A 72,089-nucleotide genomic window follows, 5' to 3' on the forward strand; every position below is an offset into this window, starting at 1 on the left:
GAGCATATTTTTCTTAACAAAGTATCTCAAGAATGGAAGAAAAGTATCCAATGTACTCAGCCCTACTATGAAGCTAATTTATAGCTTTCATATGAAGGCTATAACCCAACTATAGAACAAGAATATGGGGAAAGGGCCAAGTGAGGGGAAGGGAGAGGGTAAGTTAGGGTGGAGAGAGGGTATTGGGTGGGGCCACATCTATGGTGCATCTTAGAATGGGTACAGACGAAACCTACTAAATGCAGAATACAATGTCTACATACATTAACTAAGAAAATGTCATGAAGGCTACGTTGAACATTTTGATGAGAATATTTCAGATTGTATATGAAATGAGCACATTGTACCCCTTGTTTGCACTAATGTTCACAGCTATGATTTAACAATAAAAAAAAATCCTTAAGTCAGGTGAGTATTTAGGTGGTACAAAATCCAACTAATTTTTTTAATTTATAGAAAAATTTTAAACTTGGCCTATTGTGTCTGAATGTTTATAATTGAAACATTTGTTCTAAAAGTACATTTCCTTTGGAGACAAACGTCCTGGGGAACACTTTGTCATCTCTCATTCTCCTTAGGAAGTAGGTAAAAAGCGTGGGAATTCATTCACATTGTAAATTTGACAACCCAATAAATCAATTCTCTAATTTTGTTACTAAACAGTGCACTAGCTTTATTTACTCAGCTGTGTTGTAATCTAATAAGATAACAAACTCAGCCTATCAACAGGTAATTTATTACATATATTAATATTTTTCATTCAGACAACAAAGTTTTTGTTTTATAACATAGCTGCTATAAGTTAAATTGATCAATTTAATTAACAAGCATTTATTTAATGCCCACCTGTGCACAGCACTCTACTAGGCATACAAAAGAGTCAGAGGGCGGCGCCTGTGGCTCAAGGAGTAGGGCACCGGTACCATATGCTGAGTGGTGGGTTCAAACCCAGCCCCAGCCAAAAACCACAAAAGAGTCAGAATATATGATTCCTGCTTATAGGAAGCTTGCAGTCTGGATAGTGAAGATCATCCATGCATTCAAGGAACAATAAAGGACCATTACAAATCATATGAAAATCAGCATAAGTAAAAGACTCTGTATATTGAAGACGTACGAAGCCTATCAAAGGAATAATATGGTTGGGAATGGAAGCTAATCTGGAAAGGGTGACCACAGGAATTAAGCTTCGACTTTGCCAGTAGGAGATTGAAAAGGAGAAACTCAAAGGTGGAATAAGAAAAGCCAGCAAGTCAATTGCAGGGAATGGCAGGTAAAGTGTCTTAGCTCTGGAAAGGGTCACTGTGAGTTAGGAGATGCCACCGCAGTCACACAGCAAGGCTAGTGGGGGCACTGAGTGTTCCCATTGAAAGCTGATTCAAACTTTAATAAGTAATAATGCTTAACCACATCTATAAGCGAAAGTCCCCAATAATAGTGTGTTTTCCTAGCCTTAACAAAAGAAAGAAAAAGTAAAGAAAAATTCTAGACTATTAAAATCTAAACACAGAAAAAATAATGATTGGAATTTAAATGAGCATACTGTGATGGAACAGCTGTCCCTTACAGTGTCATTTTTTCATTTTTAAAGAACTCATAAAAAGTTGGATTATCCCAGACCCTGTGTCTCCTCAAGCTGAGAAACCTTCAATCCAGTCCTGATCAGGCCCTAATTCACCTGGGATTTTTCTTCTAAAAAGCCTATTCATTTTCATATTGAATCCAGCCGAAACTATAAAGATATTGAATTTATATATTGGAGGGCTGTGGATGGGGAAACAGGTAGAAAAAAGGAGAAAATAAGGTGTTGATTTCAAAAAGTGAGTTAACAGATGATCACAATGAGTAGATTTCAAAAAGTGAGTTAACAGATGATCACAATGAGTACTTTATAATGATGTTTCTGACTTTACAGGAAAAAAGAAGGTAAGTCGTACACCTAGTTTTAAAAAAGCAGGGTAAGAGAAATCATAAAATGACCTGTCCACATGAGTAAATGTTTTTTAAATTAACCCACCAACTACAACATTACCCTGTATGCTGCAGTGTACTCACTTTTAACTCAATTTGTTAGGAAAAACATCAAAGAAATAGGGCAGGGGGGAAAATGCTGGTGCAGAAATAAATCCTTGATTTGGAATAAAATGGAGACTCTTCTTGCCCAAGTCGGGTTACTGATGTCTCACATCACTGCATGATCTTGATGGTCTGTCAGTTGTTTACAAACCTTGCTCTCTGGGACGTAATTTAACACTATTTTTTAACAGCAAGGCCACAAGAACTTCTGGGTCCCAGAATGCCTATGAAAATGACTGGCCACCAGCGGCTGCAAGTTTTCCAAAAATAAACAAATAAGTAAAAGGTGGAGGGTAGGAGGAAGCAAAGAGGAAGCAAAAGAAACCTGAGCTTCCAGGGTGCTTAACAATCCTGGATGAGATGACCTGAAATCAGTGTCATCCTAATGTGCTCCACTTTGCCCAATACTTAGCATTTTTATATTGAAAATATTTCCTGTATTTCTTATTGTACAAAGTCCTCACAAATTCTAAAAAAAGAATGAAAGAAAGTTCAGCTTCCTCTTTCTGGGTTTCATTTATTCTTTGGCAAATTTTCAACTGAAAGAAGTCCTCATTGTCCAGTAGATATTCAATAGATATTTAAACTAAGTGGCTATATACATCATGGGAAAACAGCAGATAAATAGTACGCTATACCATTTCATCATTATTTAAAGCAATAAAGAGAAAAACCTTAACCAGAATTCAGATCTTAGAAGTCACAACTTTTCACTCACTACTTTATGCACTAATTTATGGTATTAAATTATCTGAACCTGCGTATGATGGTTATGCTTCTATTACTCCATCTTCTGCGTAGACTGGACAATACTGACCAACCACCCCTAAGGTCAACTCCTTCTCAGGCTCCATCTAATCACAGGACCCCGGGTAAGCTCTATGCAATGAACAGAGTTAAGATGGAGATAGAACCATTGCTTCTCTTAGTATAGGAGATACAAAGATTTGCTTAGGCTGTGGAGACAAGTATATTGGATCGAAATTTTGCCCCCTCCCAAACACGAAAGTGAAGACAATTTGGGGGTGTGGGGAGAAAATGTCATAAACCTACAAGCAAGGACAGAATAGAAGAGACAACCATGATTTTAAATTCTAGGAGCTGGAAAGCAGATTAATAATAAGTGACTTATCAATTCTATTACACTGAGATCCTAAACCAGCAGAGGAAAAAGATGAGAAGCAACATAATTTCAGAGAAAAGGACAGGTGCCGTGGCTCACGCCTGTAATCTCAGCACTTTGGGAAGCCACAGTGGAAGGATTGTTGGAGGCCAAGAGTTCGAGACCAGACTGAGCAAGAGTGAGAACCTGTGTCTCTGTGAAAAATACAAAAATTAGCTGGGTGTGGTAATGCATGACTGCAATCTTAGCTACTGCACAGGCTCATGCAGGAGGACCACTTGAGCCCAGGAGTTTGAGGTTCCTATGAACTGCTATGATCATGCCTCTGTAGTCTCTAGCCCAAGAAACAGAGGGAGACTCTGTCTCAAAAACTACACAAATAAATAAAAAGCTTTTAAAACATAGTAAGAAATCTACAGAAAAATCTCCAAAAGGCTTTGAAATTAGCAGCAACAGGTCCCTCTGCAGGAGAGGAACCAATTCAAAGGGGATGCTGTAGTTAACCATTTAAAAAGCAGTTAAAGCCCCAAATCTGCTCCTATACTTGTCACAAATGGGCAACTGCCCACTTCCTTAGTCTGGCAGAGAACTGGAAAAATTTTTTCCCAAAAAGAGTAAAACAGAAATGTTTGTGAGTTAGAAGACTACAAGGAAAGCCATAGTAAAAATGGGAGCTCAAGTGGGCGTTTGCAAGCTGAAAGCTGGCATCTCCGCCTTCTCTCCCGCTGAGGTGCTACCATTTTGCTGGGCATATCGGTGGAAGTTTGGAAGTGACTTTTCTGAGGAATCTGATAAGCTTTCAAGGAAAAGCCTAAAGATACTGACAAGTTCATCAAACAGCCCTGGCAGAGCCTTCCCCTGAAGGCCCGTCAGCAAGCCCCACCCACGGGCTCCGTGATTCCAAACCCAGCTTTGTCTCCTACCCTGAGACAGAAGCTGAGTGCCAAGGACCACAAAGCACCAGGGAAAAGGTTCTAACAGAGAACTACAGGGGAAAGAACCAGGACTGACAAAACTGCTCAGGGGGAACAGAGCCTGTAAAAGGCACAGTAACGTCAAAAAAGAGTTAATCTTGTGAGGCCACACAAGCCACAGCAGCCATTAGGAACAGAACAGGACACTGTTGTGAAAACAATAATTAGAGACCAAAATAGACTATGGAAATCAAAATTATGAGAGAATTGAAAGGGAAAATAAGAATATTAGACATTAAAGTTAAGAAAATATTTATGGTTAAAGCAAATAAATAAAGAGAGTATAAGAAAGAAAAGTAAGAAAATTAAAGAACTAGTCCCAAAGAACCAATATCCAAATAATAGGATTTTGACAATGAGAAAACAGAGAAAGTGGATGGGATGAAATTATTAACTAACAATTCAAAAAAATTCCCTGCAACCAAAGAGCATGAGTTTCCAGGGCCTATTGTTGTGCACACAAGGAATAAAAATAGATCCACGCTAGATACATCATCATGAAATTCATAACACTGGAGAAAGGAAGTAGGTCCTAGACTTCCCAGATAGGTAAATTAAGCAGACAGTCAGAAATAAAAGTAACTCCAGAAAGATTGGGTTTAAACTTCCCACTAGCAATTCTGGAATCTAGGAAGTTTATGAAGCAATGTTATTCTGAAGGAATATTATTTTTAATTATTTAATCTAATTGAATGGGTGTTTCGTGCACCCAAACTACTCATCAAAGCAGGGTAAAGGACACTTTTAGATAAGCAAGGTCTCAGAAAATTTACGTCCCAGGCATCTTTCTGTCTCCAAACCATGTGAACAAACCCAGAATGTAGAAGTTGGAGGAAACAGAAAACAGGACAGAGTAACAGAGACAGTAATGGAGGAGGTGAAGGGAAATCAGAGGAGGAGGCTGCACACCAGACATAAAAGGGGAACCACATGAGATTCTGGGAGAGATTTCCCCAAGGCAATGAAATGGATAGAAAATGCAATATGTTTGGATATGTTCAGAGTGTTATTCAATTAACAGCAGAGACTTGAAGACTGACTCACTGAAAAATACATAGAAAAACAATAAAATGTTTAAAAAGAGACAATGATGAATCCTGAAAAAGTTAAAAATGTGCACAAGTAGTCAGCTTACAACATATGTGTAATTAAGCTATGAAAACATTATGTTTCTGTAATAACGTGTCTCATCCTAGCCAAAATCATAATGTAACTATATAGGTAGAATATGTGGAGAGATTGGGAAAAAAGAGGATTAAAAAAAAGCTAATTGTTTATCTTCACCATAGTTAATAATCTGAATAAATAAGAAACTAAAAAGTCAAGAAATTACAACAAAAATTTGGAGATAAATCCCAAAAGAATAAACTTTGTTGAAAATACAGTAGAATTTCTGTATGTTGACCACTCATGGGAGTTTAACTGATTGGTCAACATGTAGAGGTGGTCAACATGAGGAACTAGGCCTATTATACTGATACATAAATGTGGTGCATGTCTGGTCTATGAAAACTAGGTCAACCTAAGGAGGTGGTCAGTATAGGGAGGTGGTCAACTATGGAGGTGCTACTGTATTTGTCTTTGCATAGTTGTGTGTGGGAGAGGGGAATAGAGTGAAATGGTATAGAAGGGAAAAGGAGAAGTCGTTTTTCATAATAAGCTTTGTAGAATTATATAACTCTAAAATATCTTCATGTGTTGTATTGATTTTAGAAAAAGTTTTATACAAAGACGAGTCTGATAACTGTGAATCATTGTAGTATTGAATTAAGCAACCAGCAGTTGCCCTTACACTTTTGTATGCCAGATAGAAAAGAGAAAAAAAAGCCAGGCATGGTGACTTATGCCTGTAATCTTAGCACACTGGGAGGGCGAGGCAGGTGGATTGCCTAAACTCATGGGTTCAAGACCAGCCTGAGCAAGAGCGAGACCCTGTCTCTAAAAATAGCCAGGCATTGTGGTGGGCACCTGTAGTTTCAGCTGCTCAGGAGGCTGAGGCAAGAGAATCGCTTGAGCCCACAAGTTTGAGGTTGCTGTGAGCTATGGTGCTATGGCACTCTACTGAGAGTGACAAAGTGAGACTCTGTCTCAAAAAAAAAAGAGAGAGAGAGAGAAAAGAAAAAAGAGAGGGGAGAAAAAAAGAAAAAAAGGCTAAGCATGAATGAAGAAGGCAACAAAAACAATGTCTTGAACATTTGTTGTTTGGCAGCACCCAGCATCCCCTTTTCCTTCTCGTAAGTAGATATGCCCTTTGCAAAGCATTTCCCATCCCTCAGGAAAACTGACAATCCCAGCTCCAAGGGTGGGTCTTGACTGGCTTCAGCAACTCATCACCTTCTATTGCCCAGATAAGGACTGGTCCAGGGATGGATACATGACCCATTCGGGATGAACATAAAAGAAAGAGACACTGGGGAATTTCTAAAAAAAGCAGTTCCTATGCTCTTCCAAGGGAGCTTCTCAAAGTCACATTCTATTTTCCTCTGGGCGTTACAGTGTAAGGATACAGCGCTGGAAGCTGTGGCATCCATTCCTGCTGCCGTGAAGGTCAGCCAACACGAAAGGAGGTTAGTCTTGAGGGTGTCACAGAGAAATCGGCTCAGTCCTGACCACATTCTAAACTTAGGATAGAAAATGGCCTAAAGCCACCTACACACACCACTCCCCTGCATTAGTATGGACTAATAAATTTCTTTCTTTTTCAAATTAAATTAATTTGAGTTTAGGTTTTTATTACTTGCAGGGTAGAAAATGTCTCACCAACATAACATGTTTTTAAGGTAGGAATGAGGGAAAAGTTGGCAAAGACTTTTATTAAAGTCTTTATGCATCACTTTTCCATGGTGAACTCAAAGCATATTTTTAATTTTGGCAAATAAGAGTCTACTTTATTCTAATATTTTAAAAATTGAAGAGACTATAAAAGAAAAAAGAAAAAGTTACCAGACTAGAAAAGGCTTCTGGCAATAAATGATAGTAAGTTCAGAGGACCCTCTTGGGATCTTCACAGTGTATACTTCTGAGTATAAAAATAGTCAAACTGGGCAAGAGAGATGCTGCATTTGTATTTGACTACATGGGTGTTTTCCTCACCTTCTGCCAACTTCCAAGGTCACATTTTTGTGATTCGAAGATTTATTAAGTCATATATTAAAAAATACTGATAATTGCATTATCAAAAAAATGTAAAAACAATGTAAAATTTTGCAACTGTGAATTAAAAAAATTTTTAATCGCTACTTCTAAGTTTATATTTCTGAAATTTTTTTCCCTTTTTATTCTCCCCCTGGAAAACAACCAAACTCCCTGGATAGGATTGGTGCCTGACAAAGGCTAAAAATGGGGATTGTAGGGATTGTAGGGCAGCAATGCCACTTGCCGTCCAACACCCCATTAGGAGGAAAAAAAAAAAAAAAGGAAGAGCATAGTACTTGTACAAACATAAAAATTGTAAACAAAAACATCTCCAACCTGCTTGAGCAGCTACCATTTTCTTGTTTCACATTTTGCTCTCCAAAGCTAGCTACAAGGTATAAAAAGGAGAAGAAAATAATTAAATGAATTAGATGTCCTGGTATTTTATATTACATGACATTAATAAAACACAATTTCTATGAAACAGGTTATATCCTACCTGTTTCATCTTCTTTTTTTAGGTCCAGAGTTGCTGGTTTCTGGCCTTTGGCAGTAGTGTGGAGATAAAAAATGATTGGTCAAATTGAATTTAAAAAATAATAAGTTTGTGGTATGTTTTAGTTCTTCAAGTGTCTTCTTAAATTGACATTAACTAAATCATGGAGTGTTCATCTGGGAATGGATACTAAGGTATTTTGTTCTCTAAATATCTTATTTTCTAGTTAAAAACTAGGTTCAGAGAAGAAATGAAGCACACTCAGGATAACACAGGGAAGAAACTGCAAAGCCGGGTCCCAGGGCTCCTAATCCACAGCCTGGTGCTCTGTCCACATTCACACTCCCTAATGTTAGCTGCTGCTTCTTGGAAATTTACGAGCATCAATTTAAATTATAACTGAAACTAATATTTCTTATTGATGGCATGCCATCCAAGAGAATGGAAAAACCTACTGAAGTTTATGGAATATGTCAAATGAAAAGAAAAATGACTTTCTGCCTTAAATTCCATCCTTTGGCCTTTACCAATAAGAATATAATCCTCACAGGCATAATTAATGACCAGGGATCTTTTTCCATTGGGTGTATTGTTTGAATTTCACCTTCCTCAGAAAGAAAACATTTTATAAAGGAATAGTCTTAGCTTTTAAATGACATTTACATTCTAGAAAAAGCAAATTATAGTTAGTTAATTCTGCAAAAAATAAATATGCTTGTCGTCACTTGAGGCAAAATAGATAAATAGAAAATTGCCATAAAAATAAAAAGATAACTAATATCACACTTTGTTCAAAGAACTGGATATTGAACACATTTCCTCTACTCCACAACATGGCAGAGAATATCTGATAATATTCTTTATGAGCCATCTGGTACTGGCAACACAATTATTGATGTGGTTTTGCTGGGTTTGTTTATTTCTTAGGAGCGACGAGAATTTGACTGAAATTCTACACATGAAAACATCCAGGGCACTGTCCAGCATACAGTAAGTGCTCAATAAGTGTGTATGTAAGAATGTGTGTATTTTAAAGATTTTTTTACAGAAATTCCTGGATTTGGAAGATGAATTTAAAAATCTCATAAGTCACTCTTAGTTCTAGAATTCTCTATCTGTCACATTTTTCTATTAATACACCTTAAATGAGAATTTCTCACAAATCACATTCTAGTCTCCAAACAATGAAACTACCTGCAGAGAGTGAACCTGAACTCTACTCAGACACGCAAAAAACATTTGAGCTGATTTGATATGAGCCATTGGGGAAATAAAAAATGTTTGTAATATTCTCTAATTAAAGGTAATAAAACGCAAGCCAATTGCATGGGCCCATAAAGTAAAAGACGAGATCTCAGGATTATAAAGAATCACATAAATAATAAATTGAAATTTTCAGCCAGAACATGAGAGCGAACATCCATTTTTCAGGACACCTATGTGACTCATACATGCTGCCAGCTTTGTGCCCACTTGTCCAGATCAAGGGCCAGCAATGAGGGCATCCAAGCCAAATCTGGCTCCAAACCTGTTTTGTAAAGCCCCTGAACTAAGAATGGTTTTACATCTCTAAATGACGATGTCAGTACTTAGATTAGGTTTTTAATTCTTCCTCTTGGCATAAAATGTCTGCTCTCTGGCCCTGTAAGCAAAGGATGTGGACCCTTGGTCTGTACCATTCTTGACACAAGCCTTCTAGCCCGTCTGACGTTCCAGCTGACCCCAGACTGATCCTGTCTTGTGTGACAAATGAATGAAGGAAATAGGAATCGGGATAGAAGACATGAGTTTGAATTCCACTTATTAGTCTCTTTTTATTCCAGGCAGATCTTCAATGTGCTACTGGAAATAGGACTAATGGAGCCCTGTGCCTAAGGACATAGGAATTAAAGCACTCAATGGATGGATGATATCTGGAAAAAAGGCAGTGCTAGTTCCTTTTCTATACTCTTGAGACAGTTGATTAAATCTTTACCTGGTGGCATTGGGACAATGTTGCTCCTTCGCTTACAAACTGATTTGTTTCTCAATAAACTATGAATATAGTAAATAAAGCTGACATTACATATTTTTGCGAGTGTTTTTAAGACAAAATCCTATTTATGCTACTGAAGGACCCTGACTCTCATAGGGCACAGGATGCTTATTAACCTTTCCTCAGAAGCCCCAGTCCCATTAAAACACAAATAAAGAGAATCACTTCAAAGGCCAGCTGGTGAAAACACTACATCCAGCAGGTCATTTTTTACCGCATCTGTGCCAGAGATTTACTATCAGATTCTTAACATCACCCAAGATCAAGGTTCTGTAATATATAATAGCAATACAATTTACTGTCTAAGTATCCCTACAGGTTACTGGCTCACGCTGAGAGAAGACATCATGGTGTGAAAGAGTGAACGTTGGATTTACTGCCACAGGATCTACGTTAAGTCTGACTGTGACCATTCTACTATCTTTCTCACCTAGAAAAATCACTTCCCTTCTGTAAGTCAGTTTCTCAACCTATAAAATGAGGACGATGACCCTGGCTCTCACTACCTTACGTGGCTTGTGACTGTCACAGTGACTGGGGTGGCAGCAGTAAGTGGGTCAGAACCGCAGCTCCTTTACTTGAAAACATGGGGATTTTCCTTTCTGACATTTCCTCCTTTGACTTTTATTTAGATAAACCCAATCCTTTGCATCAACTCTGTCCCTGAAGCCTCCCTGAGGGTGGTTTGACAGCTGCCCTCCTGACTGAGAGCAGGGCCAGCTCCACGCTTTCCGTCAGGAGGGGCTGAAAGCAAGGGCAGGGCTCTGTTCTGGGCTCTTCCACAGCAGGGATATATTTTTACTTAGAATGTAAGTTTGTCCCTGGCAGCCAAGAGTCACAAGCCAATGCAAATTATGTGGGAACAAAAGTCTCTCTCCAAGTTCCCCTTTGGAAATCACTTCTGACCTTGAGGGAGAAACTCAGGGACTTCCCAAGACCCTCTCATCCTCTGACTCTATTACCATGGACACGTGGCCCTCTAGGAACCAGGAGACAGGATGGTTTTTAGACCCCTTAAGCCGCTGGCCCTAAAATACAGCCTCTAGGGCCCCCAAGGGGAATATTAACTTAGAGGCTCATTATTTCTGTATATTCACAGCCATCTGTTTTGTGGAGCAAGAGGTGGGGCCGGGTTTGGGGGAAGCTCCCTGCGCTGATGAGATTCAGTATTTAGCATTTATGTGCCCCTCGCTTTAGTTGTTTACAGATAATCATTTTGGTGACTTGGGAACAAATCTTATAATCCCGACGAGCAGAGGCAGATAAGGATGGCCGTGAACTACATCCAACAGGATCAGAACGCGGTTCATGAATTTCGGCCTCTCACCACCATGGAATGAATCCGTGCTGAATTGGTGAGGTTGCTGCACAGCCCTCCCGTGAGAGAGCTGGCAAAGCAAAACTGAAAAGAAGCCAGAAGAACATCACAAAGGCTCTTTCCAGAGTAGAGAAAGCACGTACGCCATGACCAAGATGACGGCAATGACCAGCCCGGGGTTAGAAAGCTGCCTCAGGACCTTCGCCATCCAGCTCGGGAAATCGTGCTCCAGCGTCTCTCCTATGACTTCAAACATTCTATTTTTGCCACTGGAAAAAAAAGGGGGTGGGGAGACTTTATTACGAACATATGTAAAAGCCATGAGTACAGCAAGAAAACTGGAAATCTTCCCCGAGTACTGCCCAGGCCCTCCTCCAGGTTAGGAATCTGACCTTTAGCTCCAACTCCTAGTATTTTGACTCCTACTATCACCATAATGGATTATGTGTGAGAAATGTGACCACATAAATATATAGTCAAAGCAGACAGAATATTAAGCACAGCTTCAGGAGATTTTTTAAAATTGTATTTCTAAGATTTTGATTGGAATACATTTGTACGTAGCTCCAACGTCTGCCTCTGCTCTTCAGGAGAGAGCTCTCTTTGGGCTGAGTGAACAGGGCACTCAGTTTATAGTTAGCCTTGGAAATGAATCCAAGGAATGAATGGCTTATCAGAACAGAATCTACAAATAATCTAATATCTCTCTCTACACAATGGCTTCCATCATTTTCCACCAGCCCTCCTCATCAGAGATCTTAATAGACCACCACATGCATGATGAGCTCACGTCTCTCCGTGTTGTTCCCTGCACAGGCCTTAATGAGCACCAGCTCAGCTCTGCTGCTAAGACCCGTTAATGTAAGAAGCAGTTCCTATAAACTAGAGACATGAGAACGTGATGTCTCAACTAGGTACAGAATACCCAGAACAGTCCTGCAAAACCCAGTTTGCCAAGTTATTTTTTCTGTATACACATGTTGATTTTGTGATAAAAAGATGTAATTTTCAGAGAAAATTTTGGATTGGGTTTCACACAATTGTATGCATCATCAGAACAAAGGTGGTTGTAACATTTAACATAATGATTGGTTTTGCTTTTGTTTTTCAATCCTTAAACATTTTCAATTGCTAAACAAAGATTACCTACAAGTATCAAATCAGATGTCTTTTTTCTCCTGATCTAATACTATTTTTCAATAAGCAAAGAGTGACCACAGTTTTGCAAGATAGGTACAAATTTTGCTTCACAAATTAAAGATCTATACACTAATTTGCAAAATCTGTGATATGTAAGGAGGGATGAAGCTTAGAGACAATATAGAATTATGTCAACTACTTTAATAAGGTTCTTTCTTCACCACTCCACTGTCATTGTCTGTACCCCCCAAGGGGTATGGCAAGGGAAGGAGGCAGGTAGAAGGGACCAGAAAAGATAATCCTCCTTTTTCCCCCAGCATCTCAGGATATGGCTGACGAATATGCTCAGAGTGGGGAGACTAGAATTTCACGAAATTATCCCTCCTGCCCCACAGAGGTGTTCTCAGCATCCAGTGTGAAGTGATACAGAGCCACTGGAGACTCTGGGGACCCTTGGGGACATTTTCCAGGTTAGGCTCTTACTGAAGAAAGGAGTCCAGCCCTCCAAATTAGACACACGTTATAGAAGCAACTACCAGTTCCTGGCAATCCCTTCTCCTGCTATGTTAGCCAAAGTGTGCATTTCACGATATTCTCAGAAGTCCTTTCCAGCTGTCTGCGACTGTACATTCCAGGGATGTGCCACCACCATCGATTGATGGGTCTGCTATAGACATAGCCCTGTCCTCTCCGGATGAGAAGAGTTTGCTGAGGAGACCTGCTTAACTTCCCACTGGCCTGTAAGCTCCACAGGATCAGAGTCGATGCTCAGAACGTGGGTTTCCCTGCACGTCCTCTAGTGCTGGTGCACAGTAAGAGACATCACTCACCATTCATCAGAATTATAGACCAGCAGGCTACTGTGTCCTGGACTCAGAGAGGTGAAAATGCTCTGTCACCAAGCTCTATAAGCCAGCTAAACTACTAAGAAAAACACCTGATACCAAATAGGTACAATGAATGCTATTTGGGTGATGGATGCACTACTAGCCCTAACTCAAGCATTGTAAGAGCTATCTATGTAACAAAAACATTTGTACCCACTTAATATTTTGAAATAAATTAAAAATGTAAAAACAGACAATAAAGTATCATTGTAAATGAGTAGTGTCATAGTGCTGTCTGCATTGTAGAGCAATTGGCCATCACTGTGAGGTCTCCACTAACCTACTTCAAATATATTTGCCTATTTTCTGCTAGCTTGGAGCCAGATAGGGTCAGGCACCCTTGACTCTTCAGCAGGCAGGTTAGGCAAACCACCTCAGACTTGGCGTTCCTAAGGAGGGCAAGTCAGGATGCTCCCACTCATGCGTCTTTTCTCACTTTGTTCGTAGAGCAGAACAACCCTTTCAAATTTTTAATTCCAGACAGATAAACAAAGTAAACATTCTTTTGCTCCAAAACAAGGAAACTGGCAGGAAAATAGACTATGTGAAAATCATAAGAGATACCACTTTCTCAGTACTCCTTGATTTCTAAATAATGGTATACATGCAGTAATTTTGCCTAAGTTTGTCAATCAGGAAACCGACAACTTACTGACAACTTAACTGACAACTTACTTTGTCAAAGTAAGTCAAATGCTATGCCTTTTAGCTACAAGCTAAGTTCTTCTCAGTAAAAAATCAGAGTAACTCAGCATGTAACGTAAGGAAAGCCAGGGGAGTTAGGGCTTAAAAAGCTGTAATTGGGGAGCCGTTGTGTCTGATACAATAGTATTTTAAATCTAAATGTGTCTGCAGTAAGTACTCCCAGCTCTGTGTTTGTGCCGTACTGTTTCTGTCATGGGCAGCTAAAGAACTTTTCCACATTGTACTGCGAAGGATCAAGTTCCAGTTAAATTAAATGCACACCTAAAATTTATCCTGGATACTAAGTTGTACAGGTAATTTGCAATTAACTAAAATCTCTTGAACTTTGTATTCTAAGATTTATTAGGGATTTGTTAAGACAAATGTTTCCTTCAAAACTGTAATTTTATATTTAGTCTCCACATGCCATTATCTATAATCTATATTATTTACTTCAGCCTACTTGGAAACACATGTGCACGTGGACACACACGCATAAGGAAATGAACAGAGGCTTATTAAAATCATTTCCTGAGCATGACAGAACTCCAGCTCATTTGCTTTATCAGCTGGCTAAACTTTTTCTTTCTTTTCTCATAAAGCAATAACAGTCTATTGAAGTGAAAATGCCTCTTGTATACTTAGTCCATGGGCAATGAACCTTTTGACTTGCATTAAATAAGTTGGGCATGACAGTGCGATGGGGAAATTATATTTGGTCCTTACAGCATCACGCTTGTCACTCACGTGGCTTATCACATTCTCATTCCCTCCACTGAATAGTTGCAATAGCTCAAGTGTATGCTGGTTGGTGACTTATCCTGCAGAGATTCTTGGAGGGACTTGTGGTAGACTCATTTCTAAAACCCTTGAGGGAATGAAATCTCATCCCCCAGATCCTAGTGCTTTCTGATACATGCCATAGAGACAATTCTGTCATAGAGAACTGTAGAAATACACATCTCCAACTTGGGTCAAAGAGCCTTCTGGACTCTTGATTGCTCACTTCAATGATACTTGGGGAGAACATATGAGGAACACCAAACATCAAAACATCAAAACTTGAATCAATACTTGTGTGATCCATTTTATAGTAACTCATTATTATATTTAATTTTCTAGGTAATGAATGAGGAATTCTCCTTGTTTTTATCTTTTTATTGTGGTGGTTGACATGAGAAGTAGCAATAGCTGACTATGTCTGTAGGTGATGGCCTAGCATTAGGAAAACTCTCACACCCAGAGTAGTGCCATCAAATCTTGCTTTTAGCTATCCATAAACACACACACAGCTTGGGTTCATTGTTTTTATTTCACCCAGGCAGAGCCTGGAGCTGCATAAATTTTTGTGATTCCCAAATGAGAAAATAGATGAAATTTGCTTAAGAATCTTCTTGTCATATTATGAGCCTGAATTCCCTCCCAAAGGATCTTATTTCTATTGATCAAAAATGTCACTGTTTGGGAAAAAAACAAACAAACACTAACTTCTATAATACAGCAAGCAGCCATTCCCACCTCCATCCTTGATAAAACACCATGCCTAAGTCAAATTTAAAGACAAGAGACCTGAAGGGGCCACAGTCAAAGGACAGCGGGAGGGACACGATCATGTATTAGACTGGCAGAGTGGACAGGAAGAGAATGAGCAGGAGCATGCCCAGGTAGAAGTTGTTTGATCTGGAAGCTTTGAGGACTCAGGCCTCAGAACATTTTAGCACATCACAGTCCAACACTGGAAATACAAGGATGCATGGAGTCGGAGGATATTGATGCCAGGGAGGCTGGGAGCACAGAGCTCGGCTCAATGTTGAGTCTCTACTCCATGACAAAGTCACATTGCAACTGTTTATTTTACATCATGCTTCATTTTCAAAGCCAGAAATATAGTAGGTCTGAAAACTAAGTTCAAGAACTCATCCTAGAAAAAGTGCCACATACCTTATTGCTGAATATCACTATGGTAGCATTTGAAGTGCTCCCCTTGAGAAGCTATGTACTGATACCAGGGACCCTTCAAAACAATTTTGGAACTCTTTTTCTGCAACGTTCATTAAAGCTGTCATCATATGAGATCTGACAATTGTGTTTGATAACTTGCCATAATGCACTTACATTGACAACACTGTACAAACAACCCAGTAAAGTTTCATACCCTGGTATATCAGTATCTAGCAGCTGTGTTCATGTCAATGTATGGCAGTGTCTTGCTGACTGGCATTCATTATTGTTGCCTGTTTTTGTGTGCTGTATGATATCAGCTTTGATGATTCCAGCAGAAGAGTCCCAAAATTGCTTTGAAGGTGGACTAGGCACAGGCATCAGCACATAGCTTCTCAAGGGGGGAATATTCAAAGGTGACCATGATGATTTTCAGGTGTGAAGTATGTAGCACTTTTTCTAGGATGAATTTGTGAATTTTATTGTCAGCCTTCCATATTGCCAATTTGATTCACACAAACCCTTTTTTATAAATAAACCTGCCTAATTTATTTCCATCTTCTACATACATTTTACCATTTCCTGCATTGTTGTAGATACTGCCAACAAAATTTCTTCCTAGAAAGAATGCTGTTAGCTATAATCTACTGTCATTGGTACATTTAAACTAATAACTGAGTAAATAATAAGTTCCAATTGTTTAGTTTTTTTCTTCTGATTCTATAATTAACTTAAATTACCCTAGCATTCAGATCATTAGTAACATATATAGTAGTATAATTCTTTAAAAATATGGGAGAACTAGAAAAAAACTTTAGATGTTTAGTAATTTCAATATGAAACATACCGGAGTAAAATAGTTACGAAATCACTAGTCAAACTAATCGGGACAGTAATTATGACATGTTTTCTGATAATAAAAATGAATTTCTAGGCCAATCTGTTGTCTCAGCTCAGAAAGAACACAGCAGACATGCAGCATGTGTCTGGATGAATGGCATCCTCCAGGCTTGACATTTTGTATAACAGAGACTGATAAAAGGCAGTGGTTTCTTATTATTCCAGTGGTTATGCCAACCATTTTCTGCCAGGACAGCAGAGTCACCTACAGGAAATGATAGACCAGGACCCACAGAAGCTGTTTCTTTCCTCTCTCTGCAAGAGTCACTCGTTGGGCTACCTCCACTTTCCTCCTAGCTTGGAGAACAAGTGGTGCATTTTACTCCTTAATGACTGTGAACACGTGAGTCACACTTGTAAAACTTATAAAAGAAGGGAATGGGAATTATATTTTAGACATGATTGAGAATAGAAAAAATAATCTCGTTTATAGTGGTTTCTTCATATTGGTTCACCTAGCAAGGCACAGAAATTTGACAGGCAACATAGCAGGATGATGGAGACCTTGAAGGTGTTCTTTATGCCACTGAAGCAACATGGCTTTAACAATTGCAGAGGGGTCTAGTCTCTGTCAGCACCCAAAGGTTTAGTAATTCAGGTCAGCTTTGGTTGAAGGATTTGAGTAAGATTTGAGGCTTCTTCAAAGCCTGAGTCTATCTTAGCTTTGTAATTAGGCCAATGGTGTGGTTGATAGCACGATATTGTATTAGGCACATGCCACCAGGATAAGGTGACTCAATTATAACTGCTTGTGGGTTGGGGTGCTCTTAGTTAAGTGTGGCAATTTCCAAATACATGGTCCCCAGATGGATTGCATGCAGTTAATGGTTTATACTGCATCAACTCATCTTAAATTTCTGGGTTTATAGGCAGAATACTTTTATTTAATAAAAGATGTGACAATTGTTTGCAGAATTATTATTTGATGTGCAAATGGTCCCATGAATCACATTATAAAATGAAATTCGTCTTTTAAACTTTATCTTTCTAAAACAGTGTTTTCCCACCCCTTTTATCTCTTGGCATATTTGAATCTATAGTTAAACTTTGTTACCACACTTATGTTAATAAAAAAAAGAGTAAAGAAAAGAATATACAAAGACTGTGTATACTATGCTTTGAACTTCTTTCAAAAATAATTTAATTAATGATCTTTAAAAATTTCTGTGGTGCATGTAAAATCCTCTCAAGGCACATCAGTGTGCCACAGCACACTGGTTGAAAATCACTATTTAAAAATACAAATTTAATCTCTGTAAACTATTGAATTTGGTGAGATATTATTTTTAAAGTACCTATGAATTATATTATTTAATTTTTTATTTTGTTTAATATTTCAGAATATTATATAAATTACATTTCAAATATATTTAGTTGTGATGACAAAATAAAATCAGTTTCTCAGAAAGGCCTTAGGTTAATTCATTTCATACTTAACACACGGTAATGTCATCACAAGTATTTTACTATGAAATCCTGTTGTCACAGAATATAAAAACATAGTTTTCAAATACATCTACCAACCCAAACATAAACTTCAATCATTTGATGAAAGAGTGCTCTGCAACATAGGAAGACAATTTTTAAGACAAAGATGTGAGATTCATTAAAAAAAACGTAAACTATTCACAGCCATCCACCTGGCAAAGATAAAGATTGAGTGAGACACATATTGGGGTCTCCTCTCACACCAGGCTCTAGTGCTTTATGCAACAGTGACCTTGGAGGCTTTTCATAAGTGATAAATGATCCAACCCAACAGCTGGCCTACAAGATCATGTGTTGGTTGAAGATCAGAGTGAGGATGTTGCCGCTGATGCCAAATTCAGTGTACAAAGGCTAGAGAACACAAATGCTCATTGGTTTAGTGTCTCGCAGAGAGGAAATCGAAAGGCTAGTGGTTCTGAATAGGTATGACGACTTTCATTCAGCGTTAAGAACAGAATAATCAATACGATAAATAATCAGAGCTCAGTAAAATAATTAGAAAGCATTTTTATTAACATAGTAAAACATTTTAAAATGCTGTCATTCAATGCTCTGGAAGCGTGGCAAGACAGGCTCTCGTACACACCATGGGTGGAGTAAACATTGCAGCAAACTTTCAAAGAAACAGTTTGATGACATATGTCAAAAGCTTTATAAAATCTCATTCTGTTTGACTCTGTAAGTCTATGTCTAGGAATTGGTCTCCCCAAAATAATCTGAATGCTGATAAATTTTAACAGTCAAAGATGAAACAATCTACGTGTTCAACGTTAGTTAAGTTAATGTAACATATCTGTGCCACGAGAGATGGTGCAGCTAATTATAGTCAATTATGCAGGACTATTTATATAAAGAAGTAAAAATTATGCTTTAATATCAAACAAAAACAAACAAAATTATAATTCACTCTCTGTGTCAACTTCATATGAAGTTGTACATAAAGACTAGAAAGTAATCAGCAAAATATTAATAACTGACATGTGGGTGATAGCTTATGATATTTTTTCTTCAGTTTTAGATATTGGAAAGTTTTTAAATAAAAATGTGAATTTACTTTAAAACAAATACAGAAAAAGCTTATGACAAAAGATTAAGAAGTCATTCAACTCAATGTCCCATCTCCATGTCCTGGATAGAATTATTATGCTCAGCAGTTCCAGGCTGCTCTTTCTTTAGAGAGGACATCAAAGCAACAGAAGAGGGTGTCTGTGCCAGGGTGGCCCATCCAGAGGCCTCCTGGTAATATTCAGCATCCTAGCCAGAAAGTGTCTATCAGTAGAATTAATGATAATAAACAAAGATAATATAACTGGCCCCTATCTAATCTGGGATAAAGAATTCAGAGGGCACAGACTCACTGGAATAAGAGAACGAGAGAGCAGCACATATGGAATGGGCTGGAGAGGGACAAGGAGACCACGGAAGAGAGAGCAAAGGACGGGCAGGTCCCCCAGCACTAACATCTCCAGCTGTGCCTCAGACCACACGCATCCCCATAAAACACCCTCCCCTGATACACACACATAAATAAGATGACCTGAGGGAATCTCTATTCTTTTCAAACCACAGAACTCAAACATATATTTGTCAGAACTTAGACTCCATCCCTGATCTGGAACTCCAAAAAAATATTCCCAATTTTTAAGTGCTTTGTCTCAGGAGTCTCAGGAGTCTCAGGAGTACAGACTTCAAAATCACCATCTTCCCAAAAGGCCATAGAACTTTCCTATTCAAGTGAAAGACACAAGCAATTTGCCTTGTGACAACGGCCTCAGAGAGTAATCAGCAAGTGATATGACAGGGGTGGTTAAAGCTCATGGTAAAGCAATACGATGATACGTAATGAAATCATAAAATGACCAATGATAAACTGGATAATTGCAACATAATTTCATTCAAGATATGTGAGAGTTAGGTTTATAGTGTAATTTAGGCCAGGCCTATCTGGAAAGGTTTGTTGAACAGAGTTCAAGTTCTTCAAACCCCTCAAGGCTAGCAATAGCCTGGTGGTCTATGCAGGATGTCAGGCACCACTCAGGCTCAGGGCTAGCATTCTGGAGGTCCTGTTTGACCAGAGTCCAGGATCCTGGACCCCCCTCCCCCCAGTTGCTACAGAAGGCCCTATTGTTATTTGATGGCTAAAAACAGAATGCTTAGCATTAATTGCCTAAGTCATGCCCAGGTATAGACAGAAATCACTGAAGCGATGTAGGCAAGCCTACTCCCTGATTTGTAAAAGTGTATGTTGTAATCACATGGCATGCTTACATGATTTTACTTTCTTTTGTTTCCCTTCTTTTGACTGTTAATGATTACTTGAGGCACTTTGCTTTGAATACCTAGCATTAATTTTACACCTTATATTGTCAATATAATTTACAGTTTTTGACTGAATAAAAGAGACCTTTGAGAGAATGGGCCAGTGTTGAGCATGCTACCTGTGCCCGAGACCCTGCGAGCTACAGTGTCTGCCTCTGATAGGCTCCCATCAGTTGTGTCACTTGAGATAACTGAGTCTGAGTTTTTTCTCAAGTCAACTGCCCCAGTGCAGATCCCAGCAAAAATTGTGGGGACCAAGGCCCCCACAAAGATGCCGTTAGAGTTATGAAAAAGTGTTTCAATAGTTGGCAGATTTTCTAGAAGGATAAAGTTCACAAGATACAAAAGAGGTTTAGTTGACAGATTTTTTTTTTTTTCTAAAATCAACAACAGAAGCAATGTGTCCTTGGAGACATGGAGAAAAATGAAATACTTATCTTGCGAACATGAACTCTGAGTCTTTCTGTTTCTATGGGCTTGCTTTGCTCTGAGCTATTCACACTTTTCCCCTGGAGCCCTGAGTGACCACAGATATTGGGTGGTCTATGCCATCTGTGGCCTTGGAACAGCCTGGCTCTGTGTCATTTCAAGAATCAAACCTTCAACGTTGGTCTCTGGAGAATAGTGTCATGACTGACTCCACCAAACTAATGAATATAAAGAAGAACTCAACCCTTTAGATGTCTACTTCCCCTACTGTCTCACAAGCACATAAACCTCTTGAGGGTCATCTGAAATAAGATATTTTTCAACTAGTTGACTGGAAAAGTACAAAGGATGCCTTGGGAATCCCTGGCTCCACACTGTGTTTGCAGCAGAGACAGCTGGAGAAATAATATCTCAGATGTGTAAACTGGTCTAATGCCGAGAAAGGATACAGGGTGGCCCTATTGTATTAGTAGTTTTGTGGTGGAAACATTTCACTGGGATTCGACCTTGAGTAGTACACTTGGCCCTACCAATTTCCAGCTGGGTGAGTTGGTGTCTTTAGGTTTTAGTTCCTTACAAATAAATTAATGACATCAACTAGGTCAGGGTCAACATACTGTGGCCTGCACCCCAAATCTGGGCTGCCAGTGGTTTTTTTCTAAGTACATTTTTATTAGAATACAGCTACATTCATTCCTTGATGTATTGTCTATGACTATTTTGGACTAAAACAGAGTTCGGTATTTTAAACAGAAAATGTGATATACTTACTATCTGGCCCTTTATAGGAAAAGTCTGCTAATAGCTGATGTAAATAATTTCTAAGATCCTTTTCTAATCTAGAAATCTGTTATTGGTTGAAAATTAGAGCCCATTAACAAAAGAAGTGTCTCTGTAAACACATTAGAAATGGAAATGTAATACTTTGTCCAATAAACCCTAAAGCTCTCCCTAAACATGAAATAAATATGAGAAGAAAACAATTACATATGTAGTATAAAATTCCATGCTCATTTTTAACAGTAGACTTTTAAAAATACTTAAGATTATATTTTAAGGTTTTTAAAGCAATACTTAAACATATAAGTCAATTTGTGATGTATTTATTTAATTGCCTCTAAAATAGAAAATGCTTAAAGATAAATGATGCTTGGGGGAAGAAACAGGTTTTCCTGAAACCTGAGATAATAAAATTATTCTCCTGAAGTGTAATGAACTCACTAATGGCTGCTCATCCTGGTATGAAGCCCAGGGAGCTGCCAGCAGCAGAAGAACCCATCTGGATTTGGGCTGAGGTCCCTTATTGTCAAGGGGCTGGAAATGGTCTTGTTTTATTTTTGGACCCTGGTTTGTGGTGTGCTAGAGTCAGCCATCCACCCGGAGGGAAGGCATATGGTGCTCACTGGACGAAAAAAGCCTGGGAACATCCATTCTTTCTCTGCAAGTTTAGTTACTTGGGGCAATTTGCCAACACTGTGTAAGTCAGGCACTCAGAGGGAATTAATTCTGTCGTTGCACTGAACTGCCTGACCATCTCCACACAAGTTCCATTTCCCACAGCTGGAATCACTCTACAAAGGGGCTGGCCTGGGCTGTGGCTCCAAAGCAGTGACTCTTGAGCGTGGCCTCAGATGAGAGTCAACAGCATCACCAAGGAACTTTTAGAAAAGCACCTTCTGGGGACTTGCCCCAGATCTACTGAATCAGAAATGCTGCATTTCCACAGGGCCTCAGGGGATTTTGTCTGATGTTTACTCAAATTCAAAAAACACTAATTTAGGACAAACCCCAGCCTTATCTGCTAGGATGATGCAGCCTTTAGGGCTTTGCTCTTTGACCCAAGTTGGGAGTAGGATCCTGTTAATGCAGATAGACTCTGTCCACATATGCAGTGGACCTTCAAATGCAGCCCGTACTGACCCTGTCCCATGTTCTCACCCCCTCGCAGGTTGCCGATGACTCCTTGCTGACCCTGGACCATGCTCTGTTCCTGAGCTGCTGAATAGTCTCTTCACGTTTCCAGCTAGAGGACATCAGTTTATCTTCTAATTCTATATCCCAACCCGTCCTACTAAATGTTCTACTGCAAGTAAGCTGCCTGAACCCAGGAGCACCCTCTAGACAGGATCTAGAGGTTTGGCACTTGAATTATTCATGTTTTTACAGAGTTTTTGAAATTTCTGGGTTTAAGCATTACAGTGAAATTCCAAAATGATGAAAATTTGGTTGATGTCTTTGAAGATGACCAGATATTGGTCTGAGACCAGCTATGTGTCTCTGAACAAATTATTTAATATCCCCTAAGCCTCAGTACCATAAAGAAGGAATAGAAATACCTACCTCACTGCATTCTGGTATGAGTACATGGAATCATATTTTGTAAATTATTTGGTGGAGTTTCTGACACTCCACAAAAGTTAACACTACCTAAAAGTATCAGACAACGTGATACAACTGAAAATTCATTTGGATGGTCTTTCAGTCATTTGCCTCTTATTTATGAATAATTTTTGAGCCTTTTTATCAGACCTCAAGTAAATCTCTTATATTTTGCACTTACATAAACTGAATGAGGATCACCTTAATGATATAACCATAAATAAGATGGTGAATTTGACTTAACATGTCCTTATCCCAGGCCCTGGCATTCAATGCTTTTTCTTCCTGGAAATTCTTTATTCGTTTTATTGATAAATGGAGTCAGTGAAAATTAAAGTGAAAGTAAAGACATTCTTCCCTTAACTGTTACAGAACACTGAAGCGTTTATAAGGGTCTCACCTTGTGCTGAATTAGAGCAGTTAAAATCCCTTCTGAGGAAAGCCATTCTACTCCCCATGAGTCAGTGAACTGTTTAGAAACATTGACAACTCTCATGTTCAAGGATGCCTTGGGAAATACTAACTTACATTACGTGGTCTAGTAATCTGCTCCATGCCAGTAATTTTCTCACCTTGGTTTATGTTCATAGGTTTGTTGTGATAATACTTTGGCCATAAATTTATTACTCAAAAAATATACAGGATCACTTGTAACCCAGGTCTCTCAGATGGAACCATATACAATTCAGTTTAACACTATAATTTTGTCCAGAAGTGCAATTCATTGTCTTTATTTGTTCTCTGGCTACAAAAGAACCTCATTTCAATTTACAGACTCAATTTTTCATTTATCAAATATAAACATTATGGTTAATTATTTCAAAATCCCATCCCACTTTATTTTGTATGGATCTCTGAATCTGATACAAGAGCCTGCAGGGTTTGGTTTTTACAGATGTTATTGTAATTCAAGGGAATAGGCTTTTTAAGAGTCACCTTCTCTGTGGCTGAGCAATTCAACTTACGAGAAATTTATTATAAGGAAATCATTTATTTACACCACTATGATTTATCTATGAAGATATTTATTGACATGATATAATTCAATTCCATCACAATATTTATCATAAAAATAAGACACAATTGGACTAACAACAAGTTTTAAAATATTAATTCTAGTATAGTTATATGTAAAATACCATGCAACCATTAAAAAGCATGAGAGGCTGAACACAAAGGCTTATACCTGGAATTGTAGTGCTCTAGGAGGCTGAGATGGAAGGATTGCTTGAGTTTGGGGGTTCAAGACCAACCTGAGCAAGAGTGAGATCCTGCCTCTACTAAAATATGAAAAAATTAGCTGAGGATGGTTGTGGACACTTGTAGTCCCAAGCACTTGGGAGACTGAGGCAGGGGGATCACTTGAGCTTAGGAGTTTGAGATTGCACTGAACTATGTGAGATGATGCCACTGCACTTTACCTGGGTGACAGAGCAAGACTCTGTATTAAAAAAAAAAAAAAGCATAGGAAGTGGTTACTGTTAGAATAAAAAAAAAAGCAACTCTGTATAATTATTTATCTATTTATATAACTATAAATATCTATATATTTATAGATATAATAATTTATATCTATTTATATAACAGATAAATAATTCTGTATAGTTATACAGAGATAAACAACTCTGTGTAACTATTTATATCTATTTATCTGTCTACCCACCTGTATACATATGTATGTATAAAAATCTATAATACTGCATATAAATTTGTAGTTCTTGTTTAGCTACATATAAATAATACTAACACTATTTCATATAAATAATTCGCATAATCTCATTAATGGTGGAAATCATCTGTGGTTTTTTACTTCCATATTTATTTATTTATTTTGGGGGGATGGTGAACATAACATGTTTATTATAATAACCTCTATAACTTTTTGAATGCTCAAAATATTTTCTAATTTTTTTATTTTTTAATTAAGTCATATAACATAGATCACAAATACATTTATGCCTCCATATTTAGCTTGATTGTTTCTTTTAAAATTTTCTACAATGAACTGGCACTATTTTTGGAATTCAGTTAAAAAATATACTTTTTGTGTGTGTATATGGCAGAAAGTCCACATTTTTCTCTTTTTGTGTGTGTGTATATGGCAGAAAGTCCCCATTTTTCTCTTTTTGTGTGTGTGTATATGGCAGAAAGTCCCCATTTTTCTCTCTCATTCTGAAAGAATTCTCAAGTATCTTCTCTGCCCATCTCAGGTTCTCCTTCCCTTCACGATAGATACTTTCTATACCCAGTTAGCCAGTCCAAGACACTAGCAGAGAAACATTCTTGTCAGCACTTTCTGTTCCAAAACACCTCGTTTTGATGTTCTTCACCGACACCTGCATGGCCATGTTTTCTAGGTCTGGGACTATGTCTTAAACAATTGTCCCTCAATGAAGAACTCCTTCCATCTCTTGAAGTCCTGTCAACCTTAAATCCTATTCAAATGTTTCCTCCTCCATAATGTCTACATTTCTACTGAAGGACACCTCTCCGCCCCGCCCCTTCTTTCTCCCTCCCCTTCTCTTCTCGTCTCTCTCTCTCTCTCTCTCTCTCTCAAGTCCCATAGCAATTGGTTTCTTCTGTGGTTTGTGTCTTTTTTGCCCTTATTGATATTGCAAGCTTGCCAGAGAAATGAATATCCTGACTGCAGGGGGCAGTAGTTTCTCAACTTCTCCCAATTTCTCCCTAGAGGAATGTGGGTACAGTATTGTCAGGCCTACCAATCTGTCAAGGAAAGCAAGGAATTCACCTAAAAAAATCTCCCTTTGTTTAAATATTAGCTCATAAAAAACAAAAATAAGCAGTAACAACACTGGGCAGACCGAATCAAAAAATATCCTTCAGTTGAATCCAGCCTGCGGGCCTCATGTGTAGGTCACAACTCCTCTGTAGGTTACAGCCTATGTCTCTGTGTTTCCTTATGCCCTGGCACAGAGCTTGCTCATAATAGTTCTTACCTAGTCGGCACTCAACTGTGTTACCTACCCACTTGGTGGGTCAGTGATAATAGGATCACATCAAAGATCCATCATCCAATATTCATGTTTTAAAACTTGTTTTGATATGAAAAAATGCTCATCATCCTTAATCATCAGAGAAATGCAAATCTGTCCTCAGACTCTGCAGCTGGACCTTGGGTGCCGCAGGGTGGGCAGCTGCTGACAGCCAGCACCAGTGGGGACCCCAGAAACCTGCACCTTTGTTACCGCTGTAAGAATTCAGCTCCACCACCACCTGTTAGCAAACAAGGCCTTCCATGAAGCTTGTGCAGTTGCCTGCATGCACCTGACCTTCTGTTGAGCTCTTATTTTACTGTGAGCTTCATGAAGTAAATATCATGTTTACTGAATCATTTTATCCACCCTCCTCTCCAAGTCTTCTGCACACTCACTGGCACTTGATCATTATCTAGGAGCTTGAAGAATTGCTAAAAAATTGATAGAATATGCACTTGATACTAGCCACCTTGCCCTTCTTTCCAGAAGCATGGAGTCAGGGGAGAGACATGCTGACTATGGGGCCGAAATTTTCCTAGTTCAGTATTTTAACTAACAGGTTGAGGTCCATTGCATTAGCTATCCTGTGCTAAATTTACTAGAATATTGTAAAACATGATTCTCAAGTTTACTTTCCTCTGCATTATCATCATATTCACTGGTCTTCCTATATTGACATCTAAAAAGGTGATCCCATCCACAGGACTCTGTAGTGCCTCCATCTTGCATAGGATTGGGTATGTAAATGATGATTCACAAAGGAAAGGTCTGAAAAGACAAAAATTAGTATCATGCTTACATTTCCATATTCCAAATTGCAGAACCAGCAGTAATTGCAAAACCTCACAAAACATGCCCTGAGATAGTCCCCAATAAGGATTGTGATGTAGGTGGTGGGAACACCACAGACTGTCAGCCACATGAATTCCCATTGAGACAATATCTGTTAAAACTGTTCTATTTTCCAGTGGGCCTAGGGTTGGTATCAAATTTGTCATGCTTCTCAAAAGTTACTGGCTCGAAGACTGAAATTAACGGGAAAAGAAAAAAAGACTAGCCATATTTAGTAAATGAAAAGTGTATCATCCCTATTTTACTAGTAAAAGTAATTAATTTTCATTGTATCAAAGTTCTTCTTTTTACTGAGAAACTTTATAAGCATGAAACAAGAATCAGAAACAGAAAGAAAGATAATTGACCGCACAAAAGTTTAAAACAGTTATATGGCACATAACCTTATTTACAAAGCTAAAAAGCGAACTCAGAAAAAGCGTTTTTAGTATTCCCAACACATTAAAAACTTTAATAAATCAGTATGAAAATAGACAAGAAATTCAATAGAGAAAAAATGGCAAAGGCACAAATAAAAAATTCACAAAAGACAAGTATTCATTACAACATTGACAAATACTTAACATCTCACATTATCAAAAGGCAAATTAAAACAATGAGTTGTTACCTCACAGAAAAATAAATGATTTTGAATCCATACTTTTCCATGTTGGTGAGGGTGCAGTGACTAGGCACTGGCAGAAACTGATGAGGAAGTTAAACTGGCACAGTATTGGGAAAAATTTGTTAAGATCTATCATATGTTAAAGTGTTTGGAATTTGATCCAGAAAATTCATCTTTAGAAATTATAGCAATATTCATAAAAGTGCACTAATCTGTATATACAGTTAGAAAGCATTGCTTGTTCCAAACAAAAATTGAAATAAATTCAAACATGCTAAGGAAAAGATCAATTAAATAAAACAAAATGAGTGTCCACACAGTGGAATATTGTAAGCCCTTAACACAAAATTCTACAGTTGTGATAGATGCACAGCTGTGCAAATGTACTAGAAACCATTGAATTGTATACTGGTAAATTAGTGAACTGTATGGTATGTGATTTATACCTCAACAAAATAATTTAAACAGTGTTAAAATGCTACGCTTTTATGTAAAATACATTTAAAATTTTACTAAATACTACACGTGGTATGGCCTCATTTGTTAACAAACATTCTATGTACATATTTATATTTACATATATTATGGATGTATTTTCAAAATATGTATATATACGTCAAGAAAAGGTCTAGAAAATTAGAAACTGATTACCATAGTGATACGGCCTTGAATTTATGTGCAAATTGTGTGTGCTATGAGGTTCGCTATTTCTCATGGAGCTTGCATGACAACAGGCAATACATGTAAGACTAGACATGCAATTATAAATTGTTAACATGGTAGTTCATGTCCGTTCTTCCCTTTCCATTCCTTCTCAGTAATTTGTGCCCTAAAGGTAAAGACACTAAGCATCTAACGAGGTTTATTTTGCCAGAAAAAGAGAGTGTTCTGCCACATTATGAGAAGTCTTTGTTTTATTTCCAACACGCGTTTGCCCCACTAAAATAACTGGTCAGGAAGAATTTTCTCATGGGGCAAAGGGCCATTGATTGACTAAGAGTCATTAGTTAGGTTGAGTTCCAGGCTCATACCTCAGAGAAGTGCTTCCTAAACCCCAGGCAGCCACATAATTCTTACCATGTCCAAGTACTAGCTGAAATATCATTTGCTATTTCTTTTAATGTTAATAACGTCTATTTTAAAAATAATTGTTACTATGATACATAGGAAGTATATATATCATTTATCATAAATTTACTATATCTGTAAAATAAATACAATGAAAACAAAGGAAAACACTGAAAGTTAAAATATAAGACACAGTTTTAGTTTTTATTTATTTATTTGAGACAGAGTCTTAATATGTCACCCTCAGTAGAGTGTGATGGCATTACAGCTCACAGCAACCTCAAACTCTTGGGCTTAAGCAATTCTCTTGCCTCAGCCTCCCAAGTAGCTGGAACTACAGGTGCCTGCCACAACGCCCAGCTATTTTTTTGGTTGCAGTTGTCATTGTTGTTTAGCTGGCCTGGGCTGGGTTCAAACCCGCCAGCTTCTGTGTATGTGGCTGGTGCCATAACCACTGTGCTATGGGTGCAGAGCTGACAGTTTTAGTTTTAGCTCCCACCAAAAGCAATGCCTGTGACAAGGGCTGGAAAGCAGTAGTACATTTTGGGAAGTGATCTCAAAGTACAGGAGTGGGGAGTGGGAAGACTGAAGCAGCGATGGAGAGAAAGCCTTTCCCCCAAGGTTGATACAAGCTGTTGCTACTGGGGCAAGCAGGTGTCAGTACCTCTGGGAACCCACTTAGCAGACATGCAAAATAAGCCTCAGGATTGTCCACTCTGGAGACAGAAGAGGGACACATTTATCCACCAGTTCCTATTTCCCGTTAGTCTAAGGTGGCTCTGTACATATGAACACTCCACATGGTGACAGCAGAGGATGGCGGGGTAAAGGCAGGGGACATGCGTGCAGCCAGCCTAGACGCTGTCAGTAGGGGCAGCACGCTGTTCTTTCCTGCAGCAACAGGAGCAGCACATGGGCCACGAGGGAGCGAGGACTCTGCCTAATCTGAAAGCTTTCTGCACAGTCTGACCCCCATCCAACCCTCTGTCTCCTTGAATTGCTCTTCCCTTCCTCCAGTCCCATAGGCCTTTTTCCAGACCTTCAATCTCCACCCTCCTTCAGCCCACAGTGTCTTTGCACGTGTCCTCACTCTGCTCCATCATTCTTACTTCGCTTCTTTCTTGACTCAGTCTGTGCCACTAATACGCTTCCCTACAACATTGCTAATTTAGCCAAACTTCCTTCACTTCCTTGACAAGGGCAAGCGCCCTATAAAACGTTCTCAGAGTCCACAAATTTCATCCTTGCAGTGCCGGCTGCCATTGGGAATTTCCAGTTTTGGCCTTTATTTGTTCCCCTTTGTATCTGCTGTGTCTGGCACAATGCCTGCTACTTGGTGTGCCCTCAAGACACGTGGAATAAGTACGTGGTTACTTCTGGGCATAACTTTTTCTCTGTCCCACTTGTGTTCTCCTGCCCTTTCCCCAGGTCATGTCGAGTTCAGATTCTAATCAGTTAGAGGTAGGCTGTGTGTGGGGGGGAGACATATTTTTATGTTCCCACTTCCAGCTGTGGAAGACTTCCTCAGGTGAGAAGACTCTTCAGAGTGGCCTGGAAGTCCCCCACCTCCTCCTAATCAGCTGCATCTCAGGGGTTGAAATCCTATTCTTTCCCAAGCATAGAAATTTATGTGACCTTTCACATAAAATACCTGAAGAGGATCAAAAATTCAAATTTAAAAATGTTTATTCATGTACTATAGGAGAAATATAATTTTGAGGAAAGGGAATCCGAAAATGTTGACTTAGCCCATGTCAGAGACATTACCCAAGCCCAATGCCTAGTGTGCTTCGCTGGACGGCAGGTCCTGGAAAACAGCCTCATGTTGAGCATCATCCTAAAACTTTTGCACTTGTAACATCTAGTCAAAAGGTCTAGGCCGCTGTGATGAGTAAACCTAAGGAAATCAGTCACTAGTGGTTCAAGGGAAAACATCAGGCAAGGAGCGTCAATAAGGTCCACAGACTGCAGCGCTCCCAGGCAGGAGTGGGCAGAGTGCACCGAGGCTGATTATCTTTCTAGGGGACAATTCAGCTCTGGGGAACCAACTGTAAGCAGACTATGACGCTCGGGTTGGGCTCCTGTCGCTGATTCCTGGGAGGTCTGGAGCAAATCACCTCTCTAATTCTCAGTCTCCTTGTTGATGAAATTGGAATATGATATAACATATCTCAGAAGGTAACTTTAAAATTTAAAGAGGTAACATCTAGCATATGAGAAATATTAAATATATTTCACCCGAGTGGTGATTAGCCCAGCTTTTTCTTTCTTTCCTTCCCCCAAATGGAGAGCCCAGTATCTGGCATCAATAGCTACCCCCCCAAGGAAAGGCTCTGCTCGCTGCCTGCCTATCAAATGCCAGTAGAAGTGAGACTGGATGACCACTTGGAAATCTTTGAGAGGTAAAGAAGCAGTCAAAATATCTTTTATCTTTTTTTTTTTTTTTAAAGTCTTGCTCTGCCACCCAGGCTGGAGGGCAGCAGCACCATCATAGCTCACTGGAACCTTGCACTCCTGGCTCAAGGGATCCTCTCACTCCCACCTTCTCAGTAGCCAGGAACACAGGGGCGCACCACCATGCCCAGCCAATTTCAAATTATCTTATGTTCGAAAGTGAGAGGTCTTAGTCCCAGCTACTCGGGAGGCTGAGGCAAGAGAATCGCTTAAGCCCAGGAGTTGGAGGTTGCTGTGAGCTGTGTGAGGCCACGGCACTCTACCGAGGGCCATAAAGTGAGACTCTGTCTCTACAAAAAAAAAAAAAAACCTCTAGAAAGTGAGAGGCTTTTGAGTTCCACAGAATCCTTAAGGCGAATCAAAGCAGCGGGTATCCATGGAGCAGAGAGGAAACATCTGGAATGTTCTCACAGAACAATGAATGAGCCTTTAAGGTGCATCTACGGCATTAGCTGCACAGAAGCTGCCCTTACTATTTATTCTGGAGTCATTTTCTCAGTAATTAAAGGATAGGAATTTTCCGGACACATGGATATGGATATTGATCTCTTAGAAGCCAGACCTGCCGCACTCAGAGATCCATCCTGTCTGCTGTATGTGCTCCCAGCGATTCCACCTGCCTCGTCAACATTCCAGCCAGAGCCCAAACCCTTCCCCAGGCCAGCTCCTGCAGACCTTCCCACAAGGGCTGACTGCTCCTCTGGGGAAGGAAAGGTGAACCAGAAGGAGGAAATCCAACTGCAAATGGCAGCAAGGAAAGACGACGAAGCAGGAAAATCACTACAGGCAGGAGCAACAACAACAAAGGACGGGACAGGCTGCAGGTCCAGGGGCTCCACGAGGAAGAACTAAGGGAGCGGTATTTCCTCTATTACTTTAAGTCAGTATGCGTGGGAATATCGATAATCTTCTGCATCTGAAAGGTAAATATTCTTCTTTATTGCACTGGCATTTTGGTCTTTATGTCCAGCTAATCAACCCCTCTTCCCCAGAAGAGACCACCTGTGTCTTATTCTTTTTTTTTTTCCAGTTTTTGACCTGGGGCTGGATTTGAACCAGCCACCTCTGGCATATGGGGCTGGCTCCCTCCTCCTTTGAGCCACAGGCACTGCCCCTGTGTCTTATTCTTTACAGCTATTCTATTAACTCCGTCCACTAGGAGTTTGCCTGAAAGTTTTCTTAGCTCTTATACCTGCCTTCTAGGATTTATAGAAGAGAATGTGTCAAATCTTTGAATTTGTAACAACTGTCCTTTCTATTTTTGTTTCCTTTCTTGAACCTTATGCTCTAGATTTAGGGAGAATCTTAGATGTGATGAAACAGACTCAGGTTGAGCAACGTGGCCTTACTTCACTTCAAGGATCTTTGAGACATGAAAACCTATGAGCCATTGTGTGCTCATTTCCTATTGCTGTTGTAACAAATTACCACAAACTTGGTGGCTTAAAACAACACAAATTAATTCTCTTACAGTTCTGGAAGTACAAAGTGTGAAATCAAAGTGCCAACATGGGGGTGGACTCTGTTTCCTGCTTTTTCCAGCTTCCAGGGGCTACTTACATCCTTGGGGTCTTGGCCCCCTTCTCCATCTCTAAAGCACATCTCTCCAACCTCTAGTTTACTTTTCTTGTCTCAGTTTTATGACTTTGGCCTTTTGTCTTTCACTTATAATGACCCTTGTAATTTCATTACACCCACTCATATAATCCATGATAATTTTTCTAACCCAGGAAGGGTTAGAAAACTTAATCTCAATTACAAAGTCTGTTTTGCCATCTAATGAAACATATTCATAGTTACAGAGATTAGGAGATGGGCAACTTGAGAGGTCCATTATTCTGCCCGCTTTACTCTAAATCACAAGCACCTCTCTACTAAGTACAACTTAGTAGACAACTAGTAGATAGACAACAGTAGAGATTTTTGAGAGCCTAAAAAGAGGTTTGGCCTATGGATTTTAAAGTGGTTGGTGAATTGGCGTCCGCAGGTCCTGAGGCTGGTGATGAGGGTTCTTCCTAAGTCATTTTTGTATTTGTCTGGTTTTTATGAGAACAACAATAGCAAAACCAAAATGATGCACCTTTTTTGGTTGGGGTAAGAAACATATTTATTTTATATCCTTATATTTTGCTGTTTTTTCAAAATTTAGTGGGCGTTACTAAACGTTGTTTCTAATTATTATATGGCTACTGTTTGTTTTATATGTTGGAAGCCCCTCTGCACAATTTTCTTTCTAATAGTATAGAAATATCCATAAATTTTTGAAATTCTAAAACTTCTCCTACATGAATGGCAAAGGGTACTTACGGAAGACGGTTTCTGTTCTCCAGGATCTGATGGTTGTGAAATGTGTTGGATTGGACTTACTCATATTTTCATGTTTCTGTTCACTACCACCCCCATTGTTGGAGGAGTATTGGTAAATATCCCAGAATCCATGCAATATTTATGAGTTTTATTTATGTTCAAAACATTGAAAATTGTGTCCAACATTGTTCAGTTTCCTGGGTCTTTTTCTTATTAGCATTTGAAAACATTTGAAAAAATGTTCCTTTTCTTTAATGTGGTAAATCTATGAAAGGCAGTAGCCAAATAAAACGTCTTTTATTCTATCTCATTTCATTTATTTTGTCATACATAACATATTCCTATAAACACATATGGAATTTGCACATCTGTAAACCAAAACTAACACAAAGCAAGAGTAGAGGATTTAATCTGGTCACTGAAAGTTTAACAAATAAAGTACAATAAAATAATTATAGCACTTTTTTGTACTAAGTCTTTGATGATACATGTCTAATTATATGAATTTACCTTTTGTCTAATTATATAAATTTACCTTATTTTTTCTTCCACAATTGAAATCATAGCTGATGGCCTTAAGTTTGTCAAACACCTGATTGAGGCTAAACATATCTAATGATACAAATGTTTGTTTAGGCTTGGCGCCTGTAGCTCAAGTGGCTAAGGCGCCAGCCACATACACCAGAGCTGGTGGGTTCGAATCTAGCCCAGGCCTGCCAAACAACAATGACAACTACAACCAAAAAATAGCCGGGCATTGTGGCGGGTGCCTGTATTTCCAGCTTCTTGGGAGGCTGAGGCAAGAGAATCACTCAGGCCCAGGAATTGAAGGTTGCTGTGAGCTGTGACTCCATGGCAGTGCCTAGGGCGATAGCATGAGGCTCTGTCTTAAAAAATAAATAAATAAGTAAATAAATAGTTTGTTTAAATTGTGTGAGTTTTATAGGACTAATCTTAATTCTTCAATTCTTCTCTCATCTTACACAAAAGAAGTACTCTAAAAATTATTCAAATAATTTCACAAGGACTACATTACTCCTGAAACAGAACTACTTTCTAACACAGAAACATTATGATATATTTAAAATTCTCTGTTTTCAGTGGTAAACTCAACCCCCAAATCAGTTTATGAAATGCATGTTAGGGATGTCAATTCTAATGAAATAAAACGATAAGCTCTTCAAAATGAAAATTAAATTTTTACCTAAATAAAAGACTTGAAGTAGTTTTTCTGTGCTTTTTGTTTAGCTGATTTCCCTTATTGGATGGAAACTCACATGAAACATTATTTCTTTTCACTGGTAAAATACCACTTAGTCTTGGACTGGGGTCCTTTACAAAATGCAAGTATCTTAAAATAGTATTTTCTTTAACTCTTAAGGGAAAATCATCAGAAAAGTTATTTCTGTTTTGTTTTATAGGAAACTAGTAACACTAGAGTATCATTTAAGTATTTGCTTGGGCCTGTATTTAAATCTGGGTGCTTTACTATAACACAAATAGATAGTAAACCTCATACCATTTTAAACCAGCCTTCTTATATATGCAGATGATAAAGGACTATAAAAATTACAGTATTACCTCAAGGGAGGGATGTAAGAACTGCGTGAGGATATATATGAAATTCGGAGGCACCATTCAGTAAATATTTAATAAATCTTTGCTATTTCTATTAATAAGCAATACAAAAAGCCACTCTTTTGGGAGAGATATTGACTGTGCTCTTTTTTGAGTTTACTAATTTCCATATTCCTTTGGTGGTAGCATTACCTCTCCCATTGTTGTTGCCTCAAGGCACATCTGCAAGGTGAACAGAGAAAGGTGGCCCACATCTATTTCCAACGAGTGATGTATTGTAGACCTTGATCATGTTGGGTATACACAGGGTAATAGTGGCCTTTACTCGCTTCTCCTCTTCCATCTAGAAAGCAAAGAGATGGAAACAACATAGTTTTCAAACATACTTTTGACAATCTTGAAACGGGGAATTTAACACTGGCAGCAAGGCTTACCTTGCTAATCTTGTCCATCAAGGCAAGAATAAATACATACAAGTTGCCTAAGAGAAGAGCAAAAATGCATCCCACTAGCCTTTTCAAAGCAATGAGAGGATGCTAATTTTCCAGCTCAGCAAATAAGTCAAACAGTGTTGGGCAGAACATCTCCAGGAGGGCCATCACTGTGTTTCCCTACAAGGAGACACAGGAAGGAACTACGTTAAAGGTGTTTAGAAAGTATTATTGTTTTCTTTCCGAATTTTGAGAGACTCTCAGCTAGGTTCCTTTAATTTATTATAACGCTAAAAGTGTTATTTCATGCATTTTTAGAATTAGATCTGAATAAAACAACAAATACAATATTCAACTCATATTCTCAATATCTACACATGTAGGAGCGTGTGTATGTGCCAGTGGTAGCAGTCTGCTTCCGGGACAGCGAGAAACAATTTGCACCACTGTCTACCCAGAGAACACATGTGATTCTACAGTAGAACTGATTCTAATATGCTAAGGCATTTCACAAGACTTCCAAAGGAAATAGAAAATAATTTGCCTGAAGATGACATCCAAACTGCAAATACTAATTTTATAATCATCAGCATATGGGCTAGTTCAATCAGTGACAGTTATTGAACTCCCTGAGATGATCTCAGGACTAAATACTGAATCTTGGGGAATGCAAACTTTTAGGAAAAAAGAAAAGGATAGGTTTTATTAAAATAAAAGAGAAGAAATTCAGAGAAACCAACAACACATAAAGTAATGTTAGAGAATCCAAAGTAGAAAAGATTTAAAAATGAAAGATTGATCTATAATGCCAAAGGCAAGAGAGCAATGGAGGAGAATGAGAGAGAGAAAGAAAAGAGAGGGAGAAGGAAGGAAAGAGAAAGAGAGAGAAAGAGAAGGACAGAGAGAACAGAAACATGAACAGGAGGCAACATGGTTTTTATTTTATCTCTTGGCTGTTCAGTACCCTTGTGATTATATTGTTAGGCTAAATTAAGTCAGAGAAAAGAACCTAAAACGTGCTCATTTTACAATGGAGGGAAAGATTAAGAAACTCTGGTGACTGTCTTTCCCAGTTTGACTCAGCTTGTCACCACCAAACATTTCCTATATTCCTCTATGGACTCCATGTTTTGAATGACTGTAACTATCATATTATATTTAAAAAACAATTGCTAATATGTTTGTGTCATTTTTTAAAGACTATTCTCTAAGCATAAGCAATGGAATCCAAACTCAGCATGATACGATATAAAATCAGCATGGTATAATTTCAGCCCAATGTATTAATGAGAATTTGGCAGATTTTGTGTGATCTTATATTAGACAAATTTAATTTGTTTTCATCAAATTTATAAAGTTCTTCATGAATTCTCATTATTATTTTCATTGTCCCCAAGGACTCAGGGGTTGAAATGAATGTGAAAGAAATTTGTATAAAGAGTGGTTATATATTAATTAATTAATTTCAGGTTAATATGAGGGTACAAAATGCTGTCACCTTCCCACAATGGCACCCTGCTAGCAGCTGAACCTATGAGAGTTCCATCCCACCTATTGGTTCAATCCCAGCAGCCAGGCACCATTCAAGTTCACTTGCTCACTTGAGCCCTCCCGAGGCAGCTCTGACAAGCACCCAATTCTGAAAAATTGCAGGTCAGGACTTCCCTGACTTTAGGCCTTCACCAGAGGGCAGGCCAGCCTCAAAAAATACCTAGGCACTGGGCTTCGGAACTGATCCAGAGGACAGAATCCAGAGAGGTAACTTATGCAAAGGAAGTTACTTTCACAGGGGGACTACAGATATATATATATATATATATATATTTTTTTTTTTTTTTTTTTTTTTGGCCGGGGCTGGGTTTGAACCCACCACCTCCGGCATATGGGACCGGCACCCTACTCCTTGAGCCACAGGCGCTGCCCTACAGATATATATTTTAGTAATGACCCACTGCAGAAGCTGGGCTTGGTAGTTCATTTTAAATGTTTTGATGATATCTTGGTCAAGAGGTTGGACTTTTGAGGTCACGTTTTGAGGCAGAAATTTCAGTGTCATGTTTATGACATGATTCATTAGCAGGTGGCCAGGACAGTTGTCTACTATCAGTAGAATAGACAATTTCTTCTTTATTTCTCAGTCAATACTGCTTGTCCACTACTCAAATAGGGCACCGGTCATTCATGTGCATTTTTTTGATATCTAAGTAACAGGGAAGGAAGTCTTCAGACTTCAGATTATTGAATGCATGTGGCTTTGTGGATTTACAAATCAGTTGGGGCTTTAATTTCTCTCCAACTGAGCTACCACAAAGCAGAACTGTGAAAATTTCTTTGGAAAGTTTTCTACTCTTAAAGTTGTCACATTTCACAATAAGGCTCTTGTCAGGCATCACCTTGAGAATGAGTCCACGCTCATCATCGTTAGAGATATTGTTATCTTTGAAGCCCCTCGTGAAGTCCAGGAACTTTTTTATGAAATCTGCCACAACTTATACTGAAACTTCACTGGGTTAACCATGCAAGACCTTCTGGGAGAACTCATGCTGCAGTTTCCATTTCTCAAGCCAATCACTTGATGCTTGGAAATCTGCCACTCTGAATTTCTGTGTGATTTTTTTAGCAACTTCTTTGATTATCAGCCAGAGAGTCAGGGCATTAATGGTCCTCATTAGTTTGAACCAGGTTATTGTGGCTTCATGGACTTCCTTATGGGAAGTTTTTCTCCTCTTCCACTCACTGTAGATTTTCCTTGCCATTTCTCCAAGTACTCATGTTTACATTTTCGGATGTTGCTAACACCAAAATGTTCTGCCGTCTTTCTTTGGCTGCTACTTTCCAGAAAATGTAGAAGCTCAACCTTTTCCTTCATTGTTAGCTCTCTGAGTTCTTTCCTTTGGGCCATCATGTCTTGAAGAACTGTACAATTTTTCAAAATTGTAGGATTTACCTACAATTCAGACCAGTCCTTCACACTGAAATAATCTTCTGTAACACATGATAAATAATAGGATGTTAAGCCTAATACAACATGTAGTAATAACCAAACATGAAAAAAGAGTCTAAAGAAAAAATAACTAAGGGGAAAAGCCCAAAGTATCTTCTATACTTTGGTGTACAGTGGGCTCAACTTGTCAAGTTATAGAGGGTAAATTAATATTTTGTGTCATAGTCCAAGTGGTCAATATATAACCTACAGAGGTGGTCAATATATAGAGGTCATTCTATCATTGAGTACATGTGGTGTATGACCAGTCTATGAAAATTAAAGTCAGCTTAAGGAGGTGATCAATACAGGGAGGTGGTCAACTATGGAGGTTCTACTGTTCTTATTTGGAGTCTTTTTGATATGTAGATTATATCATTTGCTTTTTGAGGTATTTTAGGAAATTTTATACTTATGGAGACTCATTTTAATGTTTTAGTCCATAGTCAATGTGGGAATTCTGCATTTCCTACAGCCTAAATCTGCACATACATTGAAAATGCTTGAGCTCAAACTGATGCCACATTATATGGTAGAACACTTTGTAAAAGGGAGCAGGTCCTAGCAACAACTCATGATAGATGATCTCCTGATTCTAAGTATCTACATCTAGTTCCCTTCTCTGACCTACTAAACTAAAGGTACATATTGACAACAATAATAAAGTTTATTCCTGGCAAAGAGCTGGTTTTTCTTATCTGAATGCTATTTAGAGGGAGAGGAAGTAAGTCGGGGGAAGAAGTGGATGGAAATGCAGTTAGGCTTCTAGTGAAAAACCGAAGGAACTATAAAATTGTCCAAAGTTAGGGAAGCCATGTGAATTATTCCAGTGAGATCTATGCAGGGACCAAGAGCTGTATCCTGTCTGCTTCAGCGAATTCAGTCAGCAATTGGATCTTTCAATGACAGATGCGGGATTTAGGAAGGAAGTAACATAGGGTCATGGGAAGAGTCTTGGACTTGAAATCAAGACTCTTAGGTTTTTACCCTGACATGTCTCTTAACTCTGTGAACATAAATATATCACCCAATCTCTTGAGAGTCATCATTCCCATCCATAAAAGTGATGGTTGGATTGTGTTTTCTAGTAGCTCTTCTGACTCTATCTTTTCATCAAGTTATAAAATGAAAAACAGATAGCATAGACTTAGAAATAAGACTGAATAGAGTGGAAAATATGCAGTAAGATTGGTTAACTGTAAGGGAAGATGGTGGATAGGTAAGAGTGGCCTTATTTAATATTTCATCATAGAAGCAGAAGCCAAAAAATAACAAATGTCGAGTTCTATGCATATAAAAGCACACGGAAACAAACTTCAATTTTTCCCACCACCCAAAAGTGTCAGAATCTTGCCATGGAAATTCCTGGGGTTGCTTCACAGCCCAAAAGATGAGGCATCCACTTCTGCCAAGTATTAGAAACACAACGAAGTTAGCAAGAAACCCTAGGAATCTGATCAAGTGGACATTTTCTCTACTTGAGCCACTCTTTTTTTCTATTATAGCTTCCTATGTCCAGGCAAAACAAAACAAAACAGAACAAAACAAAGAGGACTATCTTAGCTACAAAAAGTATTATGAACACAGGAATCAGGTTTTGCAAACATCAAAATGTGAAGAATGAGAGTTTAAACTGAACCTGGAATTTCACAAACCAGGTGAATATTGCCTACAAGTGATGGCAAATGACAGAATGTAGAAAAAAGAGTTCTTACAAACTCCGACTGTTCTAATACTAGGATGGTCTTCATTCTAAAAATTATTTTCTTCTAGTACATTTTTAAACTAAAAAATAATGTTTTAGAATCACTTTGAATATTGTCTCAACTCATTCCTGTAAATAATTAGTGAGCATTGTTCTATATCTGATTCTGATTACTGATGGCCTCCTGTTTCAAACATGTAACATTATTTTATTACCACATTTAAATAATAAAAGTCCTTAAGGATTAATAGTACTTTTATGGCTCATTGGATATTTTCCAGTCCTAATCAGAACCATGCCCTAATCCCAGTAAGCAGAAATGATGAGTTAATTTTTCTTCTAATTGTCAAAATAATGCATTCACTAGGCCATACAGAAAACCTCCAATTTTGCTCTTAGAAATACAAATAATGGGCTTTTAAAGTTCATGTCATTACCTTTAAAGCTCATGGTGATAGAACTGAATTTGTTGTCTGCTGTTTCAGGATTGCTCATCAGGTAGTTTCAGCTGGTGAACACCTTCCAGCTGACGTTGAAAATGTTGTTGTTACCACTTCCATCATCACCAATATTTTTGGTCATACTGTAAATCCAGGAAGCACAACCCACCAGCCAGAATTTAAAGAAAAAGAAAAGAAAGAAAAAAGAAAAGGGAAGTTAGTGAGCAACAAGATAGGATAATTATAGGTAAATTGGATAAACTATTTTAAAGACATATTTTTTAAAAACTTGTTCTAATGACCAGAAAATAATTTGTTTTTAAGTTTTGTTTTGGTTTAATTTTTAAATTTTTAATTTTCCACAGCTTCAAAATTAAAAAAAAATGCTACTAAGCATTGATAATATTAACAATTCAATGGGTTCATAAAACTGCATATTTTAATTTGTTTTCTTAAACTGAGACATTAATGTCATCTAAATGGTTCTTAACGTTTTATGAGATAAGGATACCTTTAAGAATCTAATGAAAACCTGGGAGGCACCTGTGGCTCAGGGAGTAGGGCGCCGGCCCCATATATTGAGGTGTGTGTGTGTGTGGCTGGTTTGAACCCGGCCCCAGCCAAACCGCAACAAAAAAATAGGCGGGTGTTGTGACGGGCGCCTGTAGTCCCAGCTTCTCAGGAGGCTGAGGCAAGAGAATTACCTAAGCCCAAGAGTTGTGATGGGCGCCTATAGTCCCAGCTTCTCAGGAGGCTGAGGCAAGAGAATTAACTAAGCCCAAGAGCTGGCGGTTGCTGTGAGCTGTGACACCACAGCACTCTACCAAGGGTGACAAAGTCAGACTCTGTCTCTAAAAAAGAAAAAATATATATATGGAGAGAGACACTTTTAGACAATTTGAACCCTATGGATGGACTAACCAGGCCAAGAAACTCCAGTATAAAATTTAATCATCACTAGAATCTCCTCCCAAAGAGCAATCAATGCCTTGAATGTATTAAATTTCTACTGTACAATTCTTGACCAAATAAATAAATAAATAAATAAAGACTTCTGTACAACATTAAAGTTAAGTGGTTATATATATTCTAATCAGTGATTTTTATTTTTCATTTTTTCACTTGAAGAATGTAAAATGCATTTACTTATAAGCTGGAGATCTATATTCCACTTACTCTACTTCCTTTTCTTCCCTGTCACTATAAATAGCAAAATTAAAATTTCATATGACACATATCATAAAAGAGTCCCATAAGGTTTTTTTTTTAATACTACAGTCATAAGGAACCAAAAAAAGAAAGAGAAGCAATAACATAAAGCTGACAGTGTGGGATGACAGGCATTTCTAAGGTCATCCAAATTCCCCCTGAGTAGCCCCACTCCTTATGGAGGCTTATATATTTTAATACATTAATATACTAAACATAGCAATATTTTAAACAGTCTAACATGTTATGAAAAATAATCACAAGTAATTATTCCTTTATTCCTTCCACCACTTTACTCTTTGCAAGTGGTGATTATTGGTATTTACTTGTTCTCCTCAAAAACTCAGCAAGATGTCAGATGAAAAAGCTAAAGCTCAAAGATGTGAAATAATTTGCTGGACATTATCCCGAAGTAAAGCAGAGAGATGTCAAGGTCTAGGGTCTTCTGATTTTGCTCCAGCACTCAAGCTAGGGCACCACGAGATCTATGGAACCATAAAAAATGCCTGTTTTATAGGTCAAAAAATATTTGAAATCAGACATTCCCTATAGTTTAATGTCAAGAGAAAATGATTTGTTTGATTAATATAGCATAGTCCATTTTTTGCATGGTCATTGAGCAGAAGTTTATGGCCTCAAGTAAAAATGGCCACTGGACAGATAAGTTTTGAATGAAGTTTCATCAATGACAAGATTTTATAGCTGAAGATGACCTACCTCCCAGATAGGGTGGGCAAACTGGGAGAAATAATGTAAAAAGGAGTGGAATAATGAAAGGAAAAAGGAAGGATACTGAAGACCAACTTCTGCTCACAGCATGTTTTTGTTGAGATATGGGCCTGATAGCTAGAAAGTGTTCCATGTACAGAGCTAATCTTTACCTAGAGAGCAAAAAATGTGCATATCTCTCTTTTTCAGGAGATCTATAGTTTTCAACTACTATGTTTATGAGTAGCAATCTCAATATCCCATTTCCTTTGTCAGGGCAGTTGGGGAAAGAAACTGTAGTATTTATGCTGTTGTCAAGGATTTTTATACTGAATTTCTTGCCTTAGCTCACAAGTTTGCAGCTCCAGTTATGCCCCAGGGCCATTTGGTTATTTCATGGATTCCTGGGGATGTTTTTAACAAATTAGGTAAATACTTTCATAAACCTTAAGCCAGCAGGAGCTCTATAATATAGCCTCTCCTAAAATGGAAGTCAGGAGGAGGAGGAAGGAGAATGAGAGGGAGGTAGGAAACAACTTTTATAAGCTCACAGGATAAGACCAGTACACAAGAAAAAGAAAATTATTGCAAGGATAGTATTAACCCAGCCTCCCTTATTTGAAGTTTCAGTTACCAGCAATCAACCACAGACCAAAAATAGTAAATGGAAAATTTCAGAAGTGAATTATTCATAAGTTTTAAATTGCATGCCATTCTGAGTAATGCCATGATGGAATCCCATCCCACTCTATTCTGCCAGGAACGTGAACCCTTTCCTTGTCCAGCAGACATGCTGTCTATATTTCCCACCCATCAGTCACTTAGTAGCCATCTCAGTTATCAAATCCACTGCTGTGGTGTCACAGTGCTTATGTTCAAGTCACCCTTACTTTACCACATAATGGCCCCAAAGCACTAAGGTAGTGATACTGGCAATTTGGATATGCCAAGGAGAAGCCATTTAATGATTTTTTTTTTTTTCTTAAAGAATCCTTTAAGTTAAAATGTCAAAGTTGTCAACTTAATAAAAAAAGAAAAAAGTCATCTGCTGAAGTTGCTAAGATCTATGGTAAGAATGATCTTTCTACCTGTGAAACTGTGAAAAAAGGAAAAAGAAATTTGTACTAGTTTTGCTATTATACCTCATGCTGAAAAAGTTACAGCCATGGTGCTTGGTAAGGACTTTGCTAAAATGAAAAAAGCATTAAATTTGTGGGTGAAAGATATGTACAGAAGTGTGTTTCAATTGACAGCATCCACCAGGGTCTTGGATGGTATTCCTATAGGATAAAAGGGCACTATCATATTGAAATCTTGATAAAGATGAAACTACTGCAAATATCATACTTCAAAGGATAAAATAAAAATCCAAATTCATACCACATTTGTCACACCCACTGGTCATTCTTTTTTTGCAGTCTGTGTCCCCAACTGAGCACCATGAAAACAAAGATTTTATTTTGTTTACCATCACAGCCCCATTAGATAGCTTCCTAGCTTGCCCATAGTAGGTGCTCCATAAATAGTCATTAAATGAATGAATAAACACATAAGTTGTCATTCTAGAAGTAAATTTAGCACTGCAAAGAGTATCACCAAACAAGTACATGTAGCATAAATCACTTTTGCATGGTACTATATACATCGTATATGTTTATTATGCCATTGCTGTTTAGTTAAGTCTTTGTCATCTAGATAGGTTTTGGCAATATCATCTCTCTTCGTAAATATTTGCCATTCATCCTGGATTACCACTCTCTTTAGTCTATGTTTGCTAGAGGGCAATTTTTCATGCTGAATATTACAATCATAGATGGAGTTCATAAAGGGGTAACATGAAATGGAACATGATGACTTTAAGTCTTTATTACCGTACTTCTTTTCTGCTCCAAGCATTTCTGAAGCAATGTCAAAAAAACTTGGAGGAAGTGAAGACAATCATATGCTTTGGGGAGTTTCTCGGGACATTAGCCCTACACGCCAGCCCCTCTTACCCTTCCATAGATGACCATGTAGCCTGAAATCCATCATTAGAGAAATAAAACAGGGTCACTAAAATAATTGACACTGAAAATATCATAGAGAAGTAAAATATTAGATTGGGGTCTATGAGGGACTCTGATTATTTTCGTCTAAGTAGGTAAAAAGAGATTTTTTTTCAACAAAGAAAAATTAATTAGGGGCAGGAAGTAGGAGGGAGGAAACAGAAACAATTTGCTGCTAAGATCCCTTGTAAGGATACCTATCATGAGACATAGAAGATATTTAGGCAAGGGGGCAGAGACAAGATGGCTGACTGAAGCCAGCTTTCCACAGAGGCTCCTGTCCAGAAGGAGAGTTAAAGGACAGAAATTTAGCAAGTAACCTGGTGGATTAGAGCTGCACCAAGAGAGAAGGTTGAAGAATGCACATCAACCCTGCTGAGGTGAACTGAAAACCCAAGGATACAAGCAAAAGGTACAAAATTAGTCACCAGGTGGATGGGAGTCCCCTCCCCCATGAGAACTGCTCAGAGTGCTCTACAAACAAACAAGCAGAGTTCAAAGGTCCTCCCACTCCACTCCACAGGAGAGACCCTCTAAAAACTGAACCTACCTCCCCTAAACAGGGTGCCATGGTGTTCTCCTGCCAGGCATAAAAATGTGTAAAACTATATATATTCTCTACCTGCAATTCTGAGCTCCCAGCACTCCCCTCCACTCTCTGAGGTCTGGAGGCCTGTTCCTCAGGAGTCCAGATTCTTGAGTGATTTCTTGAGGGGTCTGGACAGGGCCTAGACTGCAGCTGGTCAATACTGATTCTGTGGCATGGGACTGAGGAGAGGATGGTTGGCTGAGAGGGAACCACGCCACTGGAGTGGCGGTGCCCCGAGGTGAAGAGCAGCAGCCGTTTTTGGCAACAATAGAACTCACTCCCAGATATTCCGAAGCCACAGCCCCTGTCTGCCTGAGCAACCAGAGGAGGCTGGGCATCTTCTCAGGTGACAACCACCATGGAACAGACTGGGAAGGAAACGCAGGCCCCATGAATTTAGCAGGGACAGAAACAAATTCCTGCAAATTTGTTCTGTTCTGTCAGTAACATCAATCAGGGGCGGGGCTGGAACTAAGTGAACACTCCCCAGCCTCCATCAAGCACCTGGGGTTGTTAGGCCTCACCACCCCCTGCTGGATAGAGGCAGAGACCAATGGCCTGGCTGAGCAGATATAGATTTCCTTGTGATTCAGGCAGGTGCAAACCCCTGGAGTATCTGCTCACTGAAGGCAACTGGGTCACAGCCCTGCAGGCCTATCAGTGACTGGGTGTGACAGAGGTGCAAGGTGGGGAAGGAGGCATCAACCTTCCCAGACTAATCTATTTGCTGGATGGGTCCTCCTGACTTCACAGAGCATCAGAGCAAGTCATATCTGAGTTGTCACCAGACCCCTGAGATCCAGTTGCCAGAGACCTTTTAAACTCTCCCACCTGAGACAGGTACTGACTAAGACAATTGGTTTGGACCTTTTGAACTGAGCTAATTGCCCAAGGACTATTCAAGTGGAGCCCTGGGTGTGTGGTTATAGGAAGGCTTGATTTTCCTTTTCCAATTGTTGTCTGTGGGGGGCAGGGTGACTTAATTGCTGGTATTTCTCCATAGCTGAGACTTCAAACCAGAGTAACTGTTTCACAAAGGTTGAACAGAGACCAGCTGAAAACAAGACAGAACCAATTACCCCACCACACCAAACAGGTCCCCAGTTTCTCAGGCCTTAGCACTGTGCGGGTCCTCGACAAAGCTCCAGGGGAAAAATCAAATGGTATAAAACAATCATGGGGCGGAATCAGCAGAAAAACTCTGGTAACATGAATAACCAGAATAGAGCAACCCCCCCAAAAAAGATAGGGCAGATGTAACTGAAGATCCCATTCATAAACAACTGGCCGAGATGTCAGAAATCAAATTCAGAATTTGGATTGCAAACAAAATTAATAAACTGGAGGAAAATTTGGAATTAGAAATTCGAGCAGCAATTCAAAAGTCAGAATTAGGAATTCGAGGAGAAATTCAAAAGTTGTCTCAAGAATTTAATGAATTTAAAGACAAAACCACCAAAGATTTAGAAACACTGAAGCAAGAGTTTGCATCCCTCAAAGATCTGAAAAATACAGACACACTGAAGAAAGAATTTGCAGCTCTCAAAGATCTGAAAAATACAGTAGAAATCCTCAGTAACAGAGTGGAGCAAGCGGAAGAAGGGATTTCTGACATTGAAGACAAAGCTTTTGAATGCTCCCAAACTCTCAAAGACGAAGAGAAATGGAGAGCAAAAATGGATCATCCTATCAGGGAGCTCTGGGATAATTCAAAGAAGGCTAATATCTGCCTCAATTCCTGAAAGTGATGAAGTGGCCTCGCAAGGCACAGAGGCCCTTCTCCATGAAATTGTGAAAGAGAATTTTCCAGACATGACAAAAGATTCTGAAATTCAGATAGCAGACAGTTTCAGAACCCCAACACGACTTGATTTGAATAAGACATCCCCCAGGCATATCATAATTAACTTCATTAAAGTTAATATGAAGGAGAAAATTCTGAAAGCAGCCAGAAGTAAGAAATCCATTATCTACAAAGGGAAGAATATTAGAATGACTGCAGATCTCTCTGCTGAAACTTTTCAAGCCAGAAGAGGGTGGTCATAGACTTTTAATTTTTTAAAGCAAAATAATTTTCAACCACAGTTCCTGTATCCAGCTAAACTGAGTTTCATTTATGATGGAGAAATTAAATACTTTAATGACATTCATATGTTGAAGAAATTTGCCATAACCAAACCAGCTCTTCAAGATATTCTCAGACCTAACCTTCATAATGACCAGCCCAATCCTCTACCACAAAAGTAAACTCACTCAGAAACTTTTGATCAAACTCCAACTTCAACAGTGGCAAAAGGATTAAAAATGTCCACTGGACTTTTGAAAAACTTGATACCCAAAATTTTACCAGACTTATCAATATTCTCCATTAATGTGAATGGCTTAAACTGTCTTCTAAAGAAGCACAGTTTAGCTGACTGGATACAAAAACTCAGGCCAGATATTTGCTGCATACAAGAGTCACATCTTACATTAAAAGATAAATATAGACTCAGGGTGAAAGGATAGTCGTCCATATTTCAGGGGAATAGTAATCAGAAAAAAGCAGGTGTTGCAATTCAATTTGCAGATACAATAGGCTTTAAACCAACAAAAGTAAGGAAGGATAAGAATGGTCACTTCATATTTGTTAAGGATAATACTCAATATGATGAGATTTCAATTATGAATATTTATGTACCCAACCAGAATGCACTTCAATTTATAAGAGAAACTCTAACAGACATGAGCAACTTGATTTCCTCCAGCTCCAAATAGTCGGAGATTTCAACACTCCTTTGGCAGTGTTGGATTGATCCTTCAATAAGAAGCTGGGCAAAAAAATTTTAGATTTAAACCTAACCATCCAACATTTGGATTTAGCAGATATCTACAGAACATTTCATCCCAACAAAACTGAATACACATACTTCTCCTCAGCCCACATAACATACTACAAAATCAATCACATCTTACATCACAAGCCTAACCTCAGTAAATTTAAAGGAATAGAAATTATTCCTTGCATCTTCTCAGACCACTATGGAATAAAAGTTGAACTCATAACAACAGAAATCTGCATACTCATACAAAAGCATAGAAGTTAAATGACCTTATGGTGAACAATATCAGGGTCAGAGATGAGATTAAGAAGGAAATGGCCAAATTTGGGGAACAAAATGACAATGAAGACATGAAATATCAGAGCCTGTGGGATACCACAAAGGCAGTCCTAAGAGGGAAATTTATAGCACTACAAGCCTTCCTCAAGAGAACAGAAAGAGAGGAACTTAACAACTTAATGGAACATCTCAGGCAACTGGAAATGGAAGAACATTCCAACCCCAAACCCAGTAGAAGAAAAGAAATGACCAAAATTAGAGCAGAGTTAAATGAAATCGAAAACAAAAGAATTATACAACAGATCAATAAATCAAAAAGTTGGTTTTTTGAAAAGGTCAATAAAAAGGATAAATCTTTGGCTAACCTAACCAGGAAAAAAAGAGTAAAATCTCTAATCTCATCAATCAGAAACAACAAAGACAAAATAATAACAGACTCCTCAGAAATCCAAAAAATCCTTAATGAATATTACAAGAAACTTTATTCTCAGAAATATGAAAATCTGAAGGAAATTGACCAATACTTGGAAGCACGTCACCTTCCAAGACTTAGCCAGAATCAAGTGGAAATGGTGAACAAGCCAATATCAAGTTCTGAAATACCATCAACCATACAAAATCTTCCTAAAAAGAAAAGCCTGGGACCAGATGGCTTCACATCAGAATTCTACCAAACCTTTAAAGAGGAACTAGTACCTATATTACTCAACCTGTTTCAAAATGTAGAAAAAGAAGGAAGACTACCCAACATGTTCTATGAAGCAAACATTACCCTGATCCCCAAACCAGGAAAAGACCCAACAAGAAAAGAAAAGTATAGACCAATATCACTAATGAATATAGATGCAAAAATATTCAACAAGATCCTAACAAACAGAATCTGGCAACACATCAAACAAACTATACATCATGACCAAGTCAGTTTTATTCCCAGGGTCTCAAGGCTGGTTCAATATCCGTCCATCTATAAGTATAATTCAACACATAAACAAATTAAAAAACAAAGACCATATGATTCTCTCAACTGATGCAGAAAAAGCTTTTGATAATATACACCATCCCTTCATGATCAGAACACTTAAGAAAATTAGTATAGAAGGGACATTTTTCTTAAACTGATAGAGGAAACCTATCTACAGCAAACCCACAGCCAATATCGTATTGAATGGACTTAAATTGAAATCATTTCCACTCAGATCAGGAACCAGACAAGGCTGCCCTTTGTCTCCACTGCTCTTTAACATTGTAATGGAAGTTTTAGCCACCGCAATTAGGGAAGAAAAGGCAATCAAGGGTATCTATATAGGGTCAGAAGAGATCAAACTTTCACTCTTCGCATATGATAAGATTGTATATCTGGAAAACACCAGTGATTCTACTACAAAACTCTTAGATGTGATCAAGGAATACAGCAGCGTCTCAGGTTACAAAATCAACATTCATAGATCGGTAGATTTTATATATACCAACAATAGTCAAGATGAAAAAACAGTTAAGGACTCCATTCCATTCACAGTAGTGCCAAAGATGAAATATTTGTGTGTTTATCTAACAAAGGTCATAAAAGATCTCTATAAAGAGAACTATGAAACTCTAAGAAAAGAAATAGCTGAAAATGTTAACAAATGGAAAAACATACCATGCTCATGGCTTGGAAGAATCAACATTGTTAAAATGTCCATACTACCCAAAGCAATATACAATTTTAATGCGATCCCTTTAATAAGCTCCACTGTCATACTTTAAAAAATCTTGAAAAAACAATACTTCGTTTTATATGGAATCAGAAAAAACCTCAAATAGCCAAGACATTACTCAGAAATAAAAACAAAGCAGGAGGAATCACGCTACCAGACCTCAGACTATACTATAAGTAGAGAGTGATCAAAACAGCATGGTACTGGCACAAAAACAGAGAAGTAGATGTCTGGAACAGAATAGAGAACCAAGAGATGAATCCAGCTACTTACCGTTATTTTATCTTTGACAAGCCATTAAAAACATTCAATGGGGAAAAGATTCCCTATTTAACAAATGGTGCCGGGTGAACTGGCTGGCAACCTGTAGAAGACTGAAACTGGACCCACACCTTTCACCATTAACTAAGATAGAGTCTCACTGGATTAAAGATTTAAACTTAAGACATGAAACTATAAAAATACTAGAAGAGAGTACAGGGAAAACCATTGAAGAAATCGGTTTGTGCGAGTATTTTATGAGGATGACCCCCCGGGGAATTGAAGCAGCTTCAAAAATACACTATTGGGACCTGATCAAACTAAAAAGCTTCTGCACAGCCAAGAACACAGTAAATAAAGCAAGCAGACAGCCCTCAGAATGGGAGAATATATTTGCAGGTTATGTCTCTGACAAAGGTTTAATAACCAGAATCCACAGAGAACTCAAATGTATAAGCAAGAAAGGAACAAGTGATCCCATCGTAGGCTGGGCAAGGGATTTGGAGAGAAAATTCTCTGAAGAAGACAGGCGCATGGCCTACAGACATGAAAAAATGCTTATCATTTTTAATCATCAGAGAAATGCAAATCAAAACTACTTAGAGATATCATCTAACTCTAGTAAGATTAGCCCATATCACAAAATCCCAAGACCAGAAATGTTGGCGTGGATGTGGAGAAAAGGGAACACTTCTGCACTGCTGGTGGGAATGCAAATTAATACATTCCTTTTGGAAAGATGTTTGGAGAACACTTAGAGATCTAAAAATAGATCTGGGAGGGAGACAAGATGGCGGACTGAAGCCAGCTTTCAACAGAGGCTCCCGTCCAGAAGGACAGTTAAGGGACAGGAATTTAGTAGGTGTCCTGGTGGACTTGAGCCTCACCAAGAGAGAAGATTGAAGAACGCACATCAACACCGCTGAGGCAAGCTGTGATCACAAGGACGCAAACAAAAGGTACAAAATCCACCACCAGGCGGACGGGAGTCCCCCTCCCCCATGAGACCGGCTCAAGAGCCCCACAATTGAACAAGCGGGCAGAAATTAAAGGCCCTCCCACTACACTCCAGGGAGAGACCTTCTAAAAACTGGACCTACCTCCCCTACTGGGGTGCCGTGGCGTTCTCCTGCCGGACATAGGGCTGAATAAAACTTTGGGAATCCTTTGCCGGGAACCCTGAATCCCCGGCGCTCCCCTCCCACCCACTGAGGTCTGGAGGCCTGTCCCCCAGGAATTCGGATCCTTGGGTGATTTCTCAAGGGGAGTGGACAGTCCCCAAGTTGCGACTGGTCAGCATTGACTCTGAGGCGCGCGAGTGAGGAGAGGGCACCGGGCTGAAGGGGAGTCACGCCTTGGTGGCACTTCCCTGCGGTGCAGTGCACCAACCCTCCCCGGGCAACATTACGGGGCCCAAGACTGAATAAGACTCTGGCCTCCCCGCTGAGAGCTGAGAACCCCTACTCTCACTCGGGGTCTGAGGGCCTATCCCCCAGAAGTTCGGCTCCTTGGGTGATTTCTCGAGGGGAGTGCACAGTGCCTGAGCTGCGTCAGGTCAGCGCTGACTCTGGGACACGGGAGCGAGGAGAGGGCACTCTGCTGAGGGGAAATCAAGCCTTGGCGGCACTTCCCTGCGGTGCAGTGCAGGAGCCCTCCCCGGACCGTAGTATTGCGTGAAACTGAATGAAACTCTAGCTTCCCCCCGCCCCACTCCCAATCGGGGTCTGGGGGCCCATCCCCCAAGAGTTCTGATTCTTGGGGGATCTCTTGAGGGGTGTGGACCCAGCACAAACTGCGGCTGCTCAGTGCTGACTCTGGGGCGCGGGACAGAGGAGAAAAGGGTCGCCTGAGTGCCCACACCAGAGCAGCAGTTCCCTGGAGGTAGATCAACAGCCGTTTTTTCTTTAACGGCAGAACGCTCACTTCTGGATATTCTGAGGCCACACCCCCTGTCTCCCTGGGCAACCAGAGGAGGCCACCGGTGAGCGGGGGATTTCCTGACACGGCTCACAAACCTGGGAAGCTTCCAGGGCGGGGGCCGACCCAGAGAAGTGTTCGAACGCAAATCTCCAGCAGCAAAGACGTTTGAACTCAAAACAGCCCGTCTTCTGTAGGCGATTCCGACAGGAACAGAGACAGAACCCCGCAAAGTTGTCTGTTCTGTTCTGTTCTGTTAGCAGCATCCATCAGGGACGGGGCTAAGCCTGAGTGAACACCTCCTTCCCATCACCTGCATCAAACACTCAAAGATGTCAGGCCCCATCTCCTCCTGCTAGATAGCGGCAGTCTGCGGGGACCTGGCAGACTTCCTTGTGATTCAGGCAGGTGCAAACCCCTGGAGTGTCTGTTCACTGCAGGCAACTGGGTTAGCCATCTGCAGAGATACCAGTGACTGGGTCTGACGGAGGGGCAAAGTGGGGAAGAAGACGTCAACCTTCCTAGACTGCTCTGTTTGCTGGGTGGCTCCTCCTGACTCCACACTGCACTGGGGTGAGCCGTGTCAGAGGAGTCACCAGGCCCCTGTGATCCAGTTCCCAGAGACCTCTTGAACTCTCCCACCTGAGACAAGTGCCGATGGAGACAGCTGATTGGGACCTTTTGAACTGGGCTAATAGACTGAGGACTTTTCAGGCGGTGCCCTGGGTGTGCGATTGTAGGAAGGTTTGATTCTCCTTTTCCAACTGGGGCCAGAGGTGGGCAGGCGGGGTGACTTAATTGCTGATTTTTCCACACAGCTGAGACTTCAAGCCAGAGTAGAAGTTGCAATAGGATCGAACAGAAACCAGCTGAAAGCAAGACAGAACCACTTTGCTCCACCACACCAGACAGGGCCCCAGTTTCTCAGGCCACAACACTGTACGGGCCCTCGATAAAACCCCAGGGGAAAAACCAAAGGGAGTAAAATAACCATGGGGTGGAATCAGCGGAAAAACTCTGGTAACATGAATAACCAGAATAGATCAACCCCCCCAAGAGAAGATACGGCAGATGTGATTGAAGATCCCATTCATAAACAACTGGCTGAGATGTCAGAAATCGAATTCAGAATTTGGTTTGCAGACAAGATTAATAAAATGGAATTAGGAATTCGAGGAGAAATTCAAAAATTGTCTCAAGAATTTAATGAATTTAAAGACAAAACCACCAAAGACTTAGACACACTGAAGCAAGAACTTACAGCCCTCAAAGATATGAAAAATACAGTAGAATCCCTCAGTAACAGAATGGAGCAAGCAGAAGAAAGGATTTCTGACATTGAAGATAAAGTCTTCAAACGCTCCCAATCTCTCAAAGAGGAAGAGAAATGGAGAGCAAAAACGGATCACTCACTCAGAGAACTCTCAGATAATTCGAAAAAAAGCAACATAAGAATTATAGGAATTTCTGAGAACGATGAAGTCGCCTCCGAGGGCACAGAGGCCCTTCTGCATGAAATTATGAAAGAAAATTTTCCAGACACGCCTAGAGAATCTGAAGTTCAGATAGCAGACAGCTTCAGAACCCCAGCATGATTCAACCCCAATAAGTCATCCCCCAGACATATCATAATTAGCTTCACTAAAGTTAACATGAAAGAGAAGATTCTCAAAGCAGCCCGGAGAAAGAAAACTATAACGTACAAAGGTAAGAATATTAGAATAACTGCAGATCTCTCTGCTGAAACTTTTCAAGCCAGAAGAGGCTGGTCATCAACTTTTAATCTCCTAAAGCAAAAAAACTTTCAACCCAGGATCTTGTATCCAGCTAAACTGAGTTTCATCTATGATGGAGAAATTAAATACTTCAATGACATTCATATGTTGAAAAAATTTGCCATAAGTAAACCAGCTCTTCAGGATGTTCTCAGACCTATCCTCCACAATGACCAACCCAATCCTATACCACAAAAGTAAACTCACTCAGAAACTTCGGATCAAACTCCAACTTCCACACTGGCGAAAGGATTAAAAATGTCCACTGGACCTTTGAAAAACTCGATACCCAAAATTCCACCAGACTTATCAATACTCTCCATCAATGTGAATGGCTTAAACTGTCCTCTAAAGAGGCATAGGTTAGCTGACTAGATACAAAAACTCAAGCCAGATATTTGTTGCATACAAAAGTCACATCTCAACTTAAAAGACAAATACAGACTCAGGGTGAAAGGATGGTCATCCATATTTCAGGCAAATGGTAATCAGAAAAAAGCAGGTGTTGCAATTTTATTTGCAGATACAGTAGGCTTTAAACCATCAAAAGTAAGGAAGGACAAGAATGGTCACTTCATATTTGTTAAGGGTAATACTCAATATGATGAGATCTCAATTATTAATATCTATGCACCCAACCAGAATGCACCTCAATTTATAAGAGAAACTCTAACAGACATGAGCAACTTGATTTCCTCCAGCTCCATAATCGTCGGAGATTTCAACACTCCCTTGGCAGTGTTGGATCGATCCTCCAGAAAGAAGCTGAGCAAAGAAATCTTAGATTTAAACCTAACCATCCAATATTTAGATTTAGCAGACATCTACAGAACATTTCATCCCAACAAAACTGAATACACATACTTCTCATCAGCCCACGGAACTTACTCCAAAATTGACCACATTTTAGGTCACAAGTCTAACCTCAGTAAATTTAAAGGAATAGAAATTATTCCATGCATCTTCTCGGACCACCATGGAATAAAACTTGAATTGAGTAACAACAGGAATCTGCATACCCATACAAAAACGTGGAAGTTAAATAACCTTATGCTGAATGATAGCTGGGTCAGAGATGAGATTAAGAAAGAAATCGCCAATTTTTTGGAACAAAACAACAATGAAGACACAAACTATCAGAACCTCTGGGACACTGCAAAGGCAGTTCTAAGAGGGAAATTTATAGCACTGCAAGCCTTCCTCAAGAGAACGGAAAGAGAGGAAGTTAACAACTTAATGGGACATCTCACGCAACTGGAAAAAGAAGAACATTCCAACCCCAAACCCAGTAGAAGAAAAGAAATAACCAAAATTAGAGCAGAATTAAATGAAATTGAAAACAAAAGAATAATACAACAGATCAATAAATCAAAAAGCTGGTTTTTTGAAAAGGTCAATAAAATAGATAAACCTCTGGCCAACCTAATCAGGAAAAAAAGAGTAAAATCTCTAATATCATCAATCAGAAACAACAAAGACGAAATAACCACAGACTCATCAGAAATCCAAAAAATCCTTAATGAATATTACAAGAAACTTTATTCTCAGAAATATGAAAATCTGAAGGAAATAGACCGATATCTTATGCAGGTCACTTAGAATCTCAGAGTTTTATTTTATTATTTGTAAAGTGTCAAAATTACTATCTGCTTTGCAATGTTTAAGGGTTAAAGATAATGTAATTTAAACTGGTGCATGGTTGATGCTCAGCACATGTTAATTATCGTTATTATTATTTCAGACATAAATCATAATTATGGCTTCAGATTTAGAAATATAGATAAATAGATTGTCTTTTTGCCAAATTTGAACATAACGCACATACATGTGTTGAGACTGATTTACAGTAGATGTAGGTTCATGATATATATAAAACAAATACATATGATAGTCTAGCAAGACAAAAATTTTCACACCCTTAGAGGTTGCATGTGGCACATGATTTAGATATTTGACGATATTGTTAGCCAATCCTGTGAATATTATTATGGACGGTCTCATAAACAGAAAATTGTAACTAATCCCAGGGGTATTTGCAATAGGGAAAAGTCTTGAAAAAGCCTATTGGGATAGGACACAAGGAGCTTCTCACTGTGACGTGTGTTCCTTGGATGATGTAGCTGTTTCCAGCAGCTTAACTTCTGTGAAGCATACCAGTGAAACTCAGCATGAAGATTCAAGGCAGGGTGAATGAGGTAGTGTGTGTCAGGATTCACACCCAGGTCTGTCTGAATCCCGTGAGTGAGTTTGTTTTCCTTATGCTGCACTGCACTTTTAACTCTGCCGCTTCTTTAAAAAGTAATTTAATTTGCATTTTGTGTCATGGCTCAGACCTGGCACTAATGGTGGGAACTCTAGACCCTACGCCCAATGTCATTACATATCTTGCTCCACTTGGACGTCCCACAGGAACATAGCACATTCAAAGAAGTTCCCCAAACCTGCTTCTTCCTCCTATCTCAGGGAATGGCACCACAGGCTCCCCACGTCACCCAGACCAGAAACCTGGATATTTTTATTGTCTTCTCTTTTTCACCTGTCGCTCATATCTAGTTGCTCACTAATTGCTTTAGCTTCTGCCTCATTAGCACATGTGACACTGAGCTCGTGCAATGCTCTCTGCTTAGAATACTGTTCCTGGATTGTTCTGCCCATTCCAAAGCTTAATCCAGCTTACGCTTTAATTTGAACTGGATCCCTGGTGATTGTGGTGAATGTCGATAGAATAAAAAATAAGAGACAGTTCTTCACAGCTAAGGCAAAGCACTATTAACAGTGAAGTTAGGACAATCTAATCAAATCATAAATTACATAGGAAAGAAAAATAATCCACCTTTGCTTGAATTGTTCAAATTTACTAGAAGAAGAGGCGGAAGTGGGAGATCACTAAAGGTATTACTGGGTCATTCTCAACCCATCTTTTCCACTATAATTTTCATAAAGGATTGTGTGTAACTCGTTCCTGTGTGAAATTTCTGCCAGCAGATATAATTCCATCTGTTTCTATCTCATGAGATATAGGCTAATGGAACACAAATGAGCATGATATTTTTATTAGGATAGGCTGAAACCTGCTGTAGTGTGCTTTAAAAATAAATAATTTTCAAAGGTGTATTTTAACTATCATTAATTACAGATATCTTGGAATACACCTCACACTGATCAAGATTTACCCCATCATTTTATAAATTAGTAGACTGAGGCTCAGAACTTAAATGACTAGCTCAAAGTCAAACAGCTAATCAGTAGCAGAGCAAGGACCAAATCTTTCCTTACATTTGCTTAGTGTATACGTAAGGTTTACACCTAAAGATTTCATGCTCTTTTGTGGTATATCTAAATTTCTTTCTCTATTTCCCAATGGGAGCTATTTGAAAAATTTTTCTATAAATTTATTCTACACATATTTATCAAGTGTGAAGTGGGATCTAAAGGTGAGCAGAATAAAATCTCTGCTTTGCTGCGCCTTGAGAAAAATTTACATAAAACAAAATGAAATGAGATCGCATTACAAATTTAAATTAAAAATACAGTATTTTAGATAATCATGTGTTAAGAAGTAAAATAAAGCAAGTAAAGGGTTGCACAGAAATGTGTGGTGGGGAACACAATTAACAAGCTGATGTATTTTAATTTATTGCCAGTTAACAACTGCCATTCAATAATGAGAGGCAGAGAACTAAAAACTAGCCACTCCTGAAACATGCCCAATCACGTCGGTGGAGTGTCTATCAGCTATGTTATCTCCCGGTGGAACCTCCATGTTAATTAGCCAACACCACACTGAAGCAGCAGGAAAACCTGCCTTTGCTCCGGAGAGGCATGAATGAAAATCAGACCCTAGTTAAAACCCTTAGAAAGCAGAAAACGGCAAGATTGTACTCAAATTGTTTGAAATGTCATCCTTTTCCCTTTACATTCTTTATTACTTTTAAAACTAATTTACTATTTTTACTCATAATATTTTAAAGTTTTATTTACCTAATTCTAAGCCTAGAGGACTAAACTCAGTGGTGTTTTGATTGGAGACATTCTCCTGCCTTCACTGTACTCCATGAATATTTGCAAAATGGAGGCCTGGTATGCATATTCAGATAATCAGTTCTGAACCATTATTTCTTCTTCTACTTTGCAGACTTGCAAGTGAGGTTGTAAGCCTTCTTCACTCTTTTTTAACATTGTTCATTTTGATTACTGTCTAATATTCTTTGCAGTATATATTTTCAATGTCACGTTCACTACCTTCCAAACAATATGACCAACGTTGTTGTGCACAACAGTGACTTCCCTGTGTAGGAGAGAAAACAGTTCAGAATGGGAATGTTCTGGTCTAAGACAGGACAAGAGAGGACAGTCTCCACTACTCTCCTTGGTAGGTATGTCAACACTTTTGTTTGGTTGTTTTTAATCTTCCCCCAAATCCAGAAAGTGAGAAAGGCATCTGGCTTATGAGACATTTATCCAGGACAAACTTCTGAACCTGAGTTCTGGTAAGCACTTACTTTCAATTGTCTTGATTTTATTTGCCCATGGGACAAAAACAGTTTTGAAATTCCCAAAATCACGGACGAATTTTGTCCATGTCTGAAGCCAACTACAACAGCACAGCCCCACTTTTTGGTTTGTCGAGATGTTTATCCCACACCCCAAAACATCACAAGGCAATGGGCTTGGAGATACCTCTCTAGCATCAAATACAGCTTTCTGATTTCAAAAAGGGGAAACAGTAGGTTTTATTTGTTGCCCTGTTCCTCATCACCCTTTGATACGTTTAATTAAAAAAAAGTTTATTGGCTTCTGCCCTATGTTTTATGGGAAATATGCTGACCACTCAGAAAGATCTGTTTATCCTACTAGATATGAGAGCAGGGACTGAGTTAGCACATCATAAGGTGATTGGCACATAGTATGTATTTAATTAATCTTCATTGCATAAAAAAATTAATGAAATATGAATGAGAAACAGTTTCTGTCCTGAAAACTTCTGATGTCCTAGAGTAGATTGTATATAAACAGGTAACTTTAGTATGGAATGGGAAGTTCTATGACATGGGACACTTCATTCTGCTGGAGGCAGAACAGTCGGCTAAGTGCAAAGGTATAAATGGTATCACAGGAGAAGGAAGGGGAAAAAATATCATAAGTTAGTTCTATAGAAGGTCTTCCTTCCATTTTAATCTACCTTGTTGAGTCATCTATGGTCAAGGGGACCACTAGGAAGAACAGAAATGTGGAGGTAACACCTCATGTGTGCACATTAGGCTGGGATAATGTGGGAGCTAGACAGGCACTAAGTAATAGTTTGAGTCAACTCTGAAATTAAAAAAAAAATCATGCCCAAGTATCCATCTATAATAAAATGGATAGATAAATTGTGACATCTTCACACAAGGAAATACAACATGTCAATAAGAATGAACTATTATATAACTCCCCCTGAAAAATAGATGAAAATTATAAATATTACATGGTTTCATTTAAAGCTGTAAAAAACAGACAAAATTAATCTTTCATGTATATATACTAAAGTTAAGCTATATTCACTTTATACCCAAAATTCTATCTCAGAATACGTTTAGCTTATGATTGGTATAATATTTGTAAAAGGGATAATGATACCTATGTTCCTACTTTACTATGAGAATTAAACACAACTTTACAGAAGGATTCAATTCTGTGCTTGGCTCATAGTAAGTGCTACATGTTAGTATCCTTCCCCAAAATCTATATTTACATAAGCGTATCATTTACTTTTTCCTATTTTCTGTCCAACGTATAGTTGATGTTCCTGGTAGAGAAAAGCTGCTATATGTGGCCATTCAACTTGTAGATATTTTGAGAAAAAAAACCTGATCAGAACTCCTTCCCTTCCAGAGATGAAAATGAAAGAAGTATGATTTTTAACATTTGGAAGGCTTAAAATCACACAAATAACTCTTTTGTCTTAAATCAGTATTTCTTGATTTATTTTTCATTTTGACTCCTCTGAGGGTAATTATTTGTAATCATCCCTACAAATTTTAACAGCACATGTATATTGTGTCTATACTATAATATCTATATTTGTGCTTTATACATTTTACAAAGTGTAAAATATTCTCCAATCCTTCAGAATAGAACCAATATTCTCCCTCTTGGGGGCAATACTATATGAGGCAGCCTGTGTTATGAAAATATTAATACTCACCTTGGCCGTCATCATCTTAAATGCAAACCATCATTTTTCTTTTCCTTTCTCAAGAGCCCCTTCATTTTCACTCACAATTTGATTTCGTTTGTTTTTTTGCTTCCCTGAAGAAAACCAGAGGCGAGTGGAGGTGGTTAGAAATGAATAGGATGTAAAGACAGTGGACATTTAATGTAAGTTTGCAGCCTTATTTCTTCTAGATCTTCTAGACCCTTAACAAGGAAACCAAACCTATATTTCATAACCTAGAGAATTTTAACACACGCTTAAATTTTTTAAATTCTAGCTAGAAAGAGTAAGATATTTTAGTCTTTATAATCAGCTGGACTTATTGGAAAGCAAGGAAGTGATGTGAAGGGTCAAAATAGAGAATCCTACTTCTTCTCATTTTTACCACATATAAAATTGAATCTGAAGTTTATCTCAGTTTGTGGCAGAGCGTTTATTTTAAAATATGTTCTTTCCTTATTTTTTTTCAGAATTGCTTTTTTTAAAAAAAGAGAGAGAGCATAGAGTTTAGGACAAACTGACAGAACACACTTAGTGACCTGGTATTTAATGCCTCGGAACAATTATGACTTAAAACAGAAAAATCATAGTATAGAGCAAACAAGGTAGAGGGAAGAGAGGGAAAGGAAAGGAACAATTTTGGCCTCACTTTCTGTTCAGATAGGGCTTTAAATTCAAACTTTGATGTGATACCTAAATATTTGTATATTCGTAGTAGTCACACTTATGTCTTTGTATATATAATAAAACACATTAATTCAGCAAAATGAATAATGTGAACATGTTAAGTTCACTAGGGCTTTCGGTCATTGTTACGGACTGAATGTTTGTGCCCCACCACCAAATTCACGTGTTGAGATCTTTTTCTCAATATCATGGCATTTGAAGGTGGGGACTTTAGGAGGTGATTAGGCCAAGAAGGTAGACACCTCACTGATAGTATTAGTGCTTGTGTAAGAGGCCAGAGGGCCAGCTAGCTCTTTTTCTATCACGTGAAGATACAAGAGGCTGGCTGTTTGTAACTTGGACGAAGGTCTTCACATGAGTTCAGTCATGCTAACACTCTGATCTTGAGCTTCCAGCCTCTAGAACTATGAAAAATAAATGTCTGTTGTTTAAAAGAATTTTTAAAATACAGGTAGCCCAGGCTTCTCTGCCACTCAGAGACTAAAGAGCCTATTATCTACACGATGGAAAGTAGCTTCTGTCATGATGAAAACAGAGAGTCCAGGCTTGGATTATGGTTCCCCGGGTGAAATGTGGTTGTCAGTGAATGGCCCCTGGAATGTGTAGTTTTACAGAAGAGATCCTTCAATACATGACTGTAAATAAACTTTGTATTAACTCACAAAGTAAACTTCTAAAAAGGAGGGGTAGGTGAAGAATTCTTTTGGTAAAATGTTCCTTAGTGTAGTGTCAATCCTAGAGTTGGGACTTCAGAAAACACAGTGCTCAAAAACAACACACTCCTGCTGAGTTAACACATGTCAGGGAGTGGGGCCTCTTTACTCAATGATCCACGTGCACTCACCCATATTTGGGTATAAAATCACAGCCATATGGTGAAGATTATCTTTAGTCATCAAACAGGGCTCCTGTTCTTTGTATCTTCCAGAACATTAACCACTGCTTTGACCATTGAGGGTGTTTAATAAATACAGATCAGAAACAGAGCTGACTGGCATGATTTGGGGTAGATGTAGACAGAAGATTATCTAATAATTGTATGTTCCACATCAATGATTTTTCAGATTTCTGCATTGCATTTTTTATCCTTAATCTTCTCTGAAACTCGGCTGGCTGTATCCTAGAAAGAGAGAGGGCCACTCAGTGGCCTATTGTCAAATGCTCAGATACTTGACATGACCTCTGGGCTGGAAAGAGTAGATTAAAAAAAAAAAAAAAAAAAAAAAAACACTTTTAAAAACAGTCTACACATTCTCAAATATTTGATAGAGAAAATTCAAAATTATAAACTGAGTTCTCCTGGCCGTGCAAAGAAGAAAACACCTCCCATTTAAGCATTAACTGTGGGTTGTAGAAGTGACAAGACAGGAGGGAGGGTGGCACCTAGCAGACACTACAAAATGTGCAACTGAAAATGGGGTAAGTTGGGCTCTAATCCAGCCTCTGTGAGCTCTCTCTGTCTGTGCCCAGGTGGGTGATGCTCTCCATACCCACTTTCATGAAGATCCACAGACTGGACAGGATCCTGCACAGGTTCCTTCAATTACCACATGGCTTTCACCAGGTCAGGATTCCCCAGTGAACACAAACGGTACAGCAATTGCTTCCCTGCCTGCTGGAGTGGTGGCAAGAATAACGGGAACGTGCTAAAGAGATTACTTCACAGTTCATTCTACTAGGGTATTTATTTCAAAACCTAGAATTAGTTATAACATGATTGATATATTGTAGAACAATTTAAGCATAACACAAATTGGGGGTTTGCCTACGTATAATTTTCACTACAAGGAATGCTAGGTGAATACAGAAAACTGCACCCAGCTAAACCAAGCAGCACAGGAATACACATGATGCGCGCACCTCATCTATCCTTGTTCACGGCAGGTGTTACAGAGACTCATCTTCCATACTTCACAAGAATTCACAAGGCACAACCTTTATGAGGCCTATTTACACACACAGACTTCAGGTCTTTTTCAAAGTGAACCGCTGTATATATTGCATTATGGTATGTATTAGTGTATTGTGTAACTAATAATGTGTAAAAGATGGCTGCCATTTTTATTAAATTTCTATCTGTTTTGTAACGTGTCACTCGTGATGTTTCTGTGTACTGTGTTCTGCCCCCATTTTTCTCTACAAATTCTGTGGTTTTCCTTGCCCAATTTTGCATAGTGTAGTGATTTTTAGGAACACATACATGATGTTACAATAGAACTAACCATAATTCAATTATTGGAGCGATACTTTGAAATTCATCTAAGTATACATAGACATTATCATATCAGTCCTTATTGTAATGCACATATATAAATAGAGAATCAAAAATTCTCCTTAGTAGTAAAATCAACATTTTTTCCCAATATAATAAAGTACCCACTATCAGGGCATATCCACTATGCTAGATATTTAGCAGGTATGTTGAAAGATACTCAGTTTGGCTTAGAGTTCTACCACTTCCTACGTGAGTAGCCAATTAGAAGACACAACCATTCTAAACAGTGAATGGTGTAAAGAAATAGCCATCCTGCTCTGTACTTCTGTCAAGATGTTTAATTTTGTCACCTGATAATTATGCTAATTTTGTGAGCTAATGAACATTAAATTAGCAAGATTTAAGACAGAAAGAGACAGTAGTAGGTCAGTGTTACAACAAATTAAAATCACTACAAAATTAATTATAAATTCCTTTTTATAATTTAGAACCCTATATGAATGGCATTAATAAGATTTTTGTCAATTATTATAAATGACTGACAAATAATATTTCTTTGAATAACATAAAAAGATTTTCTTTTGTCTCTTCAATTGCTGATAGTTTTCCCTGATGCTGGGTACAGTTTCATATTTCTCTTTCAGTAACTACCTCATCCCACCCTCACCATATATGTCTAAACTCTGGTTTTTAGATAAAAGTTTAGACTCCACTTTATATTACGGAATCTCCCATATGAATTTCTTCTCATTCGTAATTCCCTACCCCTTCCTTTATTATCTGAGAGATACTTGCCCCAAGTTTAATATTAAAGGGGTCCCTGAACAGCCATCCTAGATACCCTCTACTCTCCACTGCCCGCTCCCTGACCAGAATGTCTATCAGATTCAACTCGTCAGAAATGCTGGGATAGCTTTAAAACAAAGTCAGGGGCCCTGGGGTTTGCTGAGAATAATTGTTTGGCAAGAAGTGATTCTTGGTCCCCCAAATCTGATACTCGTGGGATGTAAGGAAGTACACTTGCTGCTATCAGGCCGAGAAGAAGGGACACTGGGCTGGAAGACATTGGTGACTCGGTGAGAGGACCGTGCCTTAACACTCTTTTCAGGGCTGACCTCTACAAAGATTTCAGGATGGAAAAGAGCTAATATCAAGTGATTCCATCCTCCCTGATATCGTAATTCTAAACCAATTACAAACAAGGTACAAAAAGAAAATATCCAATAAACATTAATCAATATATAATACACTAAAGAGCCCATGCCAGATATCAGAATATGAAAATATTAAAGTTTTTTATATTTTTTTCTATAGTTAATCCATTTTTCTACCTATTGGTATTTATCTGGATTATGTAAAGGGATTTTTCTACATGGCCAAAATAAAATACGCTTTGTGGATAAACGTTAAATATATTTGGCCTCAAACCATTCAAATATCTGACTGAAAATTACGTGTCAGCCCCTTGAATTCCATTCAACAAAAGCCACCTGTCAAGGCTATAATCCAGTCTCCAGGTCTCAGAGCTCAAACAAACCTTGGCATAATATGCACACTTCTCTGAGCTATAACCCCAGAACTGGTTATAAATAATTGAGCAGGGTCTATTTAATGACAAAATACCTGGCCTCATCATTCATTTATAAACCTCTTGTGTTGGTCATTAGAATCGTAAGGTTTCCTGGGCTTTTAAGAATGCTTTCACAGTTAGTGGAAGAAGCACATTTTGAACTAACTTACAAAATAGATAATTTACCCATAACACATGTTATGATTCCTGATATTTTTCCAGATAATCCTAGATCTTGGATATAATGTCCATGGTTCTGCAATGGACAACATTAAGAGTTTTGCATGCACTGCTTTGCTTGCAAGGCCTGTGATTTTTGCTTTTGTTAGAGAATATGGTGAAATATTCTTCATAGAAGTCCAAATTTTCATACTATTCCATATTCTACTGTAGACAATATGGTCAGTGACTCCATCAGGATAATTTCTTGAGGTATCAAGTCATATTAGAAATGTTGTGAGTTGGGAACTACAGAACCCATATTGGCTCACTATGCAAGATTTGCCATGTTCAAAAGACTTGAAAACTGGGCTTGAGAAAAGGAATTTGGAAAGGAGTTAACTCTGCTGTGAAGTTATACCTGGGTGTCTTTCTTGCAGAAATTATGATACAAGTTATTTAGAGAACCACAGACTTGAGTTCAGGTACTACTTTTGTCCCTTGTATGACCCTGGTAAACTATTGTACCATTTTGAGAGATGCAAGTTTCCCATCTTTCAAGTGAGACAAATGGCATTCCCATCTCAGTTGACTATGCAATTAAGAGGTAAATATACTCATCATTGTCCATGTCATCACCATCATCATGAAAAGGTGAAAATTAAATATATTGATTAAGAAACTTATTTTTCCTACTAGTTTTTGTAATATTTAGTAGAAAACAGAAGTAGAATTAAATTGGCATTAGGTCACCATGGAGGAGAATTTACAATTAAAATCATCTAGAAGACCTTCTTAATGGGGCATTTGTGAGTTTTAGGTTTTCTCTGATGTATGAATCTTAAAGCGGTCCTTGACGAAAAGATGTTTGGCTACAGAATTGCTTGCTTTTATTTTCAACAATAAAATTCACTCAGCTAACATATAGATAATCTCAACAATGAAGATGTCCTATTCCAAGAGTGAATTTGAAGCCATATAATATATACCAAAACTTACAATTATCCAATATGTGCTCATAAAAACTCATGGTCTGGTGTTCCAGTTTAAACCTTGGCTCTGCTTCTTATAAATTAATTCACCTCAACCAAGACCTATGATGCTCTTGAGGCTCAATAAATTGAGCATAACTATTTCCACATTGTATATCCATATTATGATTTATAAAATATGTATGTGTGTATATATATGTGTGTATATACATATGTATGTGTGTATTTTAGAGAGAGAGGGAGAGACAGAGAAAGGGAGGAAAAGAAAGACAACTCCTGGAACAGACCAAGTTCTCAATAGCTTCTTATAATTATTATTACAAATTATAGCTCTTGTTATCATGTAATAGTGTTTATTACGAAGTTCAATGTTCACAATGTTTCCACTTGTTTTAAAAATCACACTTACTTTTTTAAATTTTATTTTTAATTGTGTTTATAAATATGTAAGATTAAATTTAAGATCTTAGACAATTAAGTATACAGTTCAGTACCGTTGATTATATTCAAATTGTTTTGAAATGGAGCTCTAGATTATTTTTATCTGGAAAAACTGAATTTCTATGTCCACTAAACACTATTTTACCCTATTCCTCTCAGCCCTTGACCACCTCCTTTCTATTTTCTGTTTCTATGATTCTGACTACTTTAGAAACCTCACATGAGTGGAATTACATAGTATTTGTCCTTTAGTGATGCTTTATTTCACTTAGCCTAATATCCTTGAGGCTTAGCCGTATTGTAGCCAATGTCAAGAGCTACTTTTTAAAGTGTAAATAACATCCCATTGTATGTACGACAATTTCATTATCCATTCATCTATTAGTGGATATTTGGGGTGCTTTCACCTCTTGGCTATTATAAAGTTGCAATGACCATGGCTTTGCAAATATCTCTTCAAGATCCTGTTTTGAATTCTTTTGGACACATACTCAGAAATAGGATTGTTATATAATATGGAAATACTATTTTTAAGTTTAGAGGAACATTCATATTGTTTTCTATAATAGCTATTCCATTTTATATTCCTACAATCAGTTCCAATGTCTTCTCATTCTCATCAACACTTCTTGTTTTTTTTTTTTTTTTAATAGTGGTTATCCTAAAGAGTGAGAGATTACAACTATGTTTTGAAACAGACCTTAAAATATAGTATTTCTTTCATTGCAATTCTACTAATTTTTAGTTATACTATGTATTCAGATTCCTTTTTCCTAATTCTTAGCACTCAAATATGAAGTAAACTGATCATATAAATTTTGCTAATACCCTTTTTCCATGGAACTTGGTTTCTTATTTCTTTTCAAGGCTTGAAACAGTATCAACATGTCTACTGGACCTTTCTTTATTTGATACACTATCCAAATAATCAAGCCAAAATTCCAAAAGAAATTGGTAAAATGCTTTCAGATGAAAATTATGATTTTATCATTATTCTTATTAAATTAAAAAATAATTTTTCTTAAGGTAGAAGCATTGGGCTAAAATCCCCTAGATTTTGAAGACAGGAAATTTTACCATACACATTTCATAAATGAAATATTCAGACATGCCTCCTTTCTCCCTTTACTACTCCAATTTGGTTAGCATAAGATTCTGCTTTGAAATAGCAACCAATATTGAGCTAGGGACAATGAAGAATCTTAGACATTAGAATACTGAAAGTGGTTTAATTTTTTTTATTTATTTTTTTATTAAATCATAGCTGTGTACATTGATATATTCATGGGGCATTATTCACTAGCTTCACAGACCATTTACCAAGTTTCACATATATCCTTGTAAGATGCACCGCTGGTGTAATCCCACCAATCCCCTTCCCTCTACCCCCCTCCCCTCCTTTTTCTCTTTCCCCCTATTCTTAGGTTGTAACTGTGTTATAGCTTTCATGTGAAAACCCTAAATTAGTTTCATAGTAGGGCTGAGTACATTGGGTACTTTTTCTTCCATTCTTGACATACTTTACTAAGAAGAATATGTTCCAGCTCCATCCATGTAAACATGAAAGAGGTAAACTCTCCATCTTTAAGGCTGCATAATATTCCATAGTGTACATATACCACAATTTATTTATCCATTCATGAATCGATGGGCACTTGGGCTTTTTCCATGACTTAGCAATTATGAATTGGGCTGCAATAAACATTCTGGTACAAATATCTTTGTTATGATGTGATTTTTGGTCTTCTGGGTATATGCCCAGCAGAGGGATTACAGGATTGAATGGAAGATCTATTTTTAGATCTCTAAGTGTTCTCCATATCTCTTTCCAAAAGGAATGTATTAATTTGCATTCCCACCAGCAGTGCAAAAAGTGTTCCCTTTTCTCCACATCCGCGCCAACATCTCTGGTCTTGGGATTTTGTGATATAGGCTAGTCTCACTGGAGTTAGATGGTATCTCAAAGTAGTTTTGATTTGCATTTCTCTGATGATTAAAGATGATGAGCATTTTTTCATATGTCTGAAGGCCGCACGCCTGTCTTCTTCAGAGAAGTTTCTCTTCAAATCCCTTGCCCAGCCTGCGATGGGATCCCTTGTTCTATTCTTGCTAATGCGTTTGAGTTCTCTGTGGATTCTGGTTATTAAACCTTTGTCGGAGACATAACCTGCAAATATCTTCTCCCATTCTGAGGGCTGTTTTCTTGCTTTACTTACTGTGTTCTTGGCTGTGCAGAAGCTTTTTAGTTTGATCAAGTCCCAGTAGTGTATTTTTGAAGCTGCTTCAATTGCCTGGGAGGTCCTCCTCATAAAATACTTGCCCAGACCGATTTCTTCAAGGGTTTTCCCTGCACTCTCCTCCAGTATCTTTATAGTTTCATGTCTTAAGTTTAAATCTTTGATCCAGAAAGTGCTTTAAAATCTATTATGCATTATTATTATAGTACTACTTTTTACTTTGAAACCCTCTAATACATTTTAGTGTAAAATGAAAACATATTTTGTGAGCACGTTACTAAGGTGTCATTGACTTTCACCTTATATATACTAATCAAGGAGAGAGAAGGCTATGGAAATCCAAACAAATAGGTAACACAACCCAAAATTCAGCTATGAAATGTTAAACAAACAGCGTAATCTGATGAGCAGCTAGCTTCCTGCTGATGTGGTTCATTATCAGTAGACTAGAATTTTGCTGGACAATAAACTAAGGATGACCATGTTGCTACACATAAACAGAATACTCATTTACTAAAACTTGAAAGTTTACTGACCCTCCAGTACACAAGTGCATGGCAAGCATTGATTAAGAAGATAGGCATCATTAAATATGCATGTGGAGAACCAAATTTCTGGTCCTTACATCTGTTTTTAGTTCCCCCAATTAAAATGTTTAAAAGCCAGGTCACTGGTTGAGCAGAGCCAAGGCTGGAAACCCAGCGACACAGTTCCCTGTATTTTGACCCTGAGCCTTGTTCTCTTTTTGACACATGATATCTCCTTTTCACAATGATTTCCTTTATTCTACCTGCTGCATCAGATTCTCCTTCAGTGAAAGAACATTTCATCTTTTAACTTAGTTTTTTCAGAAAACTGTCCCACCTTCAGAGAAGCAGCTCTTCGTTCTTCTTTCCAATGGCTTTTATAAGATGACCTGTGCATTTCTACACTCCTGCTCAGTACACAGGGAAGCGCTGCCAAGTTTGTGGACATCATTTCTAACAAAAGTGATGTCCAAATTAGGACTCTGAACACTCATATAACTGATAGGGAGAAATATTAATTAGGGCAAAGTTTTCATTGTATTATTAAAAGTAAAGAAATACATTACTATATAAAACTGAAAGAGCAAAGGCATTGACCAATGACAGTGGTGTGATATAAGCCAAGAATTTTGGGGCACACAGGAAAGCCTTTTTACCTTGTTTGGGACTGATCTATTCTACTACACCTGCAAGTATATCGTTTCCAATTTAAAAGGAAAATACATAAAAAACCCCACAAAATACAGAGTTAAATTTAAATTGCACCTGAACTTTATGGACACCCTGAATGTTAAAATAAAATGAATGAAAATAAACTAGGTGAAATCATCTTAGTTAAAAGCAGCAAAAGTTTGCTGTTACACATAGCATATGTACACACAGAGAGGAAGGAGCAAACAGTACCCCAATCGATTGTTGCATATATGTTTCTTAAAAGGTGTTTAAAAAGTCACTTTCATATACAAAATTTAGGAACAAATCACAGGTAAAGAAGCCCTACAATTTACTCTTATTATGTCAATAGGAGTGAAATAGCATTCTACATTCCATGCTTCCATGAAATAGCAGCCTGTTACTTCTTATGTGAGTAGAATCTGAGCAGCTGAATCTGTGCACGGAAGGGTGTGCACAGGAATGTGTTGAGAAAGGCAAGTGGCTCTGCATGAGATGAATAATCCTTCCAGAAAGCAGGCCTACTGCTTGTGCGGCCTTCCCCCTTGCTGGATTTTGAGGACACTTCATGAATAACATCCATATTATTTGCCAAAGGTCAGCACCCACATCAAAGTGGACATGGATCAGATAGAGATTGGAATATTAACTTTTTAAATGATCAAAGCTAGTTTGTTTGTTTGTTTTTTTTTTTTTTGGAGGGTACATATTTATTGAAAATATCTAAGAACATAGCCCTAGAACAACCAAACTGGCCTAATGTATGAAATTATTGAATTTAAGTGAGAAAATCTTTGAAGTAAATTGAATTCAAAGCTAGTTTGCATGATGTGGGATAGAGTTAGATAATTCACACTTGAATTAACCATATTTCACCTAGTTTCTGAATAGGTTGGACAACTTCCATCTTTCCTGGAAGGATAAAATCTGCTCCTTACTGCAGATGAGATAAATCTTCATTACAGATTCACTAAGGTGAAGAGAGAACCCGGAAGTGGCTAAGACAAGTGTGTCCAGTGCCTTTTCTCAAACTTACCAAATGGAAATACTCTGCTTCTCCAATTATAAAGAAGTGACTGTGAGGGCAATCTAGTGAAGAAGTGCTACATAGAAACATAACACGATTATTCTCACCCATGATAATTAGAGGGCTTAAAGGGGAAAGGCGAACAGTTTTCAGAAAGGAATTTGTGCATGAGACTAGAAAAATAAAACATTAGCTCTAGAACTAAGTTAGAGATCACCCAAGATAACCAACACCTTCATTTCACAGCTGGCAAACAGTCACAGAGTAGACAAAAGATTTGCCTAACATCTCATTGAAAACACTGTTCAAATTTTGATTTCTTTGTTTTAATCCCATTTCTTTGTACCGATTACTAAGAGATGTGATTTTTTTAATAACTTGTCAAAAGTAGACGTAAACCTATCAAGTACATTGAAATTACTTAATTCCCTAATCATCTCTTGATTCAATTTGGTCTGCCTACTTACCCGTCATAAAAATATTGAGATAATTTTCTAGCAAGAGCTTTAGCGCATAGATTTGCCTTAAATGTATTAAGTGCACAATATGTTTAACACATACAAGAAAAAGTTTACTAATTTGACAAGAAGTGAAAACTATTCTAATTAATGAAGGAATGAAGATATTAAAAGATATTGTAGTAAAAAAGACTACTTACTATTATAGTAAAAAAGTAAATAAATATAGTCTATGGAGCATGCGAGGCAGTCTGAGAATGGGTTATTTGAACTCACAGGTTTCCTGTAATGCTGTATTTTTCTTTCCCAGTTTCACAGCAGACACTACTCCAAATGGCTATTTCATTAACAAGCAAAACTGACAAAAACATTGAAAAAATACATCAAATTGTGCATCAAAATCATTGGCTGACTGCAAAAAGCATAGCAGACCAAATAAACATCGATAGTGAAACAGCTAAGAAAATCTTAATTGAAAATCTTGGGTGGCGCCTGTGGCTCAAAGGGATAGGGCATCAGTCCCATATTCTGAAGGTGGTGGGTTCAAACCCAGCCTCGGCCAAAAACCACAAAAACAAACAAACAAACAAAAATCCCATTTTAAAAAAAAAAAAAAGAAAGAAAAAGAAAATCTTGGCATGGGAAAGGTATGTGAAAAAATGGTCCCGCAGGAGCCTGCTGATGAGAGCTCTCAAAAGCAAATGAGAGTCTAAATTTGCCAAGACCTTTTGGAGAGGCAAGATGATGTTTTGAGCCATGTTACCATTGGTGATGAAACACAGGTGTCCCAATCTGATCCTAAAACAAAGTTTCAAAGTACACAATGGAAGGCAATCAATTCTCCAAGACAAAAAAAAGTCCTGT

At 38.3% G+C, this 72,089-nt stretch overlaps 1 pseudogene; it reads right to left on the reverse strand.

Annotated features, from left to right (window-relative positions):
- Positions 1-3,874: 3,874 nt before the first annotated feature.
- Positions 3,875-40,884, reverse strand: LOC128597475 (transmembrane channel-like protein 1; annotated as a pseudogene).
- Positions 40,885-72,089: the final 31,205 nt, after the last annotated feature.

This window comes from Nycticebus coucang, chromosome 2 (genome assembly GCF_027406575.1).
Source record: "Nycticebus coucang isolate mNycCou1 chromosome 2, mNycCou1.pri, whole genome shotgun sequence".
NCBI lineage: Eukaryota > Metazoa > Chordata > Mammalia > Primates > Lorisidae > Nycticebus > Nycticebus coucang.